The sequence below is a fragment of the Mya arenaria genome, chromosome 3 (assembly GCF_026914265.1).
Source record: "Mya arenaria isolate MELC-2E11 chromosome 3, ASM2691426v1".
Lineage (NCBI taxonomy): Eukaryota > Metazoa > Mollusca > Bivalvia > Myida > Myidae > Mya > Mya arenaria.
In genome coordinates, this window is record NC_069124.1 from 82,150,840 (window position 1) to 82,211,787 (window position 60,948).

The window sequence follows — 60,948 nt, forward strand, 5'->3', positions numbered from 1 at the left end:
ATTATGATACATTTGATTACTTTCACAGGTCGCCTAGAAAGGAAGGAATGCGTCAGAACTATAGGTTTTTCTATTATTAAAAAAATCCCCGCGCTTTGAAGACTAGTCTCTTAATATACATTATTCTGAAGGTTAGTCAGTGGTCTTGATTTTGCTTTTTATTTCAGTTTTCTACAGAATGTTTGTCTACACTTTTTTATTTCTATAGTTTGTTAATGATTGTACGGTGATACAGTCGTTATGAGACAATAACACATATCAATTGGCCAACAATCCTAGTCGTTTGGTGGAGCCGGCCATGTTTTTTCAATGGGGATACCACAATATTCGCAGTGTGTCAGATACATTTGATGTATTCAGATGGGAACTAAGGTGTCCATAGCTATAATTCAGATTGTTGTACAACATGTTTCAGCGTGTTTTGTTGACATTAGGTCTAACGCTAACGAGATAAAGCCTTAAACATGCCTATGCCTACCAGATTATTTCCATACTAAACATTACAGGTTCATACATAAGTTTAGATTCTTTCCTCGTTGCTTCACACGATGACAAAACATGCCAGCATCCATTCTAAGGCACCCTATAAGAGTGAAATGGCCAACCTGACCTCCAAACAGCGTCCTTCCATATCAGTGACACGGTCTCATCAAATGATTTCAGATATGCCAGTGGAGTTTTTTTCCTCATAACTTTCATATTAATACCAAATATTTGCGCTCTATATCTAGCCCCGTCTAATTATGTCTTTACTTATTATGTTTTTCAAAATTGATAGACAATATTTCCCTTCCATTGTCTATATGCTGAAACGTTTAATTAAAAGTTAGGTATGTATGCATTTCGGTCAAACAATTTTTATAACCCCCCATAGGTAATTATAAGAATCGCCGATACGTCTTTCCCTTGTTTGTATCTTTTATATGGAGATCGTAATTATATTATTATCAAATTAAATTCCAAATCATAGTTTTAAGCAAAATATTTATACGCCAAATTGAATGAATTAATAGTGTTATATTTTGTTTTCTTGATTGAATTTTTTATTCTTTTATTCAAAAAGGACCATTCGGAATGACCGCATCCCCAGGCACTAGGGTTTCCTCTTTTCTGGTATCCACCACACATGAAAATTTCCGTAAACAAGTTGATTACCATCAACTTCCATCGATTTCCATTATAAAAGTAAAATTTATTTATGCCATATTATTATGTGTTCCTTTTTGACGTTTGAATTTGATCTTTAATTTCTCACTGAAGAATGTTTTAACTTTCTAAATTGAGCCATGTTAGTTCAGTCGTCAAAAACACTTCTAATAAAGCTACATTAAATATCCCGGTTATTTTAGCAATGAACGAGTTCTTGCGTTTTACTAACCTGAATATTGCCTAGACATCGTGTCTAATAGTTGAGTTGGGCCTCAAACTTATTTTTCTAGTATTGCCTCTATCACTAAATCTCTTTAAAGATTTTGGAAGCCAATATATAACAATATTGTCAATATATACATCAATAGTTAGTCTTAAAACTTTCTCATCCCCTGTTATTTCTTTTCTGTGTTTAATAACATTTAAAATCGTATATTCTGTGTTAATAGCACGTTCTCCATTTCAAGACGTGTAGGTAGAACAGCGTATCATTGAATGAATAATGACAATCCCTCAGTAATCATGCCAACTTTGTGATCAGTTCAGCTTAATATGATCTCTAGTTTTTAATCCGTTTCAATATAGCCACATATACGAGTAATATTATTACAATAAGATATTTTATAATGTTTCAATCTGATGTTTTATAGAAAAATTGTTGAATACAATATATTTGAAAAATATATATGCTGGAGGTACCAATCACAATTTCCATTTCACGGATGTTTGCATAAACTTCCTATCGAATTTGCAGACATGTGTCAATTGCACGATTGTAAGGCACAGACGGTATGGACACCATTCTAGTTGATAGTATATACTATTCTCTTCATGTATCATACCAGGCTCAGTTATGACTCTCATATCATTAGCCAGTAAGTAATCAACAAACAACTAGTTTGTAAATGGGCTTATATTTACTGCCGTAACAACTATATACATCAGTTGTACAAACATGGCACATGTTGATGATTTATGTGGCGGCCGCAGTGCTTGTTCGTTGAAGACAAAGACATTATGGCGACTGCGATTTCATTGGTTTGTAAATAGCACGTGATGTCCTCTTTACAATTTGATTGGTTTCTGTAACAGCTGTATATATGGTTCGTGTTTCAGTTAGCAAAACAATTTCAATGCGTATCGTCACAACGAAACAGTTTAATTAAGCAATAAAATTTCTTGCAAGCTACTTAGATACTTTTATGTCCCATTAATGTTATTTATAATTCATAACATATATAATTATGTTTCATGTAAGTATGGATTTTGACACTGTCGATAGATCTCGTATTACAACAGTGAACTGAGTTCATTTGTGAAACATAATGTGACGATGTTTAACACATCGTGTGGCTCAGACACCAATATTATTGTTGGTAACACATGTCCTTTGGTTTGATATTGATCATTGCTTTCGTGCAAGCACTAGTTACCATTCTTTACAAGGCTAACACAATTTTATTGTCCTTCATTGTGTTCGTTACCAATTGACGAAGCGTTATGTCACATTTCCAGCGATAATAATGATTGTTTTCATTTTGAGCATCCATAATAGATTGGTCAGTTGCTGAACGGAAAGAACACGAGAGCGGGCTCCCCAGAGAACCTCCATCCTCCTGGTTTCTGCCTACTTGAACATGTCATTAATTGCTACATAGGCAAACTCATGTGTGTCAAAGGATAGTTATGTTCGTTATTTTTTGCATAAAGACACATTTTAGGTCATAAATGAAAGAAATTTTGCGTGGTGTTAGTCGATTGATTTAATCACAAAGTGTGCCGAAGTGTTTAAAACGATCTAGTCAATTGTTTTACGTCTATCTCAAATCACTATGAGTAAACTTTAGATCATAATGGCAAAGTGTATATTTGTATATGATTTTAATTAGATAACTTTGTATTGATCATATGTCTACAAAAGTAAATCAGTAGCTGGAGCCTCTTTCTCTTACTCCCTCTTCGTTCAATATTTTTTCCCCACACCTTTTACTAAAAAAGTATATTTACCTTTACTTTACAGATAAACAGATTAACAATGTACTATGATTTAAACTTTACTTGCTTAAAAACACCGTTGCTTGGTTATTAATTTGATTTTTTTGGAGATGGCCGTAACTGATGTTGGTAAAACTCGTGATCAATCCCTTTGCATGTTTTATTTGACTCAAATACTATATTAAACTGTTTATGTTGTTTTGATTCTTTCATTGTTGAAATATTTATGCAATAGCCTTTTATTAAAATTCACTTCTTTTCAGATTTTCTGGATAGTGCGCTCAATACACGGATGTGTTTAATTGATAATTACGGAACAATTCTAAGCAATGTCTTTTGTATGTGAACAGCAAATTTGACCTTCAAGGGTTGAAATAATTAAGTTATTTTGAAAGTAGAAGTGTTAAGATTGCAAATATTGAGCTTTTAACTGTCATTTATTCGAGTTAAAACTCTTTATATCATTTGGCCATGTTTTTTTAAGTGTTTGTGCAAATGTTTGGTGTAAATCATTGCATGTATGAAAACAGACACAGAACATCGATGATAAGTACTGGAGAACTTTTTGTTTGAGTGTCTTAAGACTATTTACTTTGAAACAGATTTTTTTTGTCATCAAAAAGCCAATTGTTAAGAACTTTGATTAAGTCATAGATATCGTTAACGTCCTTGGTTTTAACAAAATTTATTCAAATATTTCAATCAGATTTTGTACATAATTTGGGCATACACATAATTAATTTGCAAGGTTAACATCACAAGAAAAAAGACAATGTCCTTTTTGTAAGCTTTCATCTACGTCCTTAAGATATTGAGAAAACTGTTTCATCTGTGATTGTTTTATTAGAAATATATCAGCACACCATACAAAAGTTCATCAACAATAGATCCGAGGTGAATCAAACGCAAACAAAAGTTGTTTCACCGACACTGATAAGAAACTGGGTAGATTTTTAAATAACGAGAGGATTTGTTAACCATCAAGCCAATGATACTGAAATATAAGAGTACTCTAGTGGTTTGGATGTCCGTCTCTCATCCAAAATGTTGTAAGTTCGATCCCAGCCAGGTTTTTTTTCTCACAATGGACACCAGTAGAGGTTTCTCACAAGGAAATACATTGTAGAGTGATTCTATAATCAGCTTTCGTAACAATCGTACTAAACTAATTCATACTGCAACCTGTGCTTAACCAATATCCAAATTACTCTTATTATACCCAGCAACGCTTTCAGGTGGGTAACATACTTTGTCTGAAGGGTGCAGTATCATTGTCTGAAAGACAATTACCAACTTCCTCGGTTCACATATTACTCGTTATTTTGTAGCATTTAGTTATTCAGTTCCATTTACGTAAATGTCACAATGCAATATAATCAAGTATTTGAAATGTGAAGAAATGCAATGCTGGTTATTTTGTTATAAAAAAACTGAATGCTATTCCCGTTATCAAAATACGTTTTAAGCTTTTTCCTACTGGATTCCATTTGCCAATATTGTCTGAATCTCCTTCAGAAACAAATGTTGTAATAGTGCAATGTAAAATGACTGTTTTACGGGGGAAATATGCAAAATAACCTAAATCCTGTTTTCATTTTTTTCAATCAGTATGTGGTTCATTATAGTTATGATGTCTGTTAATCGCATTCATTTTTGAGCATGAAGTCGGAACCTTGGGGGAACGCATTGTTGTTTTATCAGATATTATGCTAAAGCAATTATTATTTGCAATTAAGGAAACCCCTGTGCTATATCGAAGATACATATTTTAATACACGCAGATTAAATTAGCGTTCAATTATGATACATTTGACAGCTTTTACAGACCGAGTAGAAAGTAAGGAATGCGTAAGAACTAGAACTAGATCGAGAACTATAGAGTTTCCTAAAATAAAAAAAAAATCCTCACGCTTTGAATACTTGTCAGTAAATACACACATTTATAAAGGCCAAATTAGTGGTTTTGTTTTGGTAACTTAATTCAGTATTCCACAGCATATTTGTTTACATGTTTGTTTGTTTCTCTTATTTTTTATATTTTGTTCATGTTAAGATTTCATGTTAACACAATGATTCAATCGTTTTGAGACAATACAATCTGTCAAATGGCGGAGATGGCCGTTTCCCGATTGGGATTCTACAAAATCAGCTAAGTGTCGGATACATTTAATGTAATCAAATGGGAATCAAATGTTTTACAACTTTACTCAGAGTTTTGTTAAAAATAACCCCACGCCTATCTTAATCTAGACATGCCCATGCTAGATTCCTTCTATACCTACCGGTTCATCGTTGCATCTTACTATAAAAAACCTATCAGCATCCATTCTAAGGCACCCTATAAGAGCTAGATGACTAAGCTGACCTCCAGACAGCGACGCTTCACATCAATTACATATCATCATCAAATGACGGGTCCAGCACTACAGAAACTGAATTGAAATGGTATAGCTTTGATTTTTGATGAGGAATTGTAAAGCCTCATTTACTTTATATTTTTCATATTTATACAGTAGCATATCGAGCACGTGTCTTATTTTGTCGTTATTATTTTTGTTTTTCAAAATCGATATATATTATTTCTCTTACATTGTTTATTTGCTGAAACGTTTTATTCAAATTCAGGTATGTGTGCAATTTATTTTGATAGCATATATACAATCGTAACATAATATTTTATGTTCCAATCTGATGTTTAATATATATGAAAAAAGATATTTAAAATAGATGATTGCGAATTGAAACAATAACACATATTTTATTGAACATATATTTCGGCCTGTGACATACACTGTTATGACTTTGCAAGTATTAAGTATTAGGTTCACACAGGACGTCGTGTTGTACTTAGCGGAATTGCAGTTCTTTGATTGAGTGTATTAACGCCATCTATCTGCTTGATGTGCAGACTTGCAATTTCCGTTTCACTGATTCTTGCACTGACTTATTATCGAAATGGCAGACACGTGACAACTGCATGATTAAGGGGCATACGCGGTATGGAAATATTTCTCGCATACTTCAGACTCTTCCCTTTATAGCTCACAACTTAAGTAATTTGATTATATGCAAGTATTGATTTCTTCTGTACAAGGTTTATCACAAGTATATGGTCATTTATTGTCTGCGATACCAAGTCCACAACTTTCCACGAATATTAGTTAACTTCAGACATATTTTAACTCAACATAAGAGAGCTTTCGACGTACGGACACCTAGATTACTGTTTCAAAATAAATACATCCTACAACTGTGCAGTTTTAATTTCATTTGCGTGAATCTTATTCTTATTTTCTTTCCCAACATGGTATTCTGACTAAAGTCGAATTTGATAAAGTTAGGGAATATTTATTTGTTTGTAATGCAGAATAAATTGTACGGTCGGTTTTGATCTTATTAATTTTAGAATAATTGTATTATGATTTGGAGTTGAGATTACACAATAGATCAGAAACCATTTTTTAAATACTAAACCCCCTTTCGTCAATAACATTATAGACAAGGAATTTAAACTGTTTAGAAAAACAGAAAGTACTCATTAAAGTTAAGTTCCGACAATAGCATGCTTATACCAAAAAGCGTATGCCGCAGTTTTATTATTCTATTGCCCAGATAAATTGGTTTGACATGTTTAATATTTGACAGCATTGGCATTCATGTTTTCTTCCTACCGATGACTGCCCTATCGAACATATTTCGTTATCCTAGGTGTATTTTGAAGTTATTATCAGGACGTACCTTTTCCTGCATATCATAATAGTCACGCTAATCTTAAATATACCAATTAATACCCTATGGTGGTCAACAGCCCAAACATATTCATTAAACACTGTGTCGCTTTTTGCCAATCTTTAGTAAATTCGTACACATGTAGCCTTGAACATCGAAGTTTTGTCGAGTTTACCTCTGACAAATGCATGTTTTACTGACTTAAATCAGCGTGTGCCTCAGTAATTACGTTATAACTGATATAATACTTACAATATTTCTATATAATAAATAGTTATCAGAAGTGTCTTCCACTAGATGTCTTACTTATTGCATAGGTTCTTCTTCAGTTATTGGGAGTATCATTGTTTAACTGACCGTTAATGGAGACCTGTACTGGTTTTTACCCAGCAACCGGATTCGAGAGTGATTCTATAAGCGATCAGCTTTAATCACTATCGAGTTCAAAGGAGTTAGTATAAACTAACTAACTGGCCGTTCCAAAGCTGTTATTCGAACAGTTACTAATGACGATATATTAGAAATTATGTAAGCTAGGTCTTTTTCTTGTGATTTCATGTGTCTCATCGTGAGGGTCTGTTTGACCTGGAGTGTTGTACCTATCGGAAAGCACAATTTCGCTTATCGACTCATAAAGTTATGAGGTTCCCATGACATTACCTATATGCATACATTATAACACACACGATTATTCAACTTAGAATTATATCGCTGTGACTAACATATAACAACTCTAAATGCAATCAATCATTTTGAAAACAAATAAAACGCACAAGAGAAGTTCTAACACCTGATGCCTGAACTTAATCATATGCCATTTGAGAAGACAACACCAGGAAAAAGTATTTAATATCAACAAGAGCACGTCTGTATTATATTGTTAGAATTCTTTAGGGACTGCTGTTTACTTTCCATGCCCGCATAAAAGCGTGTTCGCAATAATTTACGTGATCTGTTTTCAAAAACATGTCACCCATATGTTAACAAAAACATGGAAATGTAAAAGGGCATTAGCTTGTGTATACTGGTTTTATGAACAACATTCACGCAATGTAGCAGATTTCCAGATTAACCTGTATTGGCTAGGCTTGCGACTGCGCTGTTATTCCACTAGATACATTCTGAAGGTCTCTTAAAACATTAGCGTTAAGGCCACTTGGCACATCCCTGTATTGACATTCATGTCCCGAAGTGGTAAAAAATCCCAGCAATTAAACTATTCGTAAATCTCAATTTTACTTCATAGCTTCTCCTGATAACATATGATTAACAAACTGATAGGTACTTTTAAAAGAGTCCCTTAAAGCCATAAACTAAGCAAGTATCTGTTCTACTGGTCGTTTGGTTAAGTCACGTTCGGAAATAAACATTGTAATTGAAATGTTATTAACATGTCAATTAAATTCCAAAACATGGATGTGTTTAGAACTATGAGATGCGTGTCTCAAAATACTTCACTGCAATTCAGAAGTTTCATCAAGGATGTAATGGATACCGAAAAGCTAAAGGAACATTGAAAGTAAACGAAAATAGAGCAAGGACTTTAAATAAATTCACTTGACCACTCTTTATAATGATATGCTTAAAGTTTGTTGCAAACATGTATATGCAGGAAAAAGACAAACATTTATCGGTAACTGAAGAAGATCTTGTTTGAAGTACTAGAATTAAAATGTTAGAGACAATTTGCATTGGGGCAGAACTCTTGTTTAAAACAGTATTCATTCAAATAATGTATACACGTGAAAATACACAAGCACTATGCACGAACAAACAAAAACAGTTCAGCAATTTTAAACAAATGGGAAAACGCATTTTTAACAGAATGGAGAAGAAAGCGTTACTAATATACAATGTATCATGTCTACCATTGTTTCAAACTGTTTCTTTGTGCAAACAAAATTGAATTCGATATTTAGTACCTTACTAAATGCCAAATTAGAAGACTGTTGGAGAGTATTGATGCTTGAGGACGATAGAAAATTGCTAGAGCAAATAAAAAAGAATAAAAAGTGTGCCATTTCGTGTTAACATGAGCAGTGTTCGTTTGTAGCTGGACAAGCTCTGATGCTATTGGATTGGCGAATGTGGAGTTGGAAATGTTTAAATAGTAAAGTTCATGTTGCTCGTTGCGTCTTTGGAACCAAACTTTAAGCAATGGGGAGACACGGGTCTTATAAAGATAGTGTATTAAGTAGGATAAGTCTTATGTTACCGCAACGAACAATGAGAAGAAGTAGTGGTAAGTGTCTACAATAAACATGAACTGGCAAAAAAAAATGTTCATCTTGTTAAGGTTGTATTTAAATGTGAACGACTGTCCAAAACAACGTCAGCTTACTCATGTCAGAGTCTTATGGCAGTCGTAAGAAGTATTTCTAGAGATATTCGGCCATGGACATATTAGAAAGACCGCATTATATCCATTCGCAGCAAGGTCGTTTGCTCGATGGAAGCGATATGCCCGTGAAAGTCATGAGGGATTGAATATAAACAGTTGGACGCACTGGTTTGACTTTCTAGTGAAAAAGAGGGTCGTTGTCCTCGCTGGATTGAATGACACCAACCAAAAGAATCGATACGAAGAGAAGACCTTTTGACGATAATATCCGGCATCTTCCGGATAAATCGTCTGATGTAATGCACAGACGGTTGCAAAAGTAGGGACATTTTACCAGATCAGACATAAAGGTTGACATATCTTGAAAGGTGTGAGATATTTACATCACTTTGTCTTTCAGTGCATAGCTTTTTATGAAATCAGGTTCCACTGCCTTGCCGGGGTTTGAAACCTTGATAGAGACAACGACATTCTGGCGTGATATATCAAAATCAGGTATAAGTGGACTCTCTCAGTGTCTGTAGCAATAATGGAATGATTTTCAGGAACATTCAGGAACATTCAGGGCAGATTGTGATTGGAAAAAGTCATTGAGCAGATTATCATTGTTAGAGGTTGATTAAAACATGCTGACACGATGGACGTGTTCGGGAAGGTTGGAAGTAGACCATGGATTAACAAAGCTTCATTTAGAATTTTCTCAAACCTTCGAGGAAGAGCTGCTTTCACGATTACATTAGGCAATATTTCTGTAGTGAGCTTGTTTTACATGTTTTACAAGATTGTTAACATAATCCATGCGTCGATCTTAATTAAGACAATGGAGGTCCATGTTGGTACGCTTGGCTTGTCAGTATGGTATTTGTCTATGTCGTATTGGATTTCTGACAATTTTGAATCAAATGATTCAGTAAAATGAGTAGTATTTCTAAAGATATCCGGCCATGGACATATTAGAAAGACCGCATTCTATCCATTCGCAGCAAGGTCGTTTGCTCGATGGAAGCGATATGCCCGTGAAAGTCATGAGGGATTAAATATAAACAGTTGGACGCACTGGTTTGACTTTCTAGTGAAACAGAGGGTCGTTGTCCTCGCTGGATTGAATGACACCAACCAAAAGAATCGATACGAAGAGAAGACCTTTTGACGATAATATCCGGCATCTTCCGGATAAATCTTCTGATGTAATGCACAGACGGTTGCAAAAGTAGGGACATTTTACCAAATCAGACATAAAGGTTGACATGTCTTGAAAGGTGTGAGATATTTACATCACTTTGTCTTTCAGTGCATAGCTTTTTATGAAATCAGGTTCCACTGCCTTGCCGGGGTTTTAAACCTTGAAAGAGACAACGACATGCTGGCGTGATATATCAAAATCAGGTATAAGTGGACTCTCTCAGTGTCTATAGCAATAATGGAATGAATTTCAGGAACATTCAGGAACATTCAGGGCAGATTGTGATTGGAAAAAGTCATTGAGCAGATTATCCTTGTTAGAGGTTGATTAAAACATGCTGACACGATGGACGTGTTCGGGAAGGTTGGAAGAAGACCATGGATTAACAAAGCTTCATTTAGAATTTTCTCAAACCTTCGAGGAAGAGCTGCTTTCACGATTACATTAGGCAATATTTCTGTAGTGAGCTTGTTTTACGTGTTTTACAAGATTGTTAACATAATCCATGCGTCGATTTTAATTAAGATAATGGAGGTCCATGTTGGTACGCTTGGCTTGTCAGTATGGTATTTGTCTATGTCGTATTGGATTTCTGACAATTTTGAATCAAATGATTCAGTAAAATGAGTAGAATTTCTAGAGATATTCGGCCATGGACATATTAGAAAGACCGCATTATATCCATTCGCAGCAAGGTCGTTTGCTCGATGGAAGCGATATGCCCGTGAAAGTCATGAGGGATTTAATATAAACAGTCGGACGCACTGGTTTGACTTTCTAGTGAAAAAGAGGGTCGTTGTCCTCGCTGGATTGAATGACACCAACCAAAAGAATCTTCCGGATAAATCGTCTAATGTAATGTACAGACGGTTGCAAAAGTAGGAACATTTTACCAGATCAGACATAACGATTGACATGTCTTGAAAGGTGTGAGATATTTACATCACTTTGACTTTCAGTGCATAGCTTTTTATGAAATCAGGTTTCACTGCCTTGCCGGGGTTTGAAACCTTGATAGAGACAACGACATTCTGGCGTGATATATCAAAATCAGGTATAAGTGGACAATGGAGGTCCATGTTGGTACGCTTGGCTTGTCAGTATGGTATTTGTCTATGTCGTATTGGATTTCTGACAATTTTGAATCAAATGATTCAGTAAAATGAGTAGATTCATTTATCTTTTGCGACGGACTAAATTGTTGAAGTAAAGATTCGGTCTTATGAATCTTTGATGTCACCAAACACTTTAAATACACTATTACTTATGCAATAAAGAACATGAGAATTATACCAAACAAGATACGCCAACGTAATACGTAACCAGCGACATTCTCGTTAAGTGCGAGATTGGTTAATTTCAAATCAAACATGATTTCACATCTCTCTATAAGGAGTATATAAGAGGAGGGAAACACGTCCATGATATTGCTACTATGAGTGAGCCAGGTTTGGGTTAAAGAAGGAACATCATGAATTCAAAATGTAACTTCAGAGTGGGAGTTTAAAACTCAATAAGTCCACAATATTTAAGGATGTTTCGACGATAATCGATTCTAAATAACTAATACGAAACACTATTTTAAAAACAATTATGAATGTTTCACATAGCAATCAATTCTTCAACCTCAAGTACGCTCAAAATATCCAACAAAGCTTTGAGGAGGGTAACATACCCTGATTGCACGGCACAGTAGGACTTGTGACGAAGGTATTCTTGGATTGTAAGCAAACTTTTAAAAGGACTGAAAGAAATTTTCTAACTTTCCGCGAATTTGATCAAAACTAGTAAATGTTCTGCTGTACAATACTTGTAAGACCGATGTTTGCAATTCAATTATTCTTCTCAATGTAATTTAAAAATTAATTTATAATTTTATAATCACTTTTTACGACATTTTAAATAAAGCAGTGGTGGAATAACTTAATACTACTCCCGCTGTCAATCATTGTTCTAATAGTGTGCCTGCTGGTTTCAATTCGACAAGACTGTCATACATTGTTGGGAATGTAGTTGTACTCGTGGTGGAAAACGCATTGTTGTTTTATCATAGACAGACAGCTAGACAGACAAACAGTTTAATGACTTGCACTTAATACATCGTCACAACACATATATGCTATAATTCTAGTCAACGTGTATGAGCAATGATAATAACAAACAATGATACATTCACATTACACATACAAATATGTAGAATAAATCAATAAACAATCAACACGAAGAAGGTGATCATGACTAATAGATGCTTGATCATACATGCTATTGAATCAGTTATTACTCGCAATTATGGCGCAACTCCTGTGGTATGATAACTTAAATATTTGTCTTTCTATAAATAATCTATATATAATCTATACAGATAATAACAACGTTTAATTAGGACAAATTTTATTAGTTTTGCAGTCCGAGCAAGACTGCAGAATTCGTAATAGCTATTTTCCATTAACATATTTTTTGTTAAAGAAAATAATCCCAGAAAGCTTTAAAGATGTAATTTGCATCTATCTTAAGATCCAGTAAGTGGTATTTTGTTATTTATTTTAGTTTTGATTTCATGAACATATAAACTATTATAAAAAAACACTGTTCAAATATGACTGATAAAGTCCGTGACTATGGAGGGCTGCTTATTTGTTCGCAAGTGGTATGTATAACAGGTTAAAAAGAGGGTATTCGATATTACAATGGATATTCGGATTATTTTGCCCAAACGTATGGCATAGAAGTAAGTATTGTTATAAAGGTCATTAGCAGTGCTAAATCTGACAAGTAATTATTGGCGCTTTAATTATAAACAATACATAAATTTAATTAATGTATGAGTGAATGATTCCTTCAAGGGGTGAACATTGTTACCCCGGCTATTTTCGTTCATTGGTTAGTAATGACTCTATCTAAACTTCAAGTACCTATTTATTGTAAGTATATATGACTTTTTGTTTAATCATTCTATATCAAATGTGATTTTCAGATGGTGACAGTTCAGTGCAGTTTATCAAAGATGATGAATTGTCCGAGCGTCAAGAAACAAACTCCTGGTCAAAATGAGAAACTGCTTAACGGTTGTAGGAACTGTCGGGAAAAATTAAAGCATAGAAATTAGGGTCGACAACAATCTGAGTTAGCGTCTGTTTGACGTAGTAGCTGTGAGGGGCCGAATGCCAAAGCTTGCCCGGGGGCTGGAAATCAGTTCGCTTCGTTCGGCAGTAGTAGCTCTATGTAGAGGTTTGTAGGTCTGCGACTTTCCTGGTCCTTGAAAATGTTCCCCAGGTGGGGCTTGGTGATAACGGTTTGATTCACTATTGCCTGATAGTTTTTATTTCTTCATTCTCTGATATAAACAAAATACTTTGGTTTGTGAACAGAATGCTACTTCAATTGATATGATGTTTGAAAGGCATATAGAACGGCGTACCGCTTAAAGGATAATAAAAAGAGCTCACTTATCATGCCCATGCTCAGTTCGTCTGGACTTATGTCCAAAAGGTAGGTTTAAATGGCGACTTAAGACTATAAAAGACGTTTGTTTTATTTTTTTATTAATCAAATTAACCATTCACAAAATAATAATGGAATGAACACATGAGTTAACATATAAAGCCAGTGAGTTTGTGATACACTTGTTACCACATGACACAAATACATTATGCATTCACTTAAACCGAATGCTTGAAATACAGGAACAATTTTAATCATTTCATTTCCTTTCACGTATGTTTGTATATATATATTCGAATTCATTCAAGTCTGACCTGATGTAAATGTGATAATTCATTTGGTAGGGAGAAAACAATGAAGCATTGTATTTATTAATATCAAACTAATACATCAAATTCCTGTGCGCGATTACATCTTCTAAGAACACATCTTTCAACACCCGAATGTTGTCTTATCGATACACTTTGATTCCGTAAAATTAAAACAGTTAGATGTTGAAACTGGCATAATCTACAAGCTGTTGCTGTCAAAGGATCTTGTAAACTGACAAGTTCCGTTACTATCAATATGCCAAATGAGTGTCCATTACGAGAGTTTTAATTTTGATATACAAATATTCTGTGAAACAAAACGCACTACTGTTAATATTTACCCGCATCATAGAAACATTACGAAATTTGACTATAAAGTAATGTTTGTGAACTGTCAAATGACCATTCTTAATTAGAAATAAAACAATGGAAAAGAAGGATAGATCCAAGTTTCCACAATACGAATGAAAAGAAACCGATTTTGTTTTCATATACAGAACAATAGCTGACATTCAGATTGTTTTCTTCTTTGTTAATAACATTGGTTTTTCCGTTAACAAGAGCTAGGAAAAGGTCTAACATATATTAGTGATTAATAACGTACTACGATGAACATTAAACTTCCATTTGCACAACGGACTATACCGATTTGAAACATTTATCATTTCAAACTTATTAAATGAAAGAAACTGGAACAAGTTTAGAAGTTATACACTATGCAACTGTCCGAATTTGACCTTTTGAAGTCGCCCTTTGATCAAGCGTCTTTTAGTTGTACACACGTAACCTAACGGATTGTATTGCAGCTGTTGGAAAGATATATAAGTTATATACCCATAGTAACTAAACAATCAAACAAGGTTTATGTTCATTTAAATAAAGAACAACCAACTTCATTAAAAAAGGATGGAAGTGATACTTTCGGAAATGCTTCTGAGATTTTTCTTTCAAAAAAATAGATAGTATTTGCTGACACACTCTTTTTATAGTCAATGTTGCTATAATATGCCAACCCGATGAACATGCAATTTCACTTAATTGATAGAATGTATTGTCACTTAAGATTTTTGCACAATATATATCTGTTTAAATTTAAAAAAAGTATCATAAGTGTCACAACTTTAAAACAAATAACAACAACTAGAGTTAACACTTGCAATGACAAAGTACGTGTATCCCATGCGCTGGTCAAATATCAAACATATGGTATTAAGACATAACTAACAAGCATGTCATCTCTAAAAGTTATGCCAACAAACTTTATTCGCCACAAAACTCATCAAAGCGAATTTGTTCACTATAACCACTTTGACAGAGAAAATGACGGCATATAACATTAGTTCTTCCAGTTTACAGTCTACTCCAACGCTACGGTTCTCGTAAACATCAATAGGTGTCCAACGCAGTTTTATAAATTACCGAGAGCGTTATAGAATCGGACAAATGCCACCTGTGTCAGACAAAACGATACCAATTTGAGAAAGGTCACCATCTGACTTGCAGATGAGCCGGAATCAAGTTTGTAACTGGTCTTAGCGTCGTCTGGTTCTGAAATAAGCAGACATCAGGTTTTAATTACCAAGAACAGTGTACTAAAAGAACCGCCGTTGTTTCTTCTCCACAAAATCTAAACAAATATAATCATACAGTAAATATGTACAAGGAAAGAAAATTTATTGTATAAATTATTTCATTAGACTAACATAACCTGTGTGGGAAAAGATGTCCCCAAAAGTATATAATTTCAAACCCCGTTGGCTCTAACTCCCAGGGACCGGTCCTTTACATTTAGTTTGAGCAAACGAAGAATTCGAGCTAAGCGAGTTCGTGCCAATGGGGTTCGACTGTGTTCCGTAAGAACGTGAGAAACTTAATGCATAGTTTTACTCATTGTATTTTGACATCCAATCGCTTAATGGACTAAGATCATTAAAGGCTAATTGATTAGTTTTTAACAGGTGCTCCATCACTGATTATTCGTTTTTAACGAACATAGCTTGATCGACAAAATACAAAACAAGGTGCAAACAAAAACCCATTTAAGTGAACTTACTATTTAAATCGTTGACTTTGACGCTGGTAACCTGAAGTCCTACACGAGTATGTTCCAGTATCGGAAGTAATATTAGTACAGTGATAACAGTTTTGTTATTCTGTCGGGATGAAGTGATCCTGTTATTGTTATACCTGTAAAACCAAGATAATCATGTCCACCAAGAAATAAGAGTGCCATTGAAAGAAGATATTGTGTACAATGGTTAAAACTTCTGCAGTAGAAGGACAAAGGACAAGGAATAGGACAAAATGAACAACGTCCTAAATATCTCTGATTTGAATTGTTATTTTGCTTTAGAATGTTTATTAACTTCCTTGCGGAGGTATCGGTCCCGCGAACTGATCTGGCACTCGTACATTCCGCTGTCCGTGGTCGTTACGTTGGATATCATCATATTCCAGTCGGGGGAATCCTCGATGTGAGCGACCTCGAACCTAGAGTCGCTCGTCATAGGCTGGGTACCGATTGTTAACAAGTAACTTTCAGTGGCGCGTTTCCAGCTTACCTGAAATGATACCAATCATTGGGGTTCAGTTATGTACATCACTGTTTAAGTCTTTCGTCTTTTCGGTGTACTTTAGTGCCTTGAAAGTCATCAGTAGGTTATCAGAGATGTAAATCCATTGATAAGAAATCATTGAATCCGGAGGGCGTACTTAGAAACTATTACTTTCAGTCGAGTGCGCGTCATGTTTCAATTAACAAGTGAGATATTTACTTAGAGGTAAGTATTACATAATGCGTGCTGCGTTGATCTCCAGCGACGTTTGGGGAGGATAACATATTGTGTCTGCAGGGCGCTTCCACGTAACAGATCAAAATATTTATTTTATATCATTACTTATTTGCTTAAGTGAAACAATATTTCTTTGCTTCTGATGAACCGAGCGCCTGTCAACTCTAGTTTGATTGGATTCGTAAGACATGGATTATTTCTGAAACAAATATTGACAGAGGAAAGAGCAACTAGAAGAATCTAAGTCCTAGTTAAAAGAAAGATGCAATCAATCCAATTTAATTCCAACTTTAAATAATGACGCAGAATAATGAGTTAATAACATCAATGGGTAAAATTTCAATTGCGTCATGTAATACCTAATTGAATATCAAAACCAATTTGAAGTTTTGATCTTACAAATCTCGTGCTGCCAACACTCCAGTTTCTGTTTCAGGAAGTTTTATTCCCGCTTGGAGCCACCAAATACTTGTTGCAATGTGCAGCATTCAGCGCATACTCATTGAATGATGAATAACTGAAAAGATGCAAACGCCTTTCAGTTTAAACATATTCATGTCACATCGAGTCTTCCATCGCGTAGACATAATTAATTTACATCTTTAATATTTCTCTTTAGCAAGTATTTATACAAAATAATTTGCATAATTTCTTACATGAGGAATTTATGTAAGTGGTCACGGCTTGAGTAGTGGACTTAAACGATAAATTATAAAAAATCCAAATCTGCTGCGTTTAGTCCTAATTTTGCATTTGCTCTTTCGATATAAATACAAAACATCTTAAATAACATAATTTATATTCGTATAACTTTGACATACAATATTAATGCGAAAAGCTACAGAACAAGCTCAGTAGCAAAAAGTTTAAACATTAACCCGGTTTAATGGCACTGGCTAAACGCCAAAGACATAGAACATAAAATCACAAACAAGAAACATGGAAGAACAGCACAAAACTCCACAAGCAGCACAGTGCATACATACTATATTTGAAAAACTAGGTATGCTATATATAAAAAACTAGGTATGAAAACTGCGTAAAATAATCAAATTCCAGTACCTTGTGAATGTTTGCTGGCCCCCTCATTCTTAAATGGGATCATTGCTATGGACTTTGAAAAGAGTACATTTCAATTTATCTCAACAGCGATGTAAAACAAGTCATTGTTTTTTTCACGAAAAAGCGATTACATTAAAATGAATGTTTTAACTAGAAAACTAAGATCATTAGTCGTCAACTTTCTTTTCATCTAACGTCGTGTGGAAGATTTTAACAACAGTTAATGCTGTACACAAGGCCTATGCACACTGTGTGTATACAAAATGGCAAAGATAAGTACTTCTCATTGCATGCGACATTTACCACATACAAATATGACCCTAGAGCAAACTTTAAAGGAGCGTTTAGAAAGCACAAAAACCAACTTTCTCAGAATGAGTGTTATTTAGACTGTTTGAGAATGATTGTGACCTCGCCTTTATTGATTAAGTTGTTTACGGATGACGGACATGCAGCGATGGGTTGTTAGAATTTAACTGTGAATCTTTTTTTGTAATCTAGAAATCAATATACGCAATTATCTCGATATGTTTTCAAACAAACTTTTTGATGTAATTTGTCGACTCCATTCAGCAAGTGGTTATGTTTTCACCATGTTTTTATAATGAGTGTTTTACCAGTACAGGAAGAGCAACATGTGTTCCAGATCTTTTAGATAACTAATTACTTATGGTTTGTCAAGAATGGAGAATAAACCAAAGCAATATCAGTAGCGATGTGGGCCCCGCATGATGACGTTATTCGAAAGAGAAACAAATATGAAGACATGTTTAAACCAAATGAGTGGAGTATGTGAATATGGACCATTCATAAGAATAAATTGCTCACACAGGTGAGTGTACAAACATAAAATCGTGATCGCTTCACTAATATATTTTGCAGGAGCCTTTCTAGTGGCAAGTCGTTTGTCTTGATGATACTAGGACTAACTAACACATACAGTTCAAACGGGAACTAAACAGAGCAGATAACACGCTTAGAGGAAACTTACTATAAAATAAAAATATCAATTTCTCTTGTTATCCGCAATGCAATTCGGAGATAATTATCTTAACAAGCATAACGAAAATCATTTCATATATGACATTACTCCCAATATCTATCAAGCATCTCTAGCAAACACCACTTGTGTTTTGTGTTTCATAAAGTATTTGCAACCACTGATTTATTTCTGGCTATATCCCCAAAGGCGTTTTGCATAAATGCGAGAAAGCAAGGAAATAAATATCACAATATTTCATATTCAATTAACCAGGATATTAGGAGCACGCTTTAAGTATTTTACATTGTGTTGTCCGTCCAGTGGCTTAACTTGCCGATATGTCTTCACCAATAACGAGCCTGGGCTCTCCTGGGAAATCAAACAACACTAAGGGCAACATGTGGAACGCAACGTCTAGTACCAGATAGACAGTGCATACTTTATGGAATATAGCATTAATATTTTATGTAAGTAAAACAACGAACATATGTTCAAAGCTAATCCAAAGACCCCAATGAGTACGTATATTGTAACTAAAAAGAAGGAGCGAAACGCCACTTGTTCGAGAACGTGTACGTGTGGACTACGTTTTGCGCACTTCGTCATATAGGGTCTGTGTATTTTGTTCAAGTTGAAAGTGGGCAGCCGATATCCAGCGCTAATTAGTTAAATCTGTTACGAGAAGGCTTGTTCAAGTTGAAGGGAAATGACAAAACCGAGATAAAAACGTTTTTTTATGAGATACGATACTGATACACGTGGAATCTTCGCAAGCGACTATTTAGACCACCGCACGTGTGTTCTTCATATTAACCAAACAGACGACATGCGGCTTTTCTTGATTGTTGCATCTTGGGTCGTTATAAACAATAATACCATCACATAGGATTCAGGCAAATTAAATCAGCACATGTTAAGATATTCAAAATGTGTATAACAGAAGGACAAATGTTTTTGCTTGAAATTAACTTCATTATTTCTGTTGCTTTTCAGATACTTAATCTTTGCAAACGATCTGGGTGGAATTTCACGCAATTCAAAACCATGGAATATTGAGGAAATGTTAGGGAGGAAACTATTTGAAAACTGACTTTGGTGATAGAAAGGATGATGATACCAGAATAAAGAGAACACTGATGTTGCGTTAATTAAAGATGTAATTATAAATATCCGTGGAGACCGGTAATAACATTTCTTATTGAAGACTTTTTTGCTGTGCCTATTTTACATATGCAGTGGCACACCATTATTGTAATCATGATGTGGCAAATAAGTGTTAAATGTGTACCTTACGGTTGAGCTAAACGCTAGAAAATGGATGATATACAAAGGCCATTGCGAACAGGTTCATTACTTAAACCTTCTTCATACATACACTGTGATAATTATGAGAGTTCATTTTTGCCATTTCGAGGTCATGAATATTCGCAGCGAAAAATGCGAAAATAGGGCGAAGCGAAAATACAGAACATTAACGCGGCGCATATTTACCCCTACACACGCATAATCACCCCACCACATGCAGATTTTGTCTTGCCACACGTACATTTCCCCCACCACATTCCACATGTTCTCCCCGGCGAGTTTTTAACCTCCGCTTTCCCGCATTTTCGCTCGTTTGGCGCAATATATGAAGAAAGAAAAACATTTAAGTGGATGTCGTCTGTAAAAGCCCGTTTGATATAAAAGGAGAAAGAAACTGCACTCGAATATTAGTTATGTTATTGATCAATAGGTATACCAGCAATAACATGACAAAATGATTAAATTATCAAATCGCCGTATGCTTGTTTTGGCAATCAAATGGCAACTAATCCAGTAGTTCTTTTGCGATAATGGTTTTGCCTTTTTGGTCATATAAAAGATAAGGATGAAAGGAGAAAATTAGAAATACCTTCCATAAAAACAAAACGTACGACCTCGAAGAAAAATCGTTTTCAAACGAAAAAAACAACAACAATTGATGCGACTCAAATCATTGATAAACTTAATTTGATATTAAAGTCCGTTTAAATAAGTTTGTAATAATGTTTTATATATCTCCGTTTTCTAACATAAAAGTGCACTTACATTTTTATGGTGTTATGTAATGACTTTGGGAAATATGGAATCAACACAAATAATAATACTCCACTATGAATTTAAATGCTTTATTCAACTTATTTATCAGTTCACGCTTTTATTTAAATATTTATAATACAGTGGAAACTACAGGGACTAGCCCATCAGCATGTTTTCTCATTTTGTAAATCATAAACCAGACTATTTGTTTTATTTTTAAAATATAGTACTAAACCTTTGCAATTATTTCTCACAAAAATGTATTTTAACAGAAATGTCGTATCATGTTCACATTTTCAACATACTCAAACAACAAAAGTGTTAACGTAACTAACGGCGAAAACATAAATATGTCTCCGGGAATAGCTGAATTCTACTCCTAGGAAAAGAAATTGTTAGTCGAAGGTTACAAAACCGTGACAGCGCGTGTGACTTTTAAAGGAATTGAAAACGAAGTCATCGCAATTAAATGGCACTCTTTACGGCACGGCTTTCCCATAATTTGTCTTGCGCACTACGTAGTAGGTTTTTACCTATTCATTTTCTCATGCGAATAGTGTAGATTACGTTTATGATATAATGGCAAGCAAAGGTAAATAACATTGCAACTAAGTTTGGCCTGGCAAGTACGTGTACTTTGTTTAAGTTTGTCAATGCGTATATACATATATATATATATATATATATATATATATATATATATTTTTAGTTATGATATGTACAATTTGGGATCTTTGGAAGTTATCGCTGCACCAGAAACTAATGTCGGCTGATGGCAAAACGTAAATGTGCATTCCTAAATCAATGCTATCACTGCGGTTGTGCCGCATCATGAAATATCAGCGAACATATCTTATACTGTTGATAAAATTGTCTGAGGCGGTTTAACATTGCGAAACATGATAAGTGTTTAAATATTTTACATCAATATTATATTCATTATCAATAACATGCTTAATATATATGTAATGGTAAATCACACTAGCACTTTCCTTCCATATCTAATTGCGTTAATCGCCTATCATGTTCATTTCTCCACTAATATTAAATGGACTGTAAGAGAACGTTCACATAGCCACATAATCGCAAGAAACTTTATTTATGAGCTAAAGTGAAACATTGCGTAACGATGTGCTGTCCGTTATTATATGAGCCTACAGGTTTTGTTTTTAAAAAAAATCTTGTCTTAAGCAAGACGACATATTGGTAACATACTTGGAATTGCAGCACGAATTAGAGTTTTTTTACCATTTTTTAATCATGACAATATAACATTTTACATTTTAGCAATATTTATTTACAGTCTTGGTCTATTGAATGTGTTCGATTGGCAATAGCGGAATGGTAAGCTATTTACTATAAAGAAGACACGAATTCAGTTGTCAGCTAAATTATTGCACAAGTGATGGTGACGACCCAAAACAGGTATCCTACATCAGGATTGTAGTTAGACAATGAAATATATTATATACTCAAACTGGCTGTGAAATGAGAAAGGCATAGCGGTTTGAGACATCATAGCTGAAACGCATAATGTTAAAACCAAATGAACATGTGCCTTTGGACAGAGGATATTACTCCATAATATAAGATACTATGTAAGTCATGAATTATTGTGTACGTATGCAGCACCATATGGATCAGCTGATTTGTGTTTGACTGAAAGAAATGCCCAATCCGATGACATGTGTAGTAATGTGACAGAGTTCCTTCACATGCGTCTCCTTAAGCTTTTTTTGCGACATGATGACAAATGTACTTTAAACGAACGCAGCGGCACCATTGGCGCACTTAACCATTATGTCTTGAGCTCTTCATCATCACATATATAAACATTATTGTATTTAAATAATAAATATACATTATAAAATTGATACAGGCACGAGCTAACCTTTATTTTGAAATCCGTGTGGAATACTCACGAAACGAGATATTGAAACATAATGGAGTCGTTGTCTTTAGATGCTATCCTGCATCTGGGACGAATATTAATTCCTCCCTGCCAGCCTCAATTATTTCAGACATTTAACTTATGATTGTATTCATGTATTTACACAAATATTGTAAATATCAAAGTGAATGCAATTAATTTGTAAAAATCTTTCCCAGTGAATAAAACTGAAAGTCCCCGAAACAATAATTTAGTTTACCGAAAATAAGACATGTATGTTGCATTTTCAAGTTTAGAAGCAGGAAAGGAGGAGTGTTATAATTCCCATTGCGATTAGCCTTCGACGTTTCCTGTTTGTTAAAATGAAGAGAGAGAGAGTAATAGAGCAATAAGCAGACGAGAGGAACTGTCGAGGCTATTAAGCAACCATTCCTTTTAAAATATTTAAGACAACTTTTATGTGTTTTTATGTTATTTGACAATATTTATCTTCCAATGTATTGAACGATATGACTTAGACGTGCAGAAGTGTGTTCTAAGTTTCATGGTCACTTGATTATTAATAAAGTGTGTATGTCCTAGGTTATATTTTGTACTATGAATAAATTAAAACAAGAATCCTTCGTGAACAAGTTAGTGGAAACTTTCGCATGGCAAATTATTTCATCCTAAGGTAGATTATGAAATTTGGATGCGAAGTAATGGGTGATTATATTACGGCCACCACCATAGTCCTAGACAAGACACTACTATACGAATGCACTGGCAAAGTTTGTAGTGTACTCAGTAAGCCGCGGTAAAGGTTATTGCTAACCAAGTATCAACTTGTGGAGTGTACAATGTTGTATATGATAATGTGTTGTTTGTTTATTAAGGATGCAGACATATAAAACACATATAATCCTATTGAAACTTTTTGATATACATTGAACCTGCTGACCCATTTCGAAAATATGTTCATGAAATTTATTCGCCACTCAATCTTTTGGCAATAAATGGTGACATGCTTTACAACATATCAAAAATCACCCATGTTATATGTCTTGAAAAATAAAGTTTAATGAATGCGGATAACGGTTTCAGGCACAGTGTATGATGGGAATGCTCATACTCAGACCATAATGCAGCACCAGTCTATCATTAAGTATCACTGATACTATTTTACAACACGTGAACAAGCTGTTGTGCTCAATAGAAGCATGTTTTTTTAAACGTTTAAATGCAAGCAACAAGACCGGCTCAACTCTCAGTGCTGCTGCTTTTCGTATTTCGATTTTATAAAGTATCTTAATATATGAATTTTAGATAGGTGTATTAAGGTCAGTAATGCTCCCAATTATAAGCATTTTGTTTTCCAGAAAATAACGTAGTTATATTAGAATGGAAGCTATAACCGGTCTGTGCTATCGTGTTTGGAAGTGATTCATCTTTACATTAGAATAATGTCGGTAAGTGCGGAATAACGTTGTGTACGGCCAAGGATAAAGTACATATTTTTTGGACTTAAAATGGGTGAAGCTTTGAAAGCAGTCATTTACGATAACGGCATCGGGAATAAGTAAATAATAGCAGATTCTAGGTTGTTAACCCTTGATGTGTTATTTCTTGAAATGAAATTGAAGTGATAAGATCAAATATGTCTATGACTTACGCTAGATGAACGTCATAATAATGTACTAATAGTCGTCAGGTGAACAGTAGAACGCTGTAAGCTAATGCCGAAATGTACAGCAGAGCGCAAAAATGCCGGATGTACAAAAGGACGCTGTAAGCATTGGCGAGAAGTACATCATGGCGCTGTAAATAGGTGGCCATAGGTACAGCAGAACGCTGTAAACAAGTGGTCAGATGTACAGCAGAACGCTGTAAACAAGTGACCAGATGTGTAAAAGAACCCTGTAAACAAGTGGTCAGATATACAGTAGAACGGTGTAATCAAAATATCAGATGTACAGAAGAACGCTGTAAACAAATGGCCAGATGTACAGCAGCACGCTGTTATCCAATGACCAGATATACAGCAGAAAACTGTAAACAAGTGGAGAGAAAGCAGAATGATATAAACAATTGTCCAGATGTATAGCAGAACACTGTAAATAAATGTCCAGATGTTCTGCAGAACGTAGGAAACAAAATGTCAGACGTACAGCAGAACGCAGTTAAAAATGCCAGATTTACACTAGAACACTGTAAATGAGTGTCATACGAGCATTAAGAATGGGTAATCCATACTTTAAACAAAAGAAAGCTGTATGCTCCTTGTTTCCGTATGCACATGAAAGAGAAATGAAGTTAAAAAGGATTATAAGCAAACACTTTTCTGACTGATTCAACAGCGACCGGTAATCTGAGAGTTTAAAACTAATACAAGAACATTTCTTGGCGCTGAGTAATACAGTTTAATGATAACATTTAGTTATATTGTTGCAAAGTATTTAGAAATCAATTCAACCCACAATCAGAAACTGTAAATTATAAATACTACTTTACTCAAACAGTAGGCATTTAAAATGATAAAACAAAATCTTCTGTAAACTGCTCTTTTATCTTCATAAATAAAATTTGATTGCCTTCTCAAAACAAGAGACCATTATTCTTGATTTTATGAAACAGTATTAACCAGTGGAATCATATCATGCCGATTCATATTTCTGTTGTTATAAATACCTAATGTTAAATAAATTGGCGTAATAATTACGCCTGCTGTACAAAGTTGAAGGGATAAACAGGGATAGTTAATCCATCGTATTGAAGCCTTTATCTAAGGTATTTTGATTAAGAGCTCTCAATGGCACGGGACACCGCCCACCTCCCCCCCCCCCGCTCCCTCATTTGGCCGTGTAGGAAAAATTAACAGAGGGATGCTATTGAAACATGACCCTCTAGTTGGGCGAATTTTTTCATTTACCAAAGTACAACTGGACTGTTATGTGATTTAATAACAACTTAGATACGAATAATTACTTTAAATATTTAAAACCGAAGTTAAAGTCCCACTTCAACAAACCGTTTCGACATAATTGGGTCATTACCAAGTAAAAGCAACTTAGTTTTGTGCAAACCAGATATACATTTCCTGGACACCGGCATTTCCGGAGACTTAGACGATGTTAGAAAACTCTATCTGGCACCCCATGACAGATGAGGCACCCGCAACATCGCGCCACTTCTTATCAAATGTATCAATCATGTTCTACTAGGTCTTTATCGAACCTCTTAACCGTTATTACGCGCTTGTCCTATGGTCGGACTTTTCAATCTGGACCGGAAACAAATGATAGATTATTACTTTCTATTTATTTTGTATGATTTTGCTATTTGACAAGTAAGTTAGTACAGTGTCTAAAAGCTGTAATATCAGTGTTGAAAACGTGTAATTAAGCCAAATCATTTATAAATTAAAGCAACAATGGTACTTCTTTCTTAAATAGGTAAATTGTTCAAAGCAGATAAAGACAGTTATATGAAAGCAATGAAAGAAACTACACAGATCTATCCATAAACATGCAATGTGAATGTATATAATGTGAAAAAATATCAATCTACTTTAAAGAGCAGTTTAGAATGTATTTTTAGATAATTTTAATTGCGAAAAACAGTGCCAATGAATCCAGCAGGTACTTACAGTCTTTCCCATTAGAACGAACAGCATGAATATGCATAAAGCTTGTATATCTAAAGCCATTAGTTCCTTCATTAAAATGGATTGAAACAATATTACATATCTATAGAAAATATTTCTAAATATCAACACTGAAGCTTAGTGCACGAATAATATGCGTGACACAACCCTCCCATGGTGGTCCACAAATGTGTAGAAATTAATTGAATTCTCAATGATAGTTAAAATGTTATGGCTGTGACACGAGTTATTGCTATAAAATCCATATTGTATAAACTTTACCTCAAAGATACAAACACCGTCCCATGGTGCTCTAAAATGCATGGAAATTTACCGAATTCCCATTTATTGCAAAATAATTCATGGGTCAGGCACAAACTAATGCTATGAACTCAATATTGTTACATTGACCTCCAAATGTGAAATAAGAGAATGAATTGCGCGTGTGACACATCTTCCCATGGCGCTCTACACATCTGTAGAAATCGATAAAATTTCCATTAATAGTTATGCCTAGTTACACATTTTTTGTTTGTGCTCTACAAATGATGTTTTGAAATGGATTGAATTCCCGTTAATAGTGAGACACGGATTCATTGTATGAAGTCCATATTGTATGTATTGACCTTCAAATGTTACCTCGACCTTGAAAGAAGGTCACGATTTTATGTGAGACACATCTTGCCATGGTGCCCTAAGTATATGAAGTTCAAATGAAATAACGCAATTAGTTTTTTTTTCTGAAACAAGGTTGTAACGGATAACTATACGCAAACCATTAGGGAGCATAAATATGCTAAGTAGAAAGTTTCAATAAATACCATGTAAACATGTTAGAAAGAGTAATAAAAGTAAGTGACTTTACTTTTATTTTAATAATTGTATCTTCGGCATATTTCACATGTTTCTATAACATTCGATTTGGGCACCTTCAATCACCACATATTCAGATGTTCATCTCAGTCTAATAGCGCCTAATGGTCTTTCCTAAAATTAACTTCATTATTTTTATTGCTTTTCAGATACTTAATCTTTGCAAACGATCTGAGCGGAATTTCACGCAAATCAAAACCATGGAGTATTGAGGGAATGTTAGGGAACAAACTATTTAAAAATTGATTTTGGTGATAGAATTATTGATAGAACCAGATCAAAGAAAACACTGATGTTGTGTTCTATAAAATGGAATGGAAAAAATAATAATTGCATAATTACAACTAGTAATTTTTACTAAACAAAATTACTCCGTTTCCTTAACTGGGTAATATTGTTCGGCTCTCGACCTTTATTGTTGCCATAGTTATTTGATATAAAGATATTGTATTGTATTGGGTTGTGTTGTATTGTATTGTATTGGATTGTATTGTATTGTGTTGTATAACAACAATGAGCTCGTTTAGTGAATTAAACCGGTTTTGATTCCAACAAACAATTTCTTCCTCCCGAAAAGCCTTTTGTAACAACAACAAAAGAAGTTATTTGCCATAAACGTATTAAGTCATTCACATACTGTAGAACCAATTTGTGTTATTCACATTGCAAAATCAATAGTTAAATGTTTCTTTTTCCATTATTTTGTTATTTTAGATAAATACTTTAAGCATAAGTTGCATTTGATCCAGAATGAATAGTACATTGAACAAAAATTAAGATTGAAACTATATCAACAAGAATGCATGGTGTCAAATGTCTACACTAAGAGATGCTTGAATTTTGAAAGTATATGATTCGCAAGTTGTTTGTTTTTCAAATTTGCTATTCAAAATAGTGACTTCAGTATCAAAGCTGACTTTTAAGAGCGTTTTCTTTCTTGGTGAATTGATTTTTAATGTTTTATTTTTACTAAATGAAGTGAGATCAGGGTCTACACATTTTAGATTAATTACGGCATTGGTGAGACATGCTGCATCCTCGTTACATATGAAGTAATACTTATAATACTTAATAATAACAATTATAAGACAAATTTTCGCATCGCCACTGGGCACATTTTGAAATGTTCGTACTTGATGGGTTTTACATTTTCGCATTCTCGAATGCGCACTTTCACCGCGAAAATGCGATAACATGAGACGGGAGAAACATCTATGGATACTGGATACTGGAGCTATAAATGCAGAACGAGTTAGTGTCGTCTGTAAAAGCTCGTATTTTAAAAAGAAGAAATGCGAAGGAGACTGCATTCATCTGATGGTTAATAATTAATCAATATGTCTACGGAAAATAGCAGGAAAAACATGATTAAATAATCCTACCGCCGTATGCGTGTTTTTGAGCACTCATATAACAACAAATGCCGTAGATCCTTCGCGAGAACGTTAAACCTTCTCGGTCCTAAAATAGACGAGTTATAAAAGTATTTATCAGAACGAAAAATAGACAATGAAAACTAAAGCTTTAACCATATCGACTTTGAGCAAAATCTTCCTTAATGCGATACAAATCATTCATAAAACTATTTAAGATATCTTAACATTTTAAGGCATTTAAATAAGAATATTTTTGGTGTTTAAGTTGCATTTGTGTATCCTATTTTTGAGGAAAATGTGCATGTCTTTTTCCATGGTATTACATAATGCTTTCGGGGAATATGGGAAAAACACCAAGACTAAAATTTGTTTATTTTTAAAATCCATCAATTTGTTCATCAGTTCACGTTTATATTTCAATATTTAGTATATAATGGAAACATCTGAGACTAGCCAAATACTCTGTACACTCATATTTAAAAAGCTGACATTGCCTAAATCATAAACAAGCTTTGTGTCTGTATTAAGAAATTGTTTCGCAACGATATAGTTATTTGTAACGAAAGTGTACTTTTACAGAAATGTCGACCGATTCCATACTTTCAATTTAAAACATCAAGGGAAGTGTTAACGCATCTAGCTGTGAAGTCATAAATATGTCTTCAGCATAACTGAATTCTACTCTGTGGAAATAAAATCGTTATTCGAAGGTAACAAAACTGTTTTATGCTTCATAGAACTCAGAAGAATGAATATTCAATAATAGTCTGTATATGGCTTTTATGACAGAGAAAGTAACTTGGCAATGCAAATGGGACGCTTTTTATAGGAATTGGAAACGATCGCCATAAAATCAACATTTCGATGGCTTTCGCGGCCTTTGTTTCACGTAATGGTGTACTTGTTTTTTTTCTGCTTTTTATTTCCTCATGTGAGTTTTGTAGCTAAACTTTATTAAGTAATTGCAAAGAAATGTTATAATAGCAAGGCGTATATACAAACACGCAGATTAACACATATATGACGTTTGTTAGGCTTAACACCTGTTTTGCAACGCACTGTATCAAACTGACATTGTTTAAATCAATCAGGCAACAGCTTAATATTATTTTTTATATCATATTGCAATAACTAAACTTGGGCAGAATGCCAAGTGAATAAAAAGAAAATATTGTCGGTCACAGGCAAACCATATATTCCTTGATAATTGCTACCACAGTGGTTGTGCCAATAATCAAAAACATGCGAACTTTTTTTATATTGTTGATAAAACGGACGATTTAACAAATCTCATGTATTGGATTGTTTCTGCATTGACGCGTGCAAAGTGATATCGAAGTGTTATCAATTATCAGTAGTTTTAGTTGAATTTTACACTCTTTATAATCGGTAGACATTCGGCGTCCGAGGAGCGTCGTACACCATCAAAGAATATCCAAGAACCTACATTTCAAAAGTTATTTTAATGAAACGGAGACACAGTCGTAATTGCGACAACAAATTGATGGTCGTAGTATGTCAAAATGCGCGACCTTATCATTGCATCTTCAAATGTCGAATCTTATAACCCATGTTTATGGTCACGATATAACAGTTCAGTTCAGGGCCAAAATTGACATTGGGGTAAAGATTTTTTGCGATTCCTAATGTTATATGACATAACAATATTTGATAATGTTATCCGTCCTTCATACTTATTTCTCCACTAATCTTAATCAACAGTATGCCAAGTTTCATAGCCACAGAGTCACAGTCAACTTTGGTTATGGTCTTAAATGGACCATTGCGTGATGAATTATTGTCCTTAATTATGCGACTATACAGGAACAGATTCGAAATTGTTGTTTGTGGAGCACGAGGGCATTTTATTTACATATTTAGTATGTATCACGACCAATTACCAAGTTTGTCTCATTTAGCATTTGACTCTTTGAAGGAATCGTAAGTTATCTCTCGGAAACAATTGTCGGAAACTATTAAAATGTTTTCAATGTGCATTAAAGAAATAAAAATCAATTTTCTTAAAAGAAAAACAAAACAAATAGGAGATCAATCTTTGCAAAAGGGATAATGAAAACTAACATAAGGTATCCTACATCAAGAGAGTAAATCAAATGAACAGAAACTGACAAACGATTGAATATGATTTATCACAGACGTAGCACAGGATTCTATAACCCAATGAACATTTGCACTTGTAGAAAAGTATAAATGTCCTTCCGATATGTAATGCACCCTATGTTTCTAATGATTTGTGTTTGTCTGATGGAATGCCCGATCCGATCAGGTTGACATAGCTTGCTTCTGCAAAGTAGTTAACGCCCTTTGTTTTTCTAGACGGTAAAAATAATTTGAAGACGCAACTGGCAGAAAAATCCTGACCACTTAATGATATATACATATACATATGCACCAAATAAATTATATTGTTTTATATCAAAATCAAAACATGAAGAATTTGAAATGGTTTTAGACACAAGGCTCACGTTTATTTTTGATCTTCTGCGGAATACTGAAGACATGAGGTAGTTACATATACTGGAATCGTGATTTTAATATTCTACCCTGCATCGATTATTGGAGACGTTGTTAATGTATGTAGACATGTATTTGTACAAATATTATTTAAAACAAAGTGATACCTTTTTGAAAGTTTCTATCAGATAGTTAAATTTTTATGAAAACACTACAGAAACAAACTGAGAAGCCGAAATTTAAAACATAAACCCCGTTGAATGACACAGGGTAAACGCCAAAGACATAAAACACAAAACCATTCACAAACCAACTAGAAACATGAAACAACAGCACAAAACTCAACCAACAACACAGTACATAAATTATATAAACGTTGGATATGTGGAACTTTTGGCCAATGTACTTAATGTTCACGAGCACAATGCAATTTATAAGAAGTCACCATATCACTGAACATTTGTTGACGTTGAAGTGTATTCTGAGCGTCCTTGATGTTTTTATTTTGTTTAACCGGAAATAGCCAGTATCAGGCATGTGTGTTTTGCATATCCAAGTTCAGAATAATAAATTAGGGAGATGATCCCCACGGAGATGTGTGTTCGTATTTTTCTGTTTGTTAAAATGACAAGAAATTGGACAGATGAACCCCATGGGGTTGTGTTCGTCTTGTCTGTATGTTTAAATTAAAAAAGCTATAAGGCAATTATGGCCAGACTGGGGGACTTGCTGAGGATTTGCCGATGGCTTCTGTCGAAGACTACCCCAATGACATGTCGAGGACTTGCTGAGCTCTTACCGAGACTCGTCGAATATGAATAAGAGATACCAGGCCGTATTTAAAGCTCCTAAACGCATTTTCGTAATTTACTTATATTTGAGGTTTATATGGCCGGAGAGATTAGTTTGGTGAGAATCCTTTGGCATATAGAAATGGATCCACTTTCTCATGGAAAATTGTTTCAGCCGAAGGTAAATAATTGAAATTTAATGCAATGAAATCTTTGGTTATATTATGGACTCACTAACATTCGAGTGCATTGCTCAAATCAAGCGGTGTAGATTATTGCGTATGACATATCAGAAAGAATGAAAGTATTAATAGCTTACGTTTATGTTTGGCATAATTATGCATCAGAACAATTGTGTTTGTATAATGAATTATTGTTGTTTCATAAAAAATTCAGATATGTTGAACCAAATGAGTGAATATAAGTATCTTCCATGGCCGAGAGTGTAAGATAGGTTCATTCCGACCCGAGCGTAAGGTGTTTTGTGGAAACGAGGTTTACCGAGTTTTCGCAAAACACCCTGCGCGAGGGTCGGGATGAACCTATGGTAGATGCTTTTTCTCCCACCTCAGTTAAACAAAATTAAGTAAATATGTTTTTTTGCTGGAACTCTTTTGTGCTTAGTTAAAATAATTGCGTATGGATAATTCGTGGTTGTCATGGATATGCGCGCAGTGATTCAGATTATGTTAATAGTGAAATCGGTCTTTAAATAGTTCTAAAGAGAGTTAAGCATTATTGTGTGAAAGGTGCGTGAAAACTGTTTTATTGTGACATTTGAAGTGAGAAATAATTAATTAGCGTTCTAATTATTGCCACAAGACAAGGTGTCCATGATGCTACAGACGACAGTCTTCAACAAGGTAGGTAACTACAATGTGGCGACAATCAAAAAGCAGTTACATCCGGGCATTTTATCATTGCCCGTGGGCAAGATAAGAATTTATAGCATGGTTAAATTACTGGATCTAATTTTCTGAGTTGAGAGAACATAATATACTAGTATTCCCCTTTTTAACATAGTCTAAGCTTTATATTACCATTTCTAAAAGCCATTAAATATATTTGTTCAAATATGGGAGATATCATATCGGAGCAACCGTTTGATCTACCGCTAGGAAATAAGTTCATATTTCGGGAGTAGTTGACATGCGTTATGAAATACTCACTATACACTTGATATATATATTAAAGACCGCTTTGGGTGTTTCGGTTACGGTTACATCCAAAGCGTCTGTTCCTAATGCTCATACTAAATGTTTTTAAAACACCAGTTTATCATTTAGTACCTATTTTGCCCTGCTAGTGTTATTGCAAAAAACGTGAATTAATCGTTGAGCTCAGTGGAAGCAATCATTCATTGAAACTTTTCGACGCAGCCATAACACCACCTCAACTATTCTCTACAGCTACATAGTCGTGGCATTTCGGAAATATTTTAATTGCTTTAGGATGTGTATTTTACATCCATGTTATTAGGTTTATTATGTTTTCTAATAATTAGTATTTTTCTTTTCAGAAAACTACTGAATAAGATTGAAAAACAATTTTAACCGGTCGGTCCAATCGTTTTTGGAAATGATAAGAATTTACATTTAAATACAGTGTTGAGAGTAACACGCTCACATGACACACTTGAAGATAAAGCGGAAGAGACACCTTTCTGCATAATAAGTCATTAATAATGGATGAAAGCATTGTTCAACATCAGGAATGAGAAATATTTCCTGGTGATTGGAGATATTAAATCTTATAATTATGTTTATAATTTGCCCCAAAATGTACATTAGAACACTTTAAACAATAGGCTATTATATAGTTATCATACAGTTATATCTAATGCAATTGTCCTTGTCTATGAAAATAATGTTATAGTGTAACGATGTTGAATAAAACCTATCTTTATCACGAAAAAAAAGAGATATTAGCATTAAACGTGCTAATGACGGTCTAACAACTTCATAAATAAAGTACGTTATGACTACATATACCTAAAAAGCTGCCTTAAGAACAATTACTAGACTCTTAAACAACACATCAGTGTGTCCTTCAGACGTCATTAACCGTGCACTGCCCAAATATTCTCAAACACCAATGAATCGTAATACTAGAACATCCATTCAATGAAAGAATATTCTCCTTGCCTGATTCTGATTGCTATACTAGTACACAATTGATTTGGACTCGTACAAACACTCAGTTCCGTGGCGAGTTCTTTCTTGCCGTATAACGCAAAATTTCAGGGAGCCTGACGCGATCTGACTAGCCGTATGATGGGAGAAATTTCGTGTCAGATTCCTGGCGAGTTCTATCAAGCAGTATGTCGTGGCATGTGGGGGGGATTTTGTGTCAGATTCCAAGTAAGGTCTATCCAGCAGTATGTCGTGGCATGTGGGGGGGATTTTGTGTCAGATTCCAAGTAAGGTCTATCCAGCAGTATGTCGTGGCATGTCGGGAGAAATATCGTATCACTGTGACAAGGGCAATTACGACAACTGACCCATAAACATAAAGCATGGGTAGAACATACATGTAACGCTTGAAAACTGTGTGCATCCTGTAGTTAGATGCTATCAGAACTATAAAATGATTGTACTACATAAACGATTGGTAATCTGACGGTTTACGACCATCTTTAGTTTATTTCTCGACGCTGTGTAATACAATATGAAGATTGGACTCGCAAATATGCTCCCAAATTTGAAACATGTTCTGTAGACTGCTCTTTTACCTCAATAAATGAAATGTTATTGCTATCTTCTAAAAACAAAAGACCATTATTTGTTGATTTTATGAAACAATATTTACCAGTGGAATCACATAATGAAGATATATAACAATGTTGCTTTTGATATCAAATGAAATAACAAACGTCTGTTTCTTCGTATTGAAACATTTATTTTAAAACGCAATATTAAAACCGATCGTTCTACAGAGTCACTGAACAGACATGCAAATGTGGGTTTAACACCAACATCTTCAGCATTTAATACAGATCTATATAAAATTTGATTTTACCAATAATTTTCGCTTTTCATCATTGTAAATTTACTGGGGGTTTAAACCAGTTTGTGTGCACAACCTCACTCTTATCCGTACATTCCCGAATAAAGTAAAAACATAAATGGTAAATCTTATCAAAGTATACATTAACGTAATCCCCGTTTAATGGCACAGGGTAAACGCCAAAGACATAGAATACAACAACAGACAATCACAAACCAGATACATGGAACAACAGCACAAAACTTCAAAAACAACTCATAACACATATACTATTTAAAAATAAACTAGGGGTGTTTATCAAGAATTGTTAGGTATCGCCATGGACCGGTCAGTAAAATGTAAATTTACTGGGGGCTTAAACCAGTTTGTGTACGCAACCTCACTCTTATCCCAACAATTAAGTTATATTTTAGGAAAAACACATCCAAATTTATATTATTCTATATATGTTTTTTAATGCCGAACTACTGTTTTGTATGCATTGTATCAAACTGACAGTTTTTTTTCACATTGCATTCTGATAAAAGTCGTATTTTATGGAGTTAGATGATATTGTATATATTTGTTTGTAATGCATTATAAATTGTACGGTCGGTTTTGATATGATTCATTTTAAATACTATATCCCTTTTTGTCAATAGCTTAAAAGGCTTGGAAGTAAAGCTATTTAGAAAAACAGAAAGTACTAATTAGAGTTTACTTCAGACAATGGTATGCTTAAACCAACTTATTCCTCGTATGCAACAGTATTATACTTTTATTGCTCAGATAAATATTACATTGGTTTGACATGTTTAATATTTGACAGCATTGGACATGTTTCTCGTCTAACCAATAAATGATCTGTCAAAAACAGTTTCGTTATCCTACATAGGTGTATTCTGAAGTTATTGTCAGGACGTACATTTTCTTGCATATAATAATTGTCACGATAAACTTAAACATACATATTAATACCCTATGATAGTCAACAGTCCAAACATTTTTATTTAACACTGTATCGCGTTTTGCCAATACCATAAGAGGCAATGAAATTTAACTTCCTTAGAATATATTTTAAAATAGCAAAAGGAATACCGCAACAAGTTAAGTCGTTCCCGTGCAGCCTTCAGCATCGAAGTTATGTCGAGTCTACCTCTGACAAGGCATGCTTTTACTGACTTGTATCAGCGTGGACCCAGAAATAAAGTTATTACTGATATAATATAGATGTTTTCTGTAGTAGACAACGACATCGTGGTGTGATATATCAAAATCAGGTATGGTTTGGGATCTCCTTGTCTATAGCATTCATATAATGATTGTGATTGGAAAAGTTGTTTAGCAAGTTAGCCTTGTTAGAGGTTGAATACCGCATTCTGACACGATGGACAAGTTCGGGAATGTTGGATGAAGACCATGGATTAACAAAGCTTCATTTAGAATAACGACAATGAAGATCCATGTTGGTACGCTTGGTTTGTCAGTATGTTGTTTATCTATGTCGTATCGGATTTCTATCTTCAATTTGGAATCAAAGGGTTCAGTAAAATGAATAGCCTCATTTATCTTTAGCGACAGACTTATCTGTTGAAGTAAATATTCGATCTTATGAATCCTTGATGTCACAGAACACTTAAAATATATAATTACTTATTCAATCAAGAACACGAGAACTATACCAAACAAGATACTCCAACGTCTTACCAAAGACATTCTCGTTAAGGGCGAGATTGGGAAATTTTAAATCAAGCATGTCTGATTTCACATATTCTATAATTCAACCATGTGGATCAGTAGGCCTGTGGCCTCTATAAGGATCATATGAGAAGAGGAAAACACGTCCGTGCTATTGTCAATACCGTGAGTCAGGTTTTGGTAAGAGGGAACTACGTTATTTTTTCGGAACTTAATAGTGTGAATCCAAGCATCCATAAGTCCACAATCTTTAAGGATGTTTTGACGATTATCGATTTAATCACTCATATGAAACACTTTTTTTAACAAAAATAAATATTACACATGGCAATCAATTTTTCAACCTCATTTATGTCCGTTATATATAAAAAAAATTCAGAGGATAACATACTCTGATTGCACGGCGCAGTAGTACTTGTGACGAAGGTATTCTTGGATTGTTACAAATAATTTGAAAGGAATGAAAGAAATTTACCTACTTTCTACATAATATAATCGAGACTCGTAAATGTTTTCAGTAAAATACTTGATAGACCTAAGTTTGCCATTCAATTATTTATCACAATGTTATATAAAAAAGAATTGTATCATTTCTTTTTACGACATTTTAGGTAAATCACTGGTGGAATAACTCAATACTACTCCCGCTGTCAAACTATATCCTAATAGTGTGCCTGCTGGTTTTAATTCGCCAAGACTGTCAGGATCTGATGGAGGAACTTTTTAATTAAGGTTTAATTTTGAAATCAATTAGAGGTACATTATTGTTGTTATGTACGTGATTGGCATTGATTTCCGGATATACATTGCAAAGAATGTAGTTGGACTCGTTGAGGAAAACGCATTGTTGTTTTGTCGTAGACAGACAGACAGACAGACAGAAAGACATAATACATCGTCACAACACGTATAGTCACAACACGTATATTTTATAATTCAACTAGTCAACGTGTATGAACAATGATAATAACAATCAATAATGAATACATATTACAAAATACAAATATGAAGAATAAATCAATAAACAATAAATGAGAAGAAGGTGAACATGGCTTTTAGATGTAATTAAGTAATGACATTTAGTAACCTTGATCATACATGCTATTGAATAAATCATTACTCGCAATTATTGCGCAACTCCTGTGGTATGTTAACTTCGAAATGATATATTTGTTTCTACAAAGATCGAATCAACGTTTAATTAGGCCAATATGATTAGTTTTGCAGTCCGACAAGACTGCAGAATTCGTTACAGATATTTCCATTACCATTTTGTTCGTAAAAGGAAGACAAAAAAATCGCAGAAAGCTTTCAAGACTTCCCATGTCCCTGAAAAGGTGCCCCAGGTGAGCTCATCGGTGTAATTCACTATTGTCAGAGAACTGCTATTATTATTTCTTTATTCTTTGATATGAACAAAATACTTTGGCTTGTGACCAGAATACTACTTTAAGTGATATGAAGTTTGCACGGCATGTCAGTAGAACGGCGTACGGCTTAAAAGATAATAAAAACATCTCACTTATCATGCCAATGCTCAACTCTTCCGGGCTTATGTCCAAAATGTAAGTTTAAATGGCAACTTAAGACTACACAGCACGTTTATTTTATTTTTATTAATCAAATTAACCATCCACAAATAATAATGGAATGAACACATGAGTTAACATATAAAGCCAGTGAGTTTGTGATACACTTGTTCTACACCTGTTACAACATGACACAAATACATATTAACTCGAACCTGATGCTTGAAGTACAGGAACAATTTTAATCATTTCATTATCTTTAACGTATGTTTGTAAATATATTCAAATTCATTCAAGTCTGACCTGATGTAAATGTGATGTTTGAGTTGGTCGGGAGTAAACAATGAAGCATTATGGGTATTAATATCAGACTAATACATCAAATTCCTGTGTGCGATTACATATTCTAAGAACAAATCTTTCACCACCCGAATGTTGTCTTATTGATACACTTTGATTCCGTAAGATTCCAACAGTTAGATGATGAAACTGGCATAATCTACAAGCTGTTGCTGTCAAAGGGTCTTGTCAACTGACGAGTTCCGTTACTATCAATATGCCAACTGAGTGAGTCAATTTCGAGAGTTTAAACTTTGATATACAACTTTTCTGTGAAACAAAACGCTCTACAATATTAACCCGTATCGTAGAAACAAAACAAAATGTGACTATAAAGTAATGTTTGTGAACTGTCAAATGACCATTATTATTTAGAAATAAAAAAATGTAAAAGAAGTTTACATCTCGAAATTACAATACGAATTAAAAAACCGATTTTGTTTTCATATACAGAACAATAGCTGACATTTAGATTGTTTTCTTCTTTGTTAATAACATTGGTTTTTCCGTTAACAAGAGCTAGGAAAAGGTCTAACATATATTTGTGATTAATAACGTACTACGATGGACATTAAACTTCCATTTGCACAACGGACTATACCGATTTGAAACATTTATCATTCCAAAATTATTAAATAAAAGAAACTGAAACAAGTTTATAAGTTATACTCTATGCAACTGTCCGAATTTGACCTTTTGAAGTCGCCCTTTGATCAAGCGTCTTTCAGTTGTACACACGTAACCTAACGGTTAGTATTGCAGCTGTTAAAAAGATATATAAGTTATACTTCCGTAGTAACTAAAAAATTAAACAAGGTTTATGTTCATTTAAATAAAGAACAACCAACTTCATTAAAAAAAGGATGGAAGTGATACTTTCGTAAATGCTTCTGAGATTTTTCTTTTAAAGAAATATATTATATTTGTTGACACACTCTTTTCATAGTCAATGTTGCTATAATATGCCAATCCGATGAATATGAACTTTCACTTAATTGAAAAAATGTATGGTCACTTAAGATTTGTGCACAGTATATATCTGTTTAAATTTAAAAAAGTATCAAAAGTGTCCCAACTTTAAAAACAAACAAACAACTAGAGTTGCAATGACAAAGTGCGTGTATCCTATGCGCTGGTCAAATATCAAACATATAGTATTATGGCATAACTAACAATCATGTCACCTCTAAAAGTTATGCAATCAAACTTTATTGTCCATGAAACTCATCAATGCGAACTTGTTCACTATGATCACTTTTTCAGAGGAATTGACGGCATATAAGATGAGTTATTCCAGTTTTTAGTCTACTGTAACGCTACGGTTCTCGTAAACATCAATAGGTGCCCAAAGCAGTTTTATAAATTACCGACAGCGTTATAGTTTCGGACAAAAGCCACCAGTGTCAGACAAAACGAGACCAATTTGAGAAAGGTTACCATCTGACTTGCAGATGAGCCGTAATCAAGTTTGTAACTGGCCTTAGCGTCGTCTGGTTCGGAAATAAGCAGACATCAGGTTTTAATTACCAAGAACAGTATACTAAAAGAAGCGCTGTTGTTTCTCCTCAACAAAATCCAAACAAAAATAATCATACAGTAAATATGTGCAAGGAAAGAAAATTTATTGTATAAATTAGTTCATTAGACTAAAATAACCTTTTGAGAAAAGATGTCCCCAAAATTATATACAGTCAAACCCCTTTGGCTCGAACTCCCAGGGACCGGTCCTTTACATTTAGTTCGAGCAAACGAAGAATTCGAGCTAAGCGAGTTCGTGCCAATGGGGCTCGACTGTATCCCATAAGAACGTGAGAAACTTAATGCATAGTTTTACTCATTGTATTTTGACATGCAATCGCTTAAAGAACTACGATAATTAAAGGCTAATTGGTTAGTTTTTAACAGGTGCTACATCACTGATTATTCGTTTTTAAAAAGCTTAACTTGTATGACAAAATACAAAACCTTACCTCTTTTCTGAGACTTTTTATTGGCTGGAAAGATATTAAAAGTGAAGTGAGCTAGATAAGCACAAAATGTATCAAGCATATACTAGACGACAATCAGAGCATACATGTTCGCAATTTATATTCATTGTCTAACCTCGAGGTGCAAACAGAAAGCCATTTAAGTGAACTTACTTTTTAAATCGTTGACTTTTTCGCTGGTTACCTGTAAGTCCGAAGTCCTACACGAGTATATTCCAGTATCGGTCATCTCCGTCGAGGATTTGGTCAGAATACTCGTAATAGTCTGAGAATTTATTGAAAGCTTTTTACGCATTTCCACTCTTTTCCGTCCGTCTGGAACAATTTTATCCCGTCTTTGAACCAGTCAATTGACTCAGGAGGTGTACTTCCCCTGACACATTGCACAGTGATAACAGTAGTGTTACTCTGTCGGGATGAAGTGATCCTGTTATTGTTATACCTGTAAAACCAAGATAATCACGTCCATCAATAAATAAGAGTTGACATTGAAAGAAGATATTGTGTACAATGGTTAAAACTTCTGCAGTAGAAAGACAAAGGACAAAGAATAGGACAAAATGGACAACGTCCAAAATATCTCTGATTTGAATTATTATGCTTTAGAATGTTTATTAACTTCCTTGCGGATGTATCTTTCCCGCGAGCTGATCTGGCACTAGTACATTCCGCTGTCCGTGGTCGTTACGTTGTATATCATCATATTCCAGTCGGGGGAATCCTCGATGTGAGCGACCTCGAACCTAGGGTCGCTCGTCATAGGCAGGGTACCGATTGTTAAGAAGTAGCTTACGTTGGCGCGTCTCCAGCTTACCTGAAATGATACCAATCATTGGGGCTTAGTTATGTACATCACATTTTAAGTATTTCGTCTTTTCGATGTACTTTAGTGCCTTGAAAGTCATCAGTAGGTTATCAGAGATGTAAATCCATTGATAAGAAATCATTGAATCCGGAGGGCGTACTTAGAAACTAGGCTAAGATATAATACTTTTAGTCGAGTGCGCGTCATGTTTCAATTAACAAGTGAGATATCTACTTAGAGTAAATATTACATAATGCGTGCTGCGGTGGTCTCCAACGACGTTTGGGGAGGATAACATATTGTATCTGCAGGGCGCTTCCACGTAACAGATCAAAATATCTATTTTATATCATTGCTTATTTGCTTAAGTGAAACAATATTTCTTTGCTTCAGATGAACCGACCACCTGTCAACTCTAGTTTGATTGGATTCGTAAGACATGGATTATTTCTGAAACAAATATTGACAGAGGAAAGAGCAACTAGAAGTATCTAAGTCCTCGTTTAAAGAAAGATGCAATCAATCCAATTTAATTCTAACTTGAAATAAGGACGCATAATAATGAGTTAATAACATCAATGGGTAAAATTTCATTTGCGTCATGTAATTCCTAGTTGAATATCAAAACCAATTTGAAGTTTTGATCTTACAAATCTCGTGCTGCCAACACTCCAATTTCTATTTCAGGAAGTTTCATTCCCGCTTGGAGCCACCAAATACTTGGTGCAATGTGCAGTGTTCAGCGCATACTCATTGAATGATGAATAACTGATAAGATGCAAACGCCTTTCAGTTTAAACATATTCATGTTACATGAGGAATTTATGTAAGTGGTCACGTGAGTATTGGACTTTAATAATAAAAAAATATAAGCAAATTCCAAATTTGCTGCGTTTAATCCTAATTTTGCATTTGCTCTTTTGATATAAATACAAAACATCTTTCCATACGAGGGACATACAGTATATAATAAAATAACATAATTTATGTTCGTATAACTTTTACATACACTATTAATGCGAAAAGCTACAGAAACAAGGTCAGTAGCAAAAAGTTTAAACATTAACCCGGTTTAATGGCACTGGCTAAACGCCAAAGACATAGAACATAAAATCACAAACAAGAAATATAGAAGAACAGCACAAAACTCCACAAGCAGCACTGTGCATACATACTATATATAAAAACTAGGTATGAAAACTGCGTAAAATAATCAAATTCCAGTACCTTGTGAATGTTTGCTGGCACCCTCATTCTTAAATGTGATCATTGTTATGGACTTTGAAAAGAGTACATTTTAATTTATCTCAACAGCGATGTAAAAAAAGTCATTGTTTCTTCACGAGAATACGATTAAATTAAAAAAAAATGTTTGAACTAGTAAACTAAAATCATTAGTCGTCAACTTTTTCTCCCGGTTGGAAAATTTGGTTTTAGTTTTTATAGTCCCAATAAATGTGAAATATAATCCACGTTTCAGATTTTAAAAGAGATGTTAAAAATTCGAGAAAGTGTTGACTGAGAATTTTAACAGCTGTAGTGCTATATTCTTATACATTTTATTAAAATATGTCAAGTTGTTTATCTTAATTCTTGAATTGTCTAACATGTTTTACGATACGACAAATCTCATTCATTTCTGAATGCCCCCATATGCATGATTCATTGAAATGTTTGTCAGCTCATACGTGTGTTTTACATTCCGTTTCTTCTTACCGGTTTTGTGCCCAGGTATTTGACGGAGCAGTACAGGATGGCCCGCTCCCCTTTGTGGTACGTATAGGTGTCCTTCGTCTGCAGGAAGCGTGGGGCAGGTGTCGAGTACCGGAAGTCCTTCACCCTCCCGCCTTCAGCTGTAAATATGTACAATGCTTATTAACACTGCTTTTAAGAATTCGCTTTAATTCATATAGATGCCATTAACATATTAATTTAAATCGCTCATATTAGTAACAGGTCCATAATTGTGAAGGTCATCAGTGTTAAATGAAAACACATAGTTTTCTTTTCATTGAACGTAGTTTGGAAGTTTTTGACACCAGTAAATGCTGTACACAACGCTTATGGACACTGTGTGTATACAAAATGGCCAAGATAATACATCTCATTGCAGTACGACATTTAACACGTGATAAGATGACCCTAGAGCAAACTTTAAAGGAGCGTTTAGAAAGCACAAAAACCAACTTTCTCAGAATGAGTGTTATTTAGTACGTTTTAAGATTTATTGTGTCATCGCCTTTATTGATTAAGTTGTTGACGGATGACGAACATGCAGCAATGGGTTGTTAGAATTTAACTGAGAATCTTTTTTGTTATCTAGAAATCAATATACGCAATTATCTCGATATGTTTTCAAACAAACTTTTTGGTGTTGTTTGACGACTCCATTCAGCAAATGGTTATGTTTTCACCATGTTCTTATAATGAGTGTTTTACGAGTACAGGAAGAGCAACATGTGTTCCTAGTTGTCATATCTTTTAGATAACTAATTACTTATGGTTTGTCAAGAATGGAGAATAAACCAAAGCAATATCAGTAGCGATGCGGGCCCCGCATGATGACGTTATTCGAAAGAGAAACAAATATGAAGACATGTTAAAACGAAATGAGTTGAGTATGTGAATATGGACCATTCATAAGAATAAATTGCTGACACAGGTGTGTGAACAAACATACACTGAGAGTATGTCTTGAAATACCTGGGTTTCAAAGTCCTCAAAATCGTAGTTAGAATATATTTGAGGAAACAAATAAGGAACTTATGATATTTAAAAAGACAAAATTAAGAAAAAAAGTTAAAGCACATACACTGTCTCGCTTTGAGCTTATTCTGGAATATATAGAAATTAAATTGATAGTTAAAAAGAAAACATTGTTATTGTCAATGGTCTTCGTAGTTTGTAACATATCGGCCACATAAGCAAAATGTTGTTAAGGGATGTTCATCATTACTCGTATTGCAGAGACCTTTTGTAGATGCGATGCTTGAAATAAACACATTCATGCGTTTTAATCGCTGCTGAATATAAATTCAATTAGTAAAAACATATTTTACCATGCGCTTTTTTCACTATTTTACTTTTTTCGCTACTAGTTATCCAGTACATTGTTTCCTATAGCTATTGTTAAACTTAGTTAGGTGTCAAGTGTCACAGACAGGAAAGAAAACACTTGTCAGATAATCGTGAAATGCAGACAAATGTATAAATAAATGCATCTTTAGGCCCGCGAAATAACGGCACCATGCACCGCCATTATCATATTTAAACCGTTCAATCCAAAACATCAAGATATTAGTCAACGTAATTAAAGCATAGAAGTAAAGTATTCAGAGTTGGCAAGATTCATACTTTAGCATGAATTAATAACATTTTGTTTTAGCAATAATATTAACTACAAACAATGAAACTATGGTTTAACAATCTAAACTGTAGTAGGACTATTTGCCCTGAATGTAGGTTTATTTATATTAACATATTTCAAAGATGAAAACAGATAGATTGAACGCGTTGACAGGTGGAATGCGAATACTGGTGCATGTCCCGCACATATAGCAGTGGGAAATCTTGACATGGAAAACTGGAAATATATGACGTTTACCAAAAACCTATGGGTTTTTCTAGTAAAAAATGGATGTAATTCATAATTAAAAAAATAATGCGTTGTTAATGAAACGTTATCACTATACTCTGTCGTTTTGTGCTTGAGATGGCCACCTTTACCATGCGTTGTAAGACGAGTTTAATTTGAAAGAAATGAGCATAAAACACGGAATAACTACCTTATAAGACTATAGACTATATAGTAGACCACAGTAAATCGTTTAGCATTCACAAATCATTTAAAACATTTAGGTGTTCATCTATAAAATACACGGTTACAATCTTGCTATAAGTAATTAATATTTCCATAAATGCATTATTTATTAAGTAGTTAAAGGTTTATCAGTCAAAATTGATGTTTTTTATACATGTGTATGTATGTTTTGAGAGTGTCACTTTATGCATGCACCCCAAATATAGAACACCCTTTTTCAGCCAGAGACGTTCTTAGAATTGTTCATCCTCGCATCCTTAGGGAATTCGAGGCAAATTGCCTTGCTTTTCCAGTAACTGCTTTTGGCGCTGCCGGATTTACTTACATCATTAAACACAAAATAGGAATTCGTATAGAATCAAATCCAGAAAATCCCATTTAAGTTATGCTTGATAGTCGTCGCACTGTTATACCAGGTAATATTCTAGTAAAAGGGTATCATGAGCTTTGGACCTAGGGCCCTATAGTTATATTGATGAAAACTGAAAATATTTTGATTTTGTTTAAAAGTGGAAAACTCCCTTCTTTCGACATAGGTAACATATCAGTTTAACGGGTCCTTATGTTCCTATGTTCTACACTTTATACAATTTTGGCCGGAAATGTTATGACACGACTTTGGCAATGTCTTCGCTGGGTGGGACGCTGAAGCGTCTGTTGAATCTGACAACCATCTGTTTTGAAACCAAAATAAGTAAGCGTCGTTTAGCTAAACCATTTTTGTAAAATGGTAATAAAAACATTATGTTTATTAAATGTATGTAGCCTACTGTTTCCACAGCTGTGTGATTAAACAATATTTGAATAATCCATTATGCAATATATATATATATATATGTATGTATATAATGTATGAAATAATGTAATTACAAATTTATGTTTCATCTATTTTAAACAGAGTTGTTTTTTTTTGTTTACGATGATACTGCTCCAAATTCGATATGAGCTAAATTAGTATAAATAGTTTCTTTGGAATGTTTCTGCCAGACGAACATTATTTTTTAACGATACGTGTGGAGGCATTTTAGAATAAATACTATCTGTTTATTATTATATGTAATAAACTGCCATTACCATTGACAATATTGTTATTATTTAGACAGGTAGAAAAACTCTTGAGCGATTGTTTAAAGAAATGCTGCTTAGCGTACGCTGTGTGAACACCTGAAGAAAATCAAAGATTCCTGTAGAGTTTATGCATCTGTTCAATGAAAATCTAACTACCTGACTTAACGCTGCATAAAGAAAAGTGTCTGAATAAGACCTAGATCATCACGTTTTAAAAGCAGCAAAGTCGCTCTCCCTTAAAACATAAGTCACTAAGATTGTGATTTTTTTTAAAGGACCATCGCAATCACAGACAAAAATCGTGATCGCTTCACTAATATATTTTGCAGGAGCCTTTCTAGTGGCAAGCACTTGTCTTGATCAATGGTACTAGGGCAAAATAACACATACAGTTCAAACGGGTTTTCAACAGAGCAGATAGCACGCTTAAATGAAACTTACTATAAATTAAAAACATCAATTTCTCTAGTTCATCCGCAATGCAATAGGGAGATAATCCTCTTTACAAGCATAAAGAAAATCATTTCATATATATGACATTACTCCCAATATCTATCAAGCATCTCTAGCAAACACCAATTCTCGTGTTGTGTGTTTCATAGTATTTCCAACCACTGATTTATTTCGGGCTATATCCCCAAAGGCGATTTGCATAAATGCGAGAAAGCATGGAAGTGAATATCACAATATTCATTCAACCAGGATATTAAGAGCACGCTTTAAGTATTTTACATTGTGTTGTCCGTCCATTGGCTTAACTTGCCAATATGTCTTCACCAATAACGAGCCTGGGCTCTCCTGGGAAATCAAACAACACCAGGGGCAACATGTGGAACGCAACGTCTAGTACCAGACAGACAGTGCATACTTTATGGAATATAGCATTAATATTAAATGTGAGTAAAACAAAGAACATATGTTCAAAGCTAATCCAAAGATCCCCATAAGTACCTATATTGTAACTAAAAAGAAGGAGCGAAACGCCACTTGTTCGAGAACGTGTACGTGTAGACTTCTTTTTGCGCACTTCGTCATTTAGGGTCTGTATACTTTGTTCAAGTTAAAATCGGGAAGCCGACTATTTAGTTAAATATGTTACGAGTAGGCTTGTTCAAGATGAAGGGAAATGACAAAACCGAGATGAAAACGTTTAATATTGGATAATATACTGCTACACGCGGAATGTTCGCAAACGACTATTTAGACCACCGCTATTGTGTTCTACACAGTCACCAAACAGATGACATGCGGTTTCTCTTGATTGTTGCATCTTGGGTCGTTATAAGCAATTATACCATCACATAGGATTCAGGCAAATTAAATCAATGAACATATAAAAAGTTCAAACGACCGCTAAACAACCTAGAGATGGCATTTGACTTTCCAACACACACGTTGCAAATCTCGATTGCGCTGTGATCGACATGTTCTCATGAACAGTGTTTCGGAAGACAAGATACATAAAACAATGCCCAAGTAGGTACATTATATGATAAACATCATTAAACACTATTAAACAGCTAAAATACGTCGAAAGAATCAATTTAAATATCAAAGTTCAAGCAGAAAACGGTAATTACACTCATTATTAAAGACCTTTTATTTACATATGCAGTGGCACACGCTAGAAAATGGACGTTATACAAAGGCTATTGGAAAAAGCTTCATTCATTGAGCCTTCTTCATACAGACACTGTGATAATAAGGATAGCTCATTTTTGCCATTACGAAGTTATGAATATTTGCAGCCAAAAATGTGAAAATAAGGCGAAGTGAAAATAGGAACACTAACGCGGCGCATATTTACCACTCCACACACAAATTCAGCCCTACACACGCATATTCGCTCCTTCCACACGCATATCCGCTAAATTCCACATGTTCTAACCTGGCGAGCTTTTAACTTTCGCATTCCCGCAATATCGTTCTTTCGCCGCAATAAATGGAAAAAAGATAAACAACTGAGTGGATATCGTCTGTAAAAGCTCGTTTTATCAAAAAGGAGAAAGAAACTGCACTCTAATATTCGTTATGTTATTAATAAATAGGTCTACCAGCATGACAAAAATGATTAGTTGTCCTATCGCCAAATGCTTGTTTTGGCAATCGTATGACAACTAATGCAGTAGTTCCTTTGCGGTTTTGCCTTTTCGGTCAAATACGACAATATAGACAAGATTGAAAGGAGAAAAGTAGAAATACATTCAATGGAAACAAAAAGTACGACCTCGTACAATCTCAGAGAAAAATCATTTTCGAACGAAAAAACAAAAACAATTGATTTAACTGAAATCATTGAAAACTTATTTTATTATTAAAGTCCGTTTAAATAAAACTGTTTGTAGAGGTTAATTGTTATTGTAATATATATCTCCATTTTCTAACATAAAGCGCACTTATATTTTTATGGTGTTTTTTAGTGACTTTGGGAAATATGGAATCAACACAAAAAATAATACTCTTCTATGTATTTTAAAACTTTCTTCAACTTGTTTATCCGTTTACGCTTATATTCAAATATTCATAATACAATGGAAACTACAGGGACTAGCCCATTAAGATGTTTGCTCATTTTGTAAATCATAATCACATTATTTGTTTTTCTTTAAAAATATGATCCTAAAACTTTGCAATAATTTATCACAAACATGTCGTACCGTTCCCGTATTTTCAACATTCTCAAACAGCAAAAGTGTTAACGTATCTAACTGCGAAAACATAAATGTGTCACCGGGAATAGCTGAATTCTACTCCTGGGAAAAGAAATAGTTATTCGAAGGTAACAAAAACATGGCAATGCGGCCACTGGTGTGACTTTTATGAATTGATAACGAAGAAATCGCCATTAAATAGCACTCTTCAAGGCTTTCCCGTCATTTGTCTTGAGCACAACCCAGTTTGTTTTTACCTATTCATTTCTTCAAACGAATTTGATAGTTAACTTTTATGATATAATGGCAAACAAAGGTATATAACAATGCAACTGATGATCTTGCAAGTACGTGTACTTTGTTAAAGTGTGTCAATGCGAATATACATATATATATATATATATATATATATATATATATATATATATATATATATATATATATATATATCATATTTTTTTGCCGAAGGCTTCATTTACTTAAGAAGCGAGTATATTATTGCAAAGTATCCTACAGACATAGTTAAATCAGGCCATAGGTACTTATTCTTTGTTATGATATGTTCATTTTGGAGTCTTTGGCAGTTATCGTTACCCCAGAAAATAATGTCGGTTTATGGCAAAACATAAATGTGCATTCCAAAATCAATGCTATCACGCGGTTGTGCCGCATCAGGAAATATCAGCGAACTTATCTTATATTGTTGATAAAATTGTCTGAGACGGTTTAACTCGAAACAAGTGTTAAAAAGAGTTTACATCAATTTATTATTTATTATCACAAGTATGCTTAATATATATATATATGTAATGGTGAATCACACTAGCACTTTCATTCCATATCTAATTGCGTTAATCGTTTATCATGTGCATTTCTCCACTAATATAAAATGAACTGTAAGAGTACGTTCATAGCCACATAGTCGCAAGAAACTTTATTTATGGGCTAAATTGAAACATTGCGTAAAGATTTACTTTCCGTTATTATATGGGTCTATAGATTGTTTTCAAAAATATTCTTGTCTTAAGCAAGACGGCATATACCTGAAATACTTGGAATTGTAGCACGATTCAGAGGTTCTTTACCATTGTTTTTAAAATCATGACGAATATAATACTTTACATTTTAGCATTATTTATTCACATACTTTGTCCATTGAATGTGTTCTATTGGCAGTAGCGGAATGGAAAGCTATTTACTATAAAGAACACACGAATTCAATTGTCAGCTGAAGTATTGCACAAGTGATGATGAATCCCCAAAACAGGCATCCTACATCAGGATTGTAGTTACAATGAAATATATTATATACTCAAACTGGCTGTGAAATAAGAAAGGCATCGCGGTATGCGATAGATATCACAGCTGAAACGCATAATGTTAAAATCAACCGAACACGTGCCACAGAGGATGTTACTCTATTAAAAAAAATACTCTGTAACTCATGAATTATTGAGTACGAATGATGGATCAGCTGATTTGTGTCTGACTGAAAGAAATGCCCAATCAGATGCCATGTGAAGTAATGTTCCTTCACATGCTCCTGTGTAGTATACGCTCACTATTTCAAAAGGATATTTTGTTATCTATCCTTAAGCTTTGTGGCGACATGATGCCAAATGTACATTTAACGAACGCATCGGCACCATTGGCGCACTTAACCATTATTACTTGAGCTCTTTATCATCACATATATAAACATTATTGTATTTAAATAATAAATATATATTATAAAGTTGATACAGGCAAGAGCTAACCTTTATTTTGAAATCCGTGTGGAATACTCACGAAACGAGATATTGAAACATAATGAAGTCGTTGTCTTTAGATGCTATCCTGCATCTAGGACGAATATTTATTCCTCCCTGCCAGCATCATTTATTTGAGACATTACTTATGATTGTATTCATGCATTTACACAAATATTGTAAATACATATAAAAATAAGTGAATCTTTGTTGAAGAGTAATATATTAACCGTTTAATATTTCAACCCTTTAGTGAATGCATTCAATTTGTATTTCCCTGTGAATAAAACTCGGGTCCCCGACACAAATAATTAGTCCACCGAAAATTGTCGAAATAAGACATGTGTGTTTTGCCATTTCAAGTTTAGAAGCAGAAATGGAGGAGTGTTATAATTCCCATTGGGATAAGCCTTCGACGTTTCCTGTTTGTTAAAATGAAGAGAGAGAGAGTAATAAAGCAATAAGAGCAGAAGGGAGGAACTGTCGAGGCTATTAAGTTATCTTTCCTTTTAAATATTTAAGACAACTTCAATGTGTTTTTATGTTATTTGACAATATTTATCTTCCAATGTATTGAAGGATCTGACCTACACGTGCAAAAGTGTGTTCTAAGTTTCTTGGTCACATAATTATAAACAAAGTTTGTATGTCCTAGGTTATACTTTGTACTCTAAATAAATTAAAACAATAATCCTTCATGAACAAAATAGTGTGATTAACTTTCTCATGGCAAATTATTTCAGCCTAAGGTAAATTATGAAAATTGGATGCGATGTAATGGGCGATTATATTACGGCCACTTTCATAGTCCTAAATAAGAAACTACTCCAATGCACTGGCAAAGTTTGTAGTGTGCACAAGAAGCCTCGGTAGAGGTTATTGCGAACCACGAATCAGCTTGTGGAGTATACAATGTTATATAATAGTATGTGTTGTTTGTTTTATTAAGGATGTAGACATATAAAACCCATATCGTCTTATTGAAACTTTTTGATATACACTCAACCTGCTGTCCCATTTCGAAAATTTGGTCAAGCAATATAGGATGTATGTTAATAGGAGCAACAGTTCTATCATTCGCTACTCAATCTTTACATTTGACGAGTAGATGGCGACATGCTTTACAACATATCAACATTCACACAAGTTATATGTCTTGAAAAATAAAGAAGGTTGATGAATGCGGATTATGGTTTCAGGTAACGTGTATGATGGGAATGCTCATACTTAAACCATAATGCAGCACCAGTCTATCATTAAGTATCACTATTGCTCTGCTGTTATTATTTCACAACTCGTGAACAAGCCGTTGTGCTCAATAGAAGCATGTTTGTTAAACGTTTATATGCAAGCAACAAGATCAGCTCAATTCTCAGAGCTGCTGCTCTTCGTTTTTCGATTTTATAAAGTATCTTAAGATGTGAATTTTAGACAGATGTATTTAGGTCAGTAATGTTCCCTATTATGAGCATTTTGTTTTCCAGAAGATTACGTAGTTATACTACATGGCAGCTATAACCGGTCGGTGCTATCGTGTATGGAAACGATTCATCTTTACATTGGAATAATGTCGGAATAATGTTTTGTACGGCCAAGGATGAAGTACAGATATTTTGGACGTAAAAAGGGTGAATCTTTGGAAGCAGACATTTACGATAACGGCCCCGGGAATAAGAAAATAATAGCAGATTCTAAGCTGTTAACCCTTGATGTGTTATTTCTTACACGTCAGAAAAAAGAAGCATTTTGTAATGAATGAAATGAAATTGAAGTGATTAAATCCAATTTGTCTATGACTTACGCTAGATGAACGTCATAAGTATGTACTCTAGTCGTCAGATGAACAGTAGAACGTGGTAAACAAATGTCAAAATGTATAGCAGAACGCAAAAAAATGCCGGATGTACAGATGGAGGCTGTTAGCAAGTGACGAGATGTACAGTAGGGCGCTGTAAATATGTGGCCAGACGTACAGCAGAACGCGGTAAACAAGTGGTCAGATGTACAGCAGAACGATGTAAACAAGTGACCAGATGTGTAAAAAAACACTGTAACCAAGTGGTAAGATGTACAGTAGAACGCTGTAAACAAATGGCCAGATGTACAGAAAAACGCTGTAAAAAAGGGGTCAGATGTACAGCAGAACGGTGTAAACAAAATACATATGTACAGAAGAACGCTGTAAACAAGTGGCCAGATATACAGCAGCACGCTGTTAACCAATGACCAGATGTACAGCAGAAAATTGTGAATAAGGGAGAGATGTAAAGCAGAACGAAATAAACAAATGTCCAGATGTACAGCAGAACGATGGAATAAAATTGTAAGACGTACAGCAGAACGCTGTTCAAAGTTGCCAGCTATACACTAGAACACTGTAAATGAGTGGCATACGAGCATAGATAATGGGTAATCCATACTTTACACAATATACTGTATGCTTTTTGATTCCGTAAGCTCTTGAAACAGAAATGAAGTTAAAAAAAGGATTATAAGCAAACACTTTTCTTACTTTTTAAGCAGCGACCGGTAATCTGAGAGATTAAAACTTATACAAGAACATTTCTTTGCGCTGAGTAATACAGTTTTATGATATCATTCGATTATATAGTTGCAAAGTATTTAGAAATCAATTCAACCCACATTCAGAAACTGTAAATTATAAATATTACTTTACTCAAACAGTAATCAAAAGGCATTTAAAATGATAAAACAACATCTTCTGTAAACTGCTCTTATATCTTCAAAAATAAAATTTGATTGCCTTCTTCTCAAACCAAGAGACTATTATTCTTTGTTTATGAAATAATATTTACCAGTGGAATCATATAATGCCGATTCATATCCATGTTGTTATAAATACCTAATGTTAAAAAATGACGTAAAAATTAAGCCTGATGTGCAAGGCTGAAGGGATGAACAGGGATTGCGCACGAATTGTATGCGTGACACAACCCTCCCATGGTGTTTTACCAATGTGTAGTAATTAATTGAATTCTCAATAATAGTTCAAAAGTTATGGCTGAGACACGAGTTATTACTATGAAATCCATATTGTATAAACTTGACCTCAAAGACTGACATACACCTCTGAGATAAAATCATAATTGTTATGCGTGTTACACTGTCCAATGGTGCTCTACATACGCATGGAAATTTACTAAATTCCCATTTATTGTTAAAAATAATGGCTTGAAACCAACTATTGTTATAAACTCAATATTGTTACATTGACCTCAAAATGCGAAATAATAGAATTAACTGCGCGTGTGGCACATCTTCCCATGGCACTCTACACATCTGTTGAAATCGATAAGTTTTCCATAAATAGTTATGTCCAAGACATGCATTTTAAATATGAAATCCATGTTGTATAATGTGTGATATTGATGACCTTTAAGATTAGGGCACGACCTTGAGGCCTGACACATTTTTCCTTCGTGCTCTACAAATGTGCTGAAATGGATTTAAATTCCGTTAATAGTAAAACAAATAAGGCTGAGACACGAATTAATGGTATGAAGTCCCTTTTGTATGTATTGACCTCCAAGTGTGACCTTGATCTTTGAAAGAAAATCATGATTTTATGTGATATACATTTTACCATGGTGCTTTTCAATTATGTGAAGTTCAAATGAAATATCGCTAAAAGTTACCTTTTTTTCTGAAACAAGGTTGTAACGGATCGACAGATGAAGGGACAGAGCAATTACTATACGCCCACAATTATGGAGCATAAATATGCTAAGTAGAAAGATACAATTAATATTATGTAAACATGTGAGAAAGAGTTATAAAAGTAAGTGACTTTACTTTTATTTTGATAATTGCATGTTCGGCATATTTCGCATGTTTCTATAACATTCGATTTGGGCACCTTTAATCACCACATATTCAGATGTTCAACTCAGTCTAAAAGCGCCTAATGGTCTTTCCTAAAATTAACTTCATTATTTTTATTGCTTGTCAGATACTTAATCTTTACAAACGATCTGAGCGGAATTTCACGCATATCAATCCATAGAGTATTGAGGAAATGTTATGGAACAAACTTTTTGAAAATTGATTTTGTTGATAGAAATGATGATAGAACCAGAGTAAAAAACCACTGATGTTGTGTTCTATAAACTGGAATGGTAAAAATAATCATTGCATAATTACAACAAGTATTTATTTACTAAACAAAATTACACTGTTTCCTTAACTGGGTAATAGCTTGTTCGGCTCTCAACGTTTATTGGTGTATAGTTATTTGATATAAAGATATTGTATTGTGTTGTATTGTATTGTATTGTATTGTATTGTTTTGTATTGTATTGTATTGGATTGGATTGGATTGGATTGGATTGTGTTGTGTTGTGTTGTGTTGTGTTGTATTGTATTGTATTGTATTGTATTGTATTGTATTGAGTTGTGTTGTATTGTATTGTATTGTTTGTATTGTATTGTATTGTATTGTATTGTATTTTATTGTATAGTATTGTATTGTATTGTATTGTTTTGTATTGTATTGTATTGTATTGTATTGTATTGTATTGGATTAGATTGTGTTGTGTTGTGTTGTATTGTATTGTATTGTATTAGTTTATATTGTATTGTATTGTATTGTATTGTATTGTATTGTATTGTGTTGTATAACAACAATGAGCTCGTTTAGTTAATTAAACCGGTTTTGATTCCAACAAACAATTTCTTCCTCCCGAAAAAGCCTTTTGTAACAACAACAAAATAAGTTATTTGCCATTAACGTATTAAATCATTCACATACTGTTGAACCACTGGGCACATTTTCACACTTTCGTACTTTATGAGTTTTGTATTTTCGCATTCTCGAATGCCCACTTTCGTCGCGAAAATGCGATAACATGACACGGCAGAACCCACTATGGATACTGGGTACTGGAGCCATAAATGCAGAACGAGTCAGTGTCGTCTGTAAAAGCTCGTATTTTAAAAAGGAGAAAGACGAAGGAGACTGCAATCATCTGAGTGTTATATTATAAATCAATATGTCTACAGAAAATAGCAGGAAAAACATGATTAAATAATCCTACCAGCGTATGCGTGTTTTTTGGGCACTCATATAACAACAAATGTCGTAGATCCTTCGCGAGAACGTTAAACCTTCTCGGTCCTAAAATAGACGAGTTATAAAAGTATTTATCAGAACGAAAAATATACAATGAAAACTAAAGCTACGACCCAAACAACTTAGGGCCAAATCTTCATTAATGCGTTACAAATCATTCATAAAACTTTTTAAGATATCTTAACATTTTCAGGCATTTAAATAATATTTTTTTAGTGTTTAAATTGCATTTGTGTATCCTGTTTTTGAAAAAAAATGTGTATGTCTTTTTCCATGAAATTACATAATGCTTTCGGAGAATATGGGAAAAAACACCAAGACTAAAATTTATTTATTTTTAAACTTCCATCAATTTGTTCATTAGTTCACGTTTTTATTTCAATATTTAGTATATAGTGGAAACTACTTAGACTAGCCCAATACTCTGTACACTCATATTTAAAAAGCTGGCATTGTCTAAATCATTAACAAGCTTTGTTTCTGTATAAAGAAATTGTTTCGCTTTTATGACAGAGAAAGTGAGTTGGCCATGCAAATGGTGCGCTTTTGATATGAATTGGAAACGATCGCCATAGAATATACATCTCGCCTTTGTTTTTCTGCTTTTTATTACTTCATGTGAGTTTTATAGCTAAACTTCATTAAGTAACTGCAAAGAAATATTATAATATCAAGGTGTATATACAAGCACGCAGATTAACACATATGCCTGTTTTTTAAGGCTAAACACCTGTTTTGTTACACACTGCATTGTTTAAATCAGGAAACAGCTTAATATTGCTTTAATATTATCTTACAATAACTGAACATTGGTTGAAATGCCTAGTGAATCAATAGAAAATATTGTCGGTCACAGGAAAACCATATATGTGTACTCCTAAATAATTGCTAGCACCGTGGTTGAGCCATTTAACAACAGATGCGAACTATCTTATATTGTTGATAAAACTGACTTAGACGATTTTACAAATCTCATCTATTGAACTGTTTCTGCTTTGGTAAAACGCGTGCCAAGTGATATTGATGTCGTTGGACATCCGGCGTCCGGTGGGCGTCGTACACCATCAAAGACTGTCCAGTTTACATCCAAGAACCTACGTTTCTAAAGTTATTGTAATCAAACGGAGACACAGTCATAATTGCGACAACATATTGATGGTCTTAGAATTTGAAAATGTATGTCCTAATCATTACATCTTAAAATGTCACATCTTATAAACCATATATATGGTAACAATATTACGGTTCAGTTCTGGGCCAAAATTAAATTGAGGGTAAAGGTTTATTGCGCTTCCTTATGTTATATGACACAACAATATTTGATCATGTTAACCGTCCATCATGTTTATTTCTCCACTAATCTTAAATCATCCTTATGAGAATGTTCATAGCCACAGAGTCACAATCAATTTTCTTTATTGGGTTGAATGGACCATTGCGTGAAGATATACTGTCCTTTATTATACAAGTATACAGGGAGAGCATGGAAATAGTTGTTTTGGGAGCACGAGGGCATTTTACATATATCTTATTGGTATGTATCACGAGCATTTACCAAGTTTGTTTGAATCATGTCAAATATAGCATTCAAAACTTTGAAGGAGCCCTAATTGATTTGCTGGGCAAAGAATATCGGAAACTATCAAAATGTTTTCAATGTGCACCTAAGAAATGAAAGCCATTTACTTGAAAGAAAAAAGTCTTCAAATAGGAGCTTAATCTTTGAAAAGGGATGATGAATGCCAACATATGGTATCCTACATCAAATTAGTAAACTAAAAGAAACAGACAATGACAAACGATTGGATATGAGATATCACAGACGTAGCACATGATTCCAAAGTATGTGTCTTTGTAGAAAAGAATAAGTGTCCTTTCGATCTGTAACCACAGTCGGCATAACCTAAACTGTGTGTGTTGTCAGCGTATGCAGCACCCTATAGTTAAAATGATTTGTGTTTGACTGATGAAATGCCCGATCCGATGCCATGTAAAGCAGGTTGACAGAGCTTGCTTCTGCAAAGAAGTTAACGCCCTTTGTTCTACACGGTAAACACAATCAGAAGTGATAAAGATGCAACTGGCCGAAAGTCCTGACCACTTTATGAAATATACATATATATGCATCCAAGAAATTATTTTCTTTTCTATCCAAATCAAAACATGAAGAATTTGAAATGGATATAGACAAAAGGCTCACGTTTACTTTTTATCTTCTGCGGAATACTGAAGGCGTGTTGTAGTTACATATCCTGGAATCGTGATCTTAATATTCTACCCTGCATCAATAATTGGATACGTTGTTAATGTATGTAAATATGTTTAAGCACGAATATTATTTTAAACAAAGCTATTCCTTTTTAAAGGTTTCTATCAGATAGTATTTATATGAAAAGCTACAGAAACAAGCTGAATAGCCGAAATTGTAAACATAAACTCCGTTGAATGACACAGGGTAAACGCGAAAGACATAAAACACTAAAAACATTCACAAACCAGAAACATGAAACAAGAGCACAAAACTCAACCAACAACACAGTACATAATTTATATAAACGTTGGATATGTCGAACTTTTGGCTAATGTACTTAATGTTGACGAGCACAATGCAATTTATAAGAAGTCATCATATCACCGAACATTTGTTGCCGATGAAGTGTATTCCGAGCGTCTTTGATGTATTTACTTTGTTTAACCGGAAATAGCCAATATAAGGCATGTGTGTTTTGCATATCCAAGTTCAGAATAAGAAATTGGGGAGATGATCCCCAAGGAGATGTGTGTTCGTATTTTTCTTTTTGTTAAAATGACAAGATATTGGGAAGCTAAACCCCATGGGGTTGTGTGGTCGTCTTTGTCTGTTTGTTTAAATGAAAAATTTATAAGGCAATTTTGCCGAGGGCTTCTGTTGAAGACTGCCCCGAGGACTTGTCGAGGACTTGCCGAGCTCTTGCAGAGACTCCTCGGATATGAATAAGAGATACCAGGCCGTGTTTAAAGTTCCTAAAAGCATTTTCGTAATATACTCATAATTGAGGTTATGTGGCCGGAGTGATTAGTTTGGTGAGAATCCTTTGGTAAATAGAACTTGATCCACTTTCTCATTGAAAACTGTTACAGCCGAAGGTAAAGTATGGAAATTCAATGCAATGAAATCTGTGGTTATATTATGGACTCACTTACATTCGAGTGCATTGCTCAAATCAAGCGGTGTAGATTATTGCGTATGACGTATAAGAAAGAATTAAAGTATTGATAGCTTAAGTTTATGTTTGGCATAATTATGCATCAGAAAAATCATGTTTGTATAATGAATTATTGTTGTTTCATAAAATATTCAGATATGTTTAACCAAATGAGTAAATATGAGTATCTTCCATGGTCGAGAGTGTAAGATAGGTTCATTCCGACCCGAGCTTAGTGAAAATTATTGCGTATGGATATGCGATAATTCGTGGTTGTCATGAATATGCGCGCAGTAATTCAGATTATGAATAGTTCTAAGATGTGTGAGGCATTATTTCTGGAAAGGTGCGTGACATTTGAAGCGAGAAATAATTAATTAGCCTTCTAAATATTGCCACAAGACATGGTTTTCATGATGCTACAGACGACAGTCTTCAACAAGGGAGGTAATTATAATGTGGCGACCATTAAAAAGGAGTTCCATACGGGCATTTTATCTTCGACCATGGGCAAGATAAGAATTTCTAGCATGGTTAAATTACTGGATCTACTTATCTGAGATGGGAGAACAAAATATATTCCCCTTTTTAACATAGTCTAAGCTTTATGTTTCCATTTCTAAAAGCTATAAAATATATTTGTTCAAATATGGAAGATATTATATCGGAGCAACCGTTTGATCTACCGCTAGGAAATAAGTTCATATTTCGGGAGTAGTTGACATGCGTTACAAAATACTCACTATATATACGTAATATATATTTAAAAAAAACAAGACCTGTTTGGGTCTTTCGGTTACGGTTACATCCAAAGTGACCATACTAAATGTTCTTTAAAACATCAGTTTATCATTTAGTACCGATTTTGCCCTGCTGTTATTATTACACAAAAAGTGAATTAATCGTTGTGCTCAGTGGAAGCAATCATTCATTGAAACATTTGACGCAGCCATAACACCAGCTTAACTCTTCTCTACAGCTGTATAGTCGTAAGTCTGGGTATTTCGGAAATATTTTAATTGCTTAAGTACTTTAAGATGTGTATTTTACATCAATGTTATTAGGTTTATTCTATTTCCTAATTATCAGTATTTTGCTTTTCTAAAAACTACTAAGATTGAAAAACAATTTTAACCGGTCGGTCCAATCGTTTTGTAAGGTGATAAGAATTTACATTTAAATACAGTGTTGAGGGTAAAGCGCTTATTTTGACACACTTAAAGATAAAGCGGAAGAGAAACCTTTCTGTATAGTAAGTCATTAATAATGGATGAAAGTATTCTTCAACGTCATGAATGAGAAACATTTTGTGGTGATTGGAGATATTAAATCTTATAATTATGTCTATGATTTGCCCAAAAATGTACATAAGAACACTGGAAACAATAGGCCAATATGTAGTAATATCTAATGCCATTGTCATTGTCTAGGCAAATAATTCTATAGTGTCACGATGTTGACCAAAACCTATCTTTATCACGAAACAAAAATCTAAATTTATTAGCATTAAACGTGCTAACGGCGGTATAAGAACTAGATAAATAATGTACGTTATGTCTATATATACCTACATATAAGTACTAGACTCTTAAACAACATATCAGCGTGTCCTTCAGACGTCATTAACCGTGCACGGCCCAGACATTTTCAAGCACCAATGACAACTGCTGTGAACTCGTACAAACACTTAGTCCCTTTGCGAGTTCTATCTTGCCGTATGACGCAAAATTTCAGGGAGCCTGGCGCGATCTAACTCGCCTTATGTCGTGGCATGTCGGGAAAAATGTTGTGTCAGATTCCAAGTAAGGTCTATCCAGCATAATGTCGTGACATGTCGGGAGAAATATCGTGTCACTGTGACAAGGGCATTTACGACAACTGACCCTTAAACTTAAAGCATGGGGGAAAACATACCTGTAACGCTTGAAAACTGTGTGCACCCTGTAGTTAGATGCACTTGAATCAGAAC

At 34.2% G+C, this 60,948-nt stretch overlaps 1 protein-coding gene across 1 annotated transcript; it reads right to left on the reverse strand.

Moving 5' to 3' along the window:
* Nucleotides 1-15,634: 15,634 nt before the first annotated feature.
* LOC128226327 (uncharacterized) lies at nucleotides 15,635-43,526 on the reverse strand. Its single transcript, XM_052936210.1, has 6 exons — nucleotides 43,520-43,526; nucleotides 43,135-43,271; nucleotides 41,279-41,427; nucleotides 40,905-41,055; nucleotides 16,516-16,710; nucleotides 15,635-15,697 (listed from the first exon to the last, which is right to left on the reverse strand). Exons 1-6 carry the CDS (start codon nucleotides 43,524-43,526, stop codon nucleotides 15,635-15,637), a joined length of 702 nt encoding a protein of 233 aa, XP_052792170.1.
* Between the last annotated feature and the right edge of the window lie 17,422 nt (nucleotides 43,527-60,948).

Coding starts and splice junctions, on each gene's coding strand:
- LOC128226327 (XM_052936210.1), bottom strand. Junction 41,056..41,278: donor ACGACCACGGACAGCGGAAT/GTACTAGTGCCA, acceptor TTGGTTTTACAG/GTATAACAATAACAGGATCA. Junction 15,698..16,515: donor ACCGATACCTCCGCAAGGAA/GTTAATAAACAT, acceptor TGCTTATTTCAG/AACCAGACGACGCTAAGACC.